The sequence below is a fragment of the Elaeis guineensis genome, chromosome 2 (genome assembly GCF_000442705.2).
Source record: "Elaeis guineensis isolate ETL-2024a chromosome 2, EG11, whole genome shotgun sequence".
In the NCBI taxonomy this organism is placed as follows: domain Eukaryota; kingdom Viridiplantae; phylum Streptophyta; class Magnoliopsida; order Arecales; family Arecaceae; genus Elaeis; species Elaeis guineensis.
This window is the reverse complement of record NC_025994.2, coordinates 104,995,196-105,062,242: the sequence shown is the minus strand read 5'-3', so window position 1 is coordinate 105,062,242 and position 67,047 is coordinate 104,995,196. Positions and strand designations below refer to the sequence as shown.

At 36.1% G+C, this 67,047-nt stretch overlaps 2 protein-coding genes, 1 long non-coding RNA gene and 2 pseudogenes across 3 annotated transcripts; 2 read left to right on the top strand and 3 right to left on the bottom strand.

Annotated features, from left to right (window-relative positions):
- Positions 1-3,329: 3,329 nt before the first annotated feature.
- Positions 3,330-5,702, bottom strand: LOC105045871 (membrane protein PM19L). Its single transcript, XM_010924301.4, has 4 exons — positions 4,861-5,702; positions 4,553-4,772; positions 4,403-4,448; positions 3,330-3,694 (listed from the first exon to the last, which is right to left on the bottom strand). The coding sequence occupies exons 1-4, from the start codon at positions 4,985-4,987 to the stop codon at positions 3,611-3,613; spliced, it is 477 nt and encodes a 158-aa protein (XP_010922603.1). The 5' UTR covers positions 4,988-5,702; the 3' UTR covers positions 3,330-3,610.
- Positions 5,703-25,327: 19,625 nt separating this feature from the next.
- On the bottom strand, positions 25,328-33,788 carry LOC140855354 (uncharacterized; annotated as a pseudogene).
- A 3,383-nt stretch (positions 33,789-37,171) lies between these two features.
- LOC109506237 (uncharacterized) lies at positions 37,172-42,736 on the top strand. Its single transcript, XR_002165448.3, has 2 exons — positions 37,172-37,676; positions 42,499-42,736. It is a non-coding gene; the product is annotated as an uncharacterized lncRNA (long non-coding RNA).
- Positions 42,737-46,389: 3,653 nt separating this feature from the next.
- Positions 46,390-48,590, top strand: LOC105045861 (uncharacterized; annotated as a pseudogene).
- Positions 48,591-58,370: 9,780 nt separating this feature from the next.
- On the bottom strand, positions 58,371-60,864 carry LOC105045845 (heavy metal-associated isoprenylated plant protein 37). The gene is made up of 3 exons (XM_010924271.4): positions 60,615-60,864; positions 60,404-60,479; positions 58,371-59,580 (listed from the first exon to the last, which is right to left on the bottom strand). Exons 1-3 carry the CDS (start codon positions 60,651-60,653, stop codon positions 58,517-58,519), a joined length of 1,179 nt encoding a protein of 392 aa, XP_010922573.1. The 5' UTR covers positions 60,654-60,864; the 3' UTR covers positions 58,371-58,516.
- Positions 60,865-67,047: the final 6,183 nt, after the last annotated feature.

Genomic DNA, 67,047 nt, shown 5'->3' with positions numbered 1-67,047 from the left:
TCAATATTAGGCCAATGATTTATACATATTACAATATGTAATACACAGTTACGTAGAGGTACAATAATCTAATGTAATTATATTTTAAATTACAATATTTAGCATTATCATATATATTGATGTTATATAATTATATTATATAATATCAATACATCAGTATTTTTTTAAGTTTGTTTTTATTAGAATAATTGATTCTACAAATAAAGTTTATTATAAAATTATTATCCACCCTTGAGATCCTTCTATGACCCATGGCTAGTCTCAGCCTAATTACATCAATGTTAATACAGGCCGTTATTAAAAAATAATTAGAGAAAGATGGTCAAAGACAAATGTAAATAAAATAAAAATAAAAAAAATAAAAAATAAAAAAAAATGAAAAGATAAAAAAAAAAATATAGGTACATGATGTCAAGCAATCAAATCAAGCATATACCCTCTCATCTCTTTGTAATTATTAGGATCTATTTTCATATTTACATATTCTATAATTATAAGATTTTCTTCTATTTACTAGATAATCTAGTCAAGGATGTGTACTCTCAACCCTCCATAATCATTAGGATCTATTTTTATATTTGCGCACTTTCGACCATAGATAATATTTAGATCTATTTTTTAATTATACTCTTTACAATTATGGGCAATCATTAGGATCTATTTCTATATTTATGCCCTATGCCATCATGAGATCCTTCATTCTTAGTTTCTATAATCATATATACCCTGTGGCCAAGATCGTAGGTTTGTATCTACAGCCTTCCCAAAAATTATGAGAGTTGTATTACATGGGATTATATATATTGAAGGAACACAATAAAAGGATCAAATCATTCATCGGAGCCGGATATCCAACAATCCACCTCATTTCCATTACAATCGATCTCATTCCTTCTTACATTCTATAATCATAAGCATGTTGAAAGAATTTGCCATTGACAGATTTGATGGCATCAACGATGGTGATACTTCAACTCTCCTTCGTAGTTATTTTGTGGGTGAGTCTCTACTCAAACTAACAACACCAAACCCTATGATTAAGGCATGGGAATATGTAACCATATGGTTTGATTATGGTTACTCGATGATCTCAGTAGAGATTTGTTTGACAATTTTGCTTATGATGATATTGCACAGAAGTTGTGGGCAGACTTAAAGATTGTTTTCCTCAAGGGAATGGTCATAGAACGTACCAATTGAAAAGGAAGCCGGCCCGTTGCCACAGCAGCGATAGTCTTCTATGGCTGCCTACTTATATGAAGAAACAGGGGGGGCAATATTTAACTGTTTAACTTACTTAACTTATGTCAACCTATTATGGATTGAACTAGATTACATGCTTAATGAAAGAAATAATCAGGTTCAGATCTATATATTTGATTCATTTAATAAATAGATTGAATTTAAATTGATGTACTTTTAATGTATCATGTATCTGACACGATTGGTATCATGTCCACCCCAACCTAATTACCACCCCCATAAAGAAATTTTTTAATGGCAAACAAAGCTTTTGGCCATCTTCACATTCAAATCTTAGTCATGAAGACTCTACCAAATATTATAGGATTTTTTTTCCATATTTTTATTAGACAATCTGGTTAGGCATATGCACTTGTATCTCTTAAAGATTATTGGGATCAATTTGCATAGATATATGTACTCTATAATTAAAGACAATCATTGGAATCTATTTCTATAACTATATTCTCCATAATCATGGCTAATGATTAGGATTCATTTCTTGTGTTCTACAATCATGAAATTTTTTATTGTTGACTTCTATTATTGTATGTCCCTTATTGCTGTTCCAAACATCATGAGATTTGTATTTCTAGCTGTTTGAGAAATTATGAAATTTAAATTATACAAGATTTATATATTGTCAAGGAATACAATAGAGAAGATCGAGTTATTATTTCCATGCAATTTCTTCGCTTACACATAAAACCCCCATTTGTTCCAAAAGAAAGGTACTTGATTTAAAAATTTGGATTTATCTAAGGTGCAGAAGATGATGGGATTTCTTCGCAATGATGGTTCCATCATTTCAAGTTTATATGTGATTAGAAGTGTTGTCACCACAAATCCCGGTACCTCTTAATCTAGACCTAGATCCATTAGATATTTAGGTCTAAATGTTGGCCGAAACCTACTATAGAGAATATGGACAGGTTTGATCCCAAGAAAATACAATTATATTGTGAGCTAGCTTATCTTGGTTGCCAAAAAAAAAAATCATTAATAGTTTTGTTTGAAAATGTTACTAAGAAATATATGATCTTAATAAAGTTATTCTTCCTATGGTTGCTCAAATCTGCTATATGCCATGAAAAAAGTGCATTGAAAAGTCAAAAGCGTGATTATCAAAAGTCCATGACCACCATTCTCTTTACACCGAAGGAAAGTTCGTTCACCAATTGGACGATCCGTACTTTGACGAAGGATTATCTATAACTTCCATCGTATGTGCAGGAATTAACTAAAAAAGTTGGTTACAAGAAATCAAGCTTATACATGCATACATTAAGGCTAATGGTATTGCAGATCATGGTGCCAATAATACAGGGATCGAGAAGAAGGTTAAAAGTAATCTAGTCAATTTATGCTAGATTATCCTGAGTTGTGGAGAGAAATGGGACTTTAGTCTCATATCAGTTGTTCAGTAAGACCATCTTATTTTATAAGGCTTCGAAACCTTCTAGTCTCTTGAGAAGCGCCTTTTGGCCCGTGTAATGCAGTCCCAAAGGACAAAACTGTGCGAGATTTACTCTTCAAAGTGGACAATATCTCCCATGCAGGTAAGGCCACCTTACACCCACGTGGCTATGGACACGTTCCAGGAGCCGATTCGACCTTATGAGCCTGACTGATCGAATCACAATACTAGTGGCTCTGAGCCTGATTGATTAGATCGTAAAACTGATGGTCCATGTAAATCTCCATTTTATAAGGCTTCGAAATCCTCCAACTCCTTGAAAGGCATCTTTTGGCCCGCGCAACGTGGTCGTGTAGGGTCTACTTCCCAAAGCAGACAATACCTTCCATGCGGGTGGGGCGCTTTTTGGCCTACGCAACACAGCTGTGCGGGGTCTACTTCTCAAAATGGACAATATCTTCCATATGGGTGAGGCCGTCTTACGCCCATGTGGCTATGGACGTGTCTCAAGAGCTGATCGACCTTATAAATCTGACTGACCGGATCGTAACATCCTGCAACCAATGTATGTGCTTTTGTAAAACTCTCCCAGTAGTGGCTTCATAACCAAGTGTGCTCGAGAACTTATCTTTTTTTGAGGAACCAAGCTGGAATTTTTCATCACATGAAAAATTAGTTCAATGCGTTCATCAAGTTTATGCTGGAACAGTGGAACATTAAAAATAAAGTTGCATATTACACACATTTACTAGGAACACCTGCACTAAAAACACTCCAAGCATGCCAATTGTCAAGCCCAAGCCTTGAATATTCGTGCTCAACCACACCACATAAATCAAACTTCATAAAACCCTTGATCTCATATGGAATACATTAATGAGGTGCTAGAGAAATCAATAAAAAAATAATAATTGAATGACACTTCATTCCAAACTCGAGCAGTTTCATCCTTCAAGGCCTCCGTGCTCCATGTATGACAAGAATGTATACGAGCTGTGTTGCTGAAAGAATGATCAAGAAAGCCTCCACTGTTCTCTGCAAACAAGAAAATAGACACCTTAGAGACATTTTTCATTCTCATTTTTCCTCTATAAATTAGATCACCCGTTACATTTTGATTGGGTGTTTGACGTTAGTAGTTATATATGAAAGATCGAGCCTCTTTCTGTGTGTTCATTTAGAATCCCATAATTATTATAGCATTTGCGTTTGCAATAGGAGTGCAAACCGGTAAGAGAAATCATAATCGTTCAGAATACATCTCATGTACGGAACTGTGCAATTTCAAAATTTTTTAAAGATTTACTTAATTTGGATACCATTATATGCGTTTTTTTTTTTTGGGAAATAGAATATTCATAAACAAACTGCAACTGCCGTAGTAAAAACCTGGAAAATAAAAGAAACGGCTAGAAGCATATGGTTGGATAAATAAATGAAGTAGGAAACCATGGATATCTATCTCAGCGACGAGTAGTTCCTTTTGGGTTTCTATCCAATTCTTGTTAGTTACTAACTTATACTCGGAGTTGTGATCTCCATTTTAGGTCGCTACCGCGACCTAGTTTACAAGATTGGATGCTTTATTTTCTAAGAAAGGCCTAAACTTTTTGAATCCAAGTATGTTTGGAATTTAAGACCGTAACACCTTGCACGGGCATCATTTTTCGATACATAAAACCAAGTCCATTTAAACATCTACAAGAGCCTATGGAGAATAGTGTAGCTGTTTCTGTGTCTTACCAGGCGCACATTTCTTCCCCCCAATACAATCTCTTTGCAGGCCAAACTGCAAGTTAAATCGAACGCTTTAATTCCCTTCACAATCAGAATTTCGCTATATTTTGTTATGTCAGAATTTTCACTGGAATATGTGATGAAAGTTTCCCTTACCCCATTGCAAGCAGAGTGAGAGCCCATGCTACAATACCAGAAGATGCTGCGGGTGCCAAGCTAAGATGGTCCCAGGCGCGGATGTGCTGAATTCCGGCAATGGCCGCAGCACTACCAACAACTCCAGCTATCAGTGCAAATATCACGAGAAAACCAGTGGCAGCGTTCCCGATCGGAAAGAATACTGGCGAGAAATGAGCCGGAAGTGCAAGTGATGGCCCTGCCAGTTCCAGAACCACCAAGCAATAAGAAATTTTTGGATGACAAAGAAGAAAAAGACCATCATAATATACGGTGGTGATCCTTACCGACAATGAACCCTCGATCGATGGCAACATTGAGGGCCCAACCTGAAATGGCCGCCACTATGGCATACATACAGAAGTTGAGGACGAGAAGAAGAGAAGCTATGGGCTTTACACCCTCACCGGCCATCGATTAAATGTTACAAAAAAGGACAAATCTGAGAGCTGATCCTCCTCCACTGAGATACGTGAACTTCGAAGGTGAGGATGAGGGATTGATGGCACGCCTGGTAATATATAATGGAAGTTGCCAGTTCGACTTTGTTCTTTTCTTGCCGGACCTTGGAGGCATTAGGGGGTTTGTGGGGCTCCAAAGGTGCAGGAGCCTTCATATTCAAGGCAGGGAGCGGGAACCTCGGTGCTTGGATAATATACTTTAGACGCTTGCTAGTATTTTATCGTTTTCTCACATCGGAGGGATTCTTTCCGGCTGCGACACTTCCACTCTTCTGTTGCCGAAGCTACCTTTTTTCGAACGGATGGCATCATTGTCCTCGGCGCTTTTCCTAGCTGTCATCAAATTGTAAAGTGGCATGCAATGCTGACTTGTAACTTCCGGTGGTATCCTTTTGAGGTACTTTGATTACTTTTCCGGCAAAAGCCAGATTCATGGCTAACCATCGGTAGTTTGGTTTTCTATACCCTGATCAAAATTCATATTGCTTAGCTTGAGCCTCAAACCTGCTAAGACATGACAGCTTTCTGTTATTTCGAGCAGAGACACTTCAGAAAAATCAAGGCGCCATGTTAACGTCGTTTCCCTTTTGATATGTGAGGTTTTCCTGCATTAATTCTACCACCCAGCTTCTATCTAATTTTTAAAAATCTTAAGATATTATTTGGTATATCACCAGTGATGTAATCACTAAAGTGATGTGATCATCAAGATGATATGAATACTGGAGTGATGTGCAAATATAGAGGTGATATGTAATCACCATATTTGATATATCACTGAAATATCACTGAAAATAAAATTTCACTGTGTTTGATATATCACTAAATAGTGATAATGATAATGTATAAAATATCATAAATAGTCTTATACATTAATACATAATAATTACTGTATAACTTGATTAAACATTCTTCATTTATAACTCCTCATAAAAACATGTAGCAGTAGTAATAATAATATTATTTATTTATTATTATAGATATTTATTTGAATAAATCTATTAAAATAATATTATGATAATATTATATATAATCAAGCTTGACTAGGTTCAGTAAATTTTGACCATCAATATTAAGGCTGTCCATTAAGAATGATTTAGCCCAGATAAATTGAGAAAAAAAGTATGAAATATTTAGCATGATCCATCTACGTCAGTTAACCATATCTAATTATAAAAATAAAATAGGTATTTAATAAATAAATAAAAAATATCCATATCATTTAACTAAATCTGTCGATAAAAATAAAAAATATATCTAGTAGATAAACATCCAAGGCCGGTCCTGAGGCAGGTCGAACTGGGCAACCATCCTAAACCCCAGGCCCTATATTGATGTTCCAATTGTTGGATGTATACCCTAGAAGCCAATCTTGACTGACGCATATCATATTACTAAGACATGATTTGTACTTAATAGATATTTATATTACCATTTATGTTTTATGTGCCCATGAATTATTCAAGGGATTAATAAGATGATAACATATATTCATAAAAAGTTGAAAATTTGAGACATATGTCATTGATGGTCAATTTCTAAATTGCTCCTGATCATCGAATCATCATGAAAATGATGATTGATCCAGATAGATCAATGTACAAATCGCTTCTTTCGGACAGATGAGTCTTGAGTCTGCGATGTAGTGATATTAGAGCGAGAGTGCAGGTGGTTGTTAGAGAACAACTAGCACTGAGCATGACCAACATGAGAAGTCATATGGATGTCTGCTTACTCGTTAGTAATTTTCTCGATGCTGCAGTAGTGTGACTGGTCCTTTGACTTGCGGCATTACAGTAGCTCGCAGTGAGGCTGTCGGAGTTTGACTACACAAACATTGATTCAATGAGTCCTTGTAGTGGATGTTGATGATAGTTGATCCACTGTAGAAGTAGGATGTGCACTTAGATGGGATCTATCGATCCTAACAGAAGGGAGTAGTCTTATGGGATTTAAGAAGCCGAGTCTTTAAGTTTATAACTATGGCAGTGTGATTAATGAAAAAATTTTTATGAGAATCACACATGGACTCGAGCTGATTGAATCTATCATATGATCAATGATGAGATTTGATAATTTATCCATGACCTGCCATCTAATCGGAACTCACGATATAGAGACTGTATCATATGTTAACTGCACCTAGAGATTTATCACATTTTATTTTGTTGGATTATCACTACATACTGCTAGGTGTCACTGATGAATTGTAAAATCCACGAACATCATCTAGATGATCGATGATCCTTGATGGACAGAGTTGGAATGATTCCAACCCATTGAAAGGAGTTTTGATGATATTGTGATAGGAATCACAATATATCTCACTACCAGATAAAATAGAACCTATGGGATCATACATAAAGAGATTTTTAACTGATCAGATGGTTGAATTATGATTATGAATCATGATAGAATTTGATTATCAATTTGATTGATGATTAATCCAATACAAAAGTTGTAATTAAGTAACTCGCTAAAGAGTTAGTTAGTTATAGGAGGATTAATTAGCAATTGGATTGTTAATTGGCTCAATTTGATTGAGCAATGAGACTTACATCAAGTCTAATTAAATTGAATTTAATTTGACTTGACATGGATTTGATTTGATCAAGCTTAATTGGGTTATGAGATAACCTAATTGCATGGGAGCATAATTCCTTATTTAATTAAGATTTGAGTTTGACTTAATTTCTAATTAGACTAGGATCTAAATAAGAGTGTTTAAGTTTCTATTTGGACTAGAAATTCTCTTCTTCATGGGTGCACTAAATTCTAATCAGATTAGGATTAAATTGAGTTTGACTCAAATACCAAGAGAGAGTCCAAAAGGACTAGGACTCCTCCTTTAATTAGATGACATCTAATCTAAATAGTTTTTGACTCATAATCAAATTTGAATTTCAATCTATTTGGATCTAATCAATTTCTAATATTGATTAGAATTGGTTAAAGTTTAAATTGGTTTAAATTAGCCACCTAAAAAAGAGTCCCATGTGGATTGAACTCTCCCCTCCATGCGTCATAAATCAGCCCCACGTCTACCAGATTTTTGGATGCCACATATATATCTCATGCCCCACTCCCAGTGCGTGTAAGAATCCATGTTAAAATCTTTTTTTCTGTGAGATAACTTGGGCGAAAAAGAATTGGATGTGGGTGGCATCATATGCAAGAGTCCTAGCATCATTGGACTCTTATCTCTTTATCCTCTCTTCCTATTCAAACCATGCATCTTTTGGGGCGTTAGATGACTGATATGATGATCAATTTTGAACGTCCAAAAGGAAAGGAGGCATGCGTGAGAATTTTGGAGAAAGAGAGGCACGGCATAATGAAGGGAGGCGTGAGGTTTGTTATGGCTTCAATCCTTTCTTTCTTACCAACAATCAAAAGTTGGTTGTTAGGCTCTTATCTCTCTCTTTTGTCCTAGTTTGGACATGAATTTTTCTCTCCTCTTTATCCAAGAGTTGGACAAAAATTCTTTCATCTCTAGTGTAGAGATTTGATGCATGAATTTTAAAAAAAAAAATTTTTTTCTCATGATCTCTGACATAGAGATCATCATCCTCCTATTTTCTTCTTCTTCTGTAAGATTATCTTGAGAGAAAAAAAAATTTAACCGTCAAGATGTGATCTCTGCAAAGGAGCTAGCATTCCGGTGAGATTAAAAAATTTTTGATCAGATCAAAATCTAGTATAGATATCCGTAGAGGTCAGATACTTGTGCGACTTCAAAGGACCTTCGGAAGATATCCACGATCATCAGTTCATGGTGTAAATCGACCCGCACTAAGATATGAAGTTTATTTATTTTTCTTTATTTGATTTCTATATCTGAATTCTATCTCACATATGTAGATCCTGTTTATGATTTTGAGATTTGATCTTGTGCATGCTTAGATTAAATTAGATTTAATCTAAAATTTTTAAATTTCGCTGTATACTCGTTTTGTTTCAAATTTTTGCATGCATGAAATCATGAAACTCCAATAGTGATATCAGAGCCATGTCATATGCATAAGATTAAGATTTAGATCTGGAATCTATAGAGAAAAATTTCAGATCTGAAAATTTTTAATATCATTCTGACATAAGATTGTCCTGACATAACTTGTTATGCTACATAGTTGTCCCAAAATGATATTAAATTTTTTTATTAAAATAAAATTTAAATATAATTTTTTTAATATATATGTGATATATATTTTTTTGTTTAGATCTAAAAAAAATTTTGAGATCTATTGTGATTCGCATATATGATATATGAAAGCATGTTTAGGACTGAAATTTATTTTTATGATCTAAATTTTATTCATGTATATGATATATATTTATATGTATGATTTGAAAATTATTTCGAGATCAAAATATATTTTTTATGTAAAAAATTTAGATCTAAAAATTTAGATTTAAGATCTGAAATTAGTATTTGTACATGAGGGATTGATCATGGGTAGATCAAATTAGGTCACATAATTAGTTTACATCTAAGGTTTCTGATTTAATCATATTGGGTCTAAATCGATTTAGTAGCTGATCAAATCGAATTAAGTATTGATTAGGGTGAGGTCAATAGAGCTTAAGATCATATAATTATTGTTGATCGAATCGATTAACACCTATACGTAGAATCACTTAACCTAAAGACCTAATTCGATTCTATGGCTCCAATCTGATTCACCTAAGCTAACCTATTCGGACCAATTAATCAATTGATGTCTAAGATAAGTAATTGAAAGATGATTATTTAATTAATTTCATTTGCTGATCTGGTCAATTTATTGATATCTAAGGAAGGCAACGGGGGATCCCCACCGATCTCTACTTATCTGATCGATTTGGAAGATTGAGTCTCAAATATGGTTGCTTGACGATTTAATTTAGCCCATGCTAATTAGATCAGTCATGTGATGATTGATTAGATAAAACTTAAATCCAAATCTTTCCATTAATATTAAGTCCAATGGTCTTCCACCGTTGTGGATGTGCGGACATGCTACCGACGTTGATTGTTCTCGACTGATTACAGTGGTTCAGTTGCATCGAAAATACGCAACCACTCTATTAGTCAAGAGTTGCTTCAGAGTAAAGATGTGGTTAGACCCAATAACTGTTAGGTGAGGAACCCAATGATGGCTTTACACTTGCTTGTGAACGGTGGGCCTGACTTAACTAAGGAGTATGAACAATAACTATTAGGTGAACCCACATAACTTAGAAACCAAGTAGCTGCAACATGTTTAGAGAAGTATTTGGACAAAGAGTTGTCCATACATCGATATTCGTGTTATCAATAACTGTTAGGTGAGGTGCATGACATCGATGAGACTGTAGCACCCACTAAAGATTCATTTGTCGCGTTAGGATTTTCGTTTCTCCATTCAAAGAGTGTGGGAGATCTGATAAATAGAGAGAATCTTTTTAAATCTAAAAGTCACTAGAGCAAATTATAAAATAAATACAAATATCTAATTAAAATATTTACTCTTTGATGTTTATTGTATCAGCTTCCAACCCTCTAGCTCAAATCTTAGATATCAACCGTTTAATCAAAACAAATTACATAGACTGGCTCACAAACCTAAGAATTGTTCTTAATTTTAAAAAATTAAGTAATGTTCGTAACCAAGTTATTCTAATATTAACAGCCTGTCCAACCCAAAGTCAATGAGTTATACTTGATGAGTGGATGGACAATGACAATAAAGATAGATACTATATGTTGAAGTCCATGTTAGATAAACTCCAACATGTGCATGAGCACATGTTTACTGCCAACAACATATTGATTCATATACAAGTATTGTAAGGTGATCAGAGTCGGATGCGTGATAAGCAGTGAGTCTATGATCATTATTTGATAATGATCAAGAATATTTAAGAGCTTAAAAGGTTTGACATGACCATGCATAAAGAATTGCTTGTAGATTTGATCCTGCGATCTCTTTTTAGTTTATATAGATAGTTTATAGTAAACTACCATATGAATGACATTATTGGCATCTTATTTGAATTGGTCAAAATATTGGCAATAAAAGAACCTTGAAAAGTTCAGAGGTACATATCTGGAGAGCCTAAAGAAACAAAGATACGCCTAAAGTAAGCGTGTTGAAATTGCTCAATACTATCCTAACAATTTTCTCTTCTCCTAGTTGAGTTTTAGACTCTAGTACTTTTTATATATTTTAGTATAGAATCTATGAGAAGATAGAGGGCAGAGGAAGTAACCCTTAAAATAGCAATAGAGCAAGAGTTGCTCTGTGGCCATGGGCATCTATCCTTTATGATTATCATTTGGATTTAGTTCTTAGAGACAGTCTCTATCATTTGTATGATGATGCATCTGTGAACTTAATTGAGCAAGCAGTGAATGTCATTAGATCTGAGAGATCCAAAGTTAAGATAAACTTTAAGTATATGTGGAACCTTAGGCTAAATTGTATAGAAGAAGAAATGATTAATAAACTGAAGAAATATGGACTTTTGGGCTCATTGACTATTGAGTCATATTTAGTTTGCGCATCATCTCTTTAAGAAAAAATGACCAAGCTACTCTTGTGGGACAAGAGAAAAAAGACTACTGAGATACTTATCCTAGTACACATTTAATGTGTGTAGCGTATTTAATGTGCTAACAAAGGGAGTTGTCTCTACTTTGTTACCTTTATCGATATGGGTAAGTATGTGAGATACAAATCTAAAATTTTTGAAAGGTTCAAAGAATTCAGATGTAAAGTAGAGAAGCAAATCAAAAAATTTCTAAAGCTACTTCGATCGGATCGAAGATGTAAGACTAAAGAAAATTTTTTTTTGATTATCTCATAAAATAGCATAGTTTCATATTGAACCCCTCTTAGTACATCTCAGCTCAACAAGATAATTAAGAAGAGTCATGGGACTGTATGAGATATGATCTGATCTATGATGGACTTCACTGATTTATTTTGTTTCTTCAGGGACATACTTTATTTCTATCGAATTGGATTCTCTCTAAATCAATTTCTACCACACCGTATGAGATATGGCACGGTGAGAACTGAATCTTGATTATTTCAAGATCCAAGTATGTCCAGCCTGTGTTAAGGATAGTAGGTAGATATATTAAAGGATAGGTCTATAAAGCTTATCCTGAAAGAGTTTGGGATACAACTTTTCTTATAAAAGGATTACAATATGATTGTGACCCGTCATGTTATCTTCTTGAAAAATTGTTTAACCAAGATGAAGCAGTGGAAGAAAAATCTAGTTTGAAGAGAGTGTCTCTAAAGAACAGCGAGCCATAGGACCTAAAGAATCTATTCATGATGAGCCAGTATACGTATGTTCCTCTTCCACCTCGTACATATAATAGGATCTCCCTTCCTTTCGAAAGATACTTAGGTATGCTTAACAGAGGATGTAGAGAAAAAATATTTCTGATGGAAGATTTAGAACATAGAGATGATCCTAAAATCTATAACGAGATGTGAAATAGCTTTCTTGACTAGATATCTTTCGAAGATTTCTATATGAAATAGTTTATGGATTTTACTTCTCGTATAGGAGATCACAAAATCTACAATAATTTTAGAGTTAGAATAATTCATCTTGATGATATGAACAAATTGTTTGATCAAAATGAGAAATTATGTATTTTCAAAAGGATCAGTGGGAGTGTCCAATACTGACATCGGTTAAAATATGGTTGTATATAGAATTCTTCATAAAAGATATAAAGCAAGCATCCTATATTATGAGAATATAAAGATCTGTAGAGATAGATGCAATTGGATGCTTGTGTTTTCACAGATAAAGTAAAGAAAATAGATATTGAAAAGATTCAGTATAGAAATCTCGGAGAGGGACCTGCTATCCTCTTGAACATAAATGTATGTCATGTAATGTACTTGAACTGATATAGTTAATACTGTGAATGTCACGAATAGATATCAGTTGTATCCAGACTGAAAGTGCTGGATTGCTGTGAAAATATTCTTAAGTACTTGAGAAAAACTAAGGATTTGTTCTTAATTTTGGAGAAAGATCAAAGCTAGAAGTGGGAGGATACATCAATTCAGATTTTATGTCTGTCGTTGATGATAGAATATCTACATCATAGGTGTAATCATGTCAATATCTTGAAAAGATTCCAAGCAATCGATCGATGGAGACTGAGTATATTGTAGATGTGTAGGATGCATTCTGGTACTAATGCTAGTTGCAGAACTGAATGTCATACCATCAGATGCCATGACACTATACTGTAAAGACAATAGCACCATAACCCTTACTAAGGAGCCCAAGTCTCACCAGATATCTAAGCACATAGAGCAACAAAACATGCGAGTACCTCAAGTAGAAATACATAGAGGTGCAAAGAGTAAACTTCACATATGATGTGGTTAATCCACTGGTAAGTCACTTAGCTAGCTAAAGACTAAAATCTATCTTGAGAACATGGGACTTGGTATATGACAGATTAGCTTTAGTGCACGTAAGAGATTGTTGGATGTATGCCCTAGAAGTCAATCTTGACTGACGCATATCATATTACTAGGACATGATTTTATACGTAATAGATATTTATATTACCATTCATGTTTTATGTATCCATGAATCATTCAAGGGATCAACAACATGATGGCATATATTCTCAAAAAATTAAAAATTTGAGACATGTGTCATTGATGGTTAATTCCTAAATTGCTCCTGATCATAGGATCATCATGGAGATGGTGATTGATCCAGATAGATCAGTGCACGATCGCTTCCTTCGGACAGATGAGTCTTGAGTCTGTGGTGTAGTGACATTAGAGCGAGAGTGCAGGTGATTATTAGAGAACAACTAGCACTGAGCATGACCAACACGAGAAGTCACATGAAAGTCTACTCGCTCGTTAGTAACTTTCTCGATGCTGCAGTAGTGTGACTGATTTTTGACTTGCGGTGTTACAGCTGCTCGCAGTGAGGTTGCTAGAGTTTGACTACACATAAACATTGATTCAATGAATCTTTGTAGTGGATGTTGGTGACAGTTGATCCACTATAGGAGTAGGATGTGTACTTAGATGGGATCTATCGATCCTAGCAGAAGGGAGTAGTCCGATGAGATTTAAGAAGTTGAGTCTTTAAGTCTATAACCATAGCAGTATGATTAATGAAAAAAAAATTTATGAGAATCACACATAGACTCGAGCTGATTGAATCTATCATATGATCGATGATAAGGTTTGACAATTTATTCATAACCTGTCATCTGATCGAAACTCACGATAGAGAGATTGTATCATACGTTAACTACACCTAAAAATTTATCACTTTTTATTCTGCTGGATTGCCACTACATACTGCTAGATGTCACTAGTGGATTGTGAGATCCACGAGCATCATCTCGATGATCGATAATTCTTGATGGACAGAGTTAGAATGGTTCCAATCTATTAAAAAGAATTTTAATGATATTATGATAGGGATCACAATATATCTCACTACCAGATAGAATAGAACCTATAGGATCATACACAGAGATTTTTGACAGATCAGATAGTTGAATTATGATTATGAATCATGATAGAAGTTGAATCTATCATATGATCGATGATGAGATTTGACGATTTATCCATGACCTGCCATCTAGTCAGAACTCACGATAGAGAGATTGTATCATACGTTAACTATACCTAGAGATTCATCACTTTTTATTCTGCTGGATTGTCACTACATACTGTTAGGTATCACTAGTGGATTGTGAGATCCACGAGCATCATCTCGATGATCGACGATTCTTGATGAGCAGAGTTGGAATGATTCCAACCCACGAGTATCATCTCAATGATTGACGATTCTTGATGAGCAAAATTGAAATGGTTCAAACCCACGACCATCATCTCGATGATCGACGATCCTTGATGAGCAGAGTTGGAATGATTCCAACCCATTGAAATGAGTTTTGATGATATTATGATAGAGATCACAACATATCTCACTACTAGATAGAATAGAACCTATGAGGTCACACACAAAGAGTCTTTTGACAGATCAGATGATTGAATTATGATTATGAATCATGATAGAATTTGAATCTATCATATGATCGATGATGAGATTTGACGATTTATCTATGACCTTCCATTTGATCGAAACTCACGATAGAGGGACTGTTTCATACGTTAATTGCACCTAGAGATTCATCACATTTTATTCTGCTAGATTGCCATTCCATACTATTAGGTGTCACTAGTGGATTGTGAGATCCTCGAGCATCATCTCGATGATCGACGATCCTTGATGAGCAAAGTTAGAATGGTTCCAACCCATTAAAAGACGTTTTGATGATATTATGATAGGGATCACAATATATCTCACTATCAGACAGAATAGAACATACGGGATCATATACAAAGAGATTTTTGACAGATCAGATGGTTAAATTATGATTATGAATCATGATAGAATTTGATTATTAATTTGATTGATGATTAATCCAATGCAAAAGTTACGATTAAGTAACTCGCTAAAGAATTAGTGAGTTATAGGAAGATTAATTAGCAATTGAATTATTAATTGGCACAATTTGATTGAGCAATGAGGCTTACATCAAATTTAATTAAATTGGATTTAATTTGACTTGACATTGGTTTGATTTGATCAAGTCTAATTAGGTTATGAGATAACCTAATTGCATCGGAAGATAATTTTTGGTTTAATTAAAATTTGGATTTGACTTAATTCCTAATTAGACTAGGATCTAAATAAGAATATTTAAGTTTCTATTTGAACTAGAAATTCTTCTCTTCATGAGTGCACTAAATCTTAATTAGATTAGGATTAAATTGAGTTTGACTCAAACACCAAGAGAGAGTCCAAAAGGACTAGAACTTCTCTTCTAATTAGGTGACATCTAATCTAAATAATTTGGACTCCTAATCAGATTTGGATTCCAATCTATTCGAGTCTAATCAATTCCTAATATAATTAGAATTGGTTAGAGTTTAAATTGGTTTAAATCAGCCACCTAAAGAGAAGTTCCATATGGATTGAACTCTCCCCTCCATGCGCCATAAATCAGTCCCATGTCTACTAGATTTTTGGATGCCATATATATATCTCACGCCCCACTCCTTGGGCGTGTAAGAATCCATGTTAAAATCTTTTTTTCGTGAGATAACTTGGGCAAAAAAGAATTGAACGTGGGCGGCATCATATGCAAGAGTACTAACATCATTGGACTCTTATCTCCTTATCCTCTCTTCCTATTTAAACCAAGCATCTTTTGGTGATCAGTTTTGAATGTCCAAGAGGGGAGAAGACGTGCGTGAGAATTTTGGAGAAAGAGAAGCACAGCATGATGAAAGGAGGCATGAGGTTTGTTATGGCTTCAATCCTTTCTTATCAATAACCAAAGGTTGGTTGTTAGGCTCTTATCTCTCTCTTTTATCCTAGTTTGGATATGAATTTTTCTCTCCTCTTTATCCAAGAGTTGGACAAAAATTCTTATATTTCTAGCATAAAAATTTGGTGCATAAATTTTAAGAAGAAAAGAGAAGGAAGGATTATTCTCATGATCTCTAGCGTAGAGATCATCATCCTCCTATTTTCTTCTTCTTCTCTAAGTTGTCTTGAGAGAAAAGAAGATTTTCAACCATCAAGATGCGATCTCTGCAAGGGAGCTAGCATCCCGATGAGATCAAAAAGCTTCTAATCAGATCAAAGTCTCATGTGGATATCCGTAGAGGTCGGATACTTATGTGATTTTTAAAAACCTTCGGAAGACATCCATGATCATCAATTCACGATGTAGATCGACCCGCGTCAAGGTATGAAGTTTATTTATTTTTCTCTATTTGATTTCTGTATCTGAATCCTATCTCACATATGTAGATTCTGTTTATGATTTTAAAATTTGATCTTATGCATGTTTAGATTAAATTAGATTTAATCTAAAAATTTTAAATTCCGCTGCATACTCGTTTTGTTTCAAATTTTTACATACATGAAACCATGAAACTCCAACAGTGATATCAGATCCACATCATATGCATGAGATTAGAATTTAAATCTGAAATCTGTAGAAAAAAATTTCAAATCTGAAAGTTTTTAATGTCGTTCTGACTTAAAGTTACCATGACATAACTTGTTATGCTGTATGATTGTCCTAGAATGATATTAAAATTTCTGATTAAAATATAATTTAAATCTGATTTTTCAGCATATATGTGATATATGTTTTATTGTTTAGATCTAAAAAAAATTTTGAGATCTATTTTGATTCGTATATATGAAATATGAAAGCATGTTTAAAGCTGAAATTTATTTCTATGATCTGAATTTTATTCATGTATATGATATATGTTTATATGTATGATTTAAAAATTATTTCGAGATCAAAACATACTTTTCATGCAAAAAATTTAAATCTGAAAATTTAAATTTAAGATATGAAATTAGTGTTTGTGCATGAAGGATTGATTATGGATAGATCAAATGAAGTCATATAATTGGATTACATCTAGAATTTTTGATTTGATCATATTGAATCTAAATCGATTTTGCAGTTGATCAAACTGAGTCAAATATTGATTAAGATGAGATCAATAGAGTTTAAGATCATATAATTATTATTGATCGAATCGATTAACACCCATATGTAAAATCAATTAACCTAAGAATCTAATTCGACTCTATAACTCGAATCTGATTCACTTAAACTAACCTATTCGAACCAATTAATCAATTGATATCTAAGGCAAGTAAATTAAAAAGTGATTATTTAATTGGTTCCATTTGCTAACCTGACCAATTTATTGATATCTAAAAAAAGCAATGGAGATCCCCCATCGATCTTCACGTACCTGATCGATTTGGAAGATTGAGTCTCAAATATGGTTACTTGACGATTTGATTTAGCTCATGCCAATTAGATCAGTCATATGATGATTGATTAAATGAGACCTAAATTCAAATCTCTCCATTAATATTAAGTCCAATGGTCTTCCACCGTTGTAAATGTACAGGCGTGCTACCGGCATTGATTGTTCTCGACTGATCATAGTGGTTCAATTGCATCAAGAACACGCAACTGCTCTATTTGTAAAGAGTTGCTCCAAAGTAAAAATGATATTGGGCTCAATAACTGTTAGGTGAGGGACCCAATGATGACTTTGCACCTATTTGTGAATGGTAGATCTGACTTAACTAAAGAGTGTGAGCAATAATTGTTAGGTGAGCCCACATAACTTAGAAACCAAGTAGCTGCAACATACTTAAAGAAGCATCTTGACAAAGAGTTGTCTTGTTCGTGTTACCAATAACTGTTAGATGAGGTGCATGACATCGATGAAACCACAGCACCAACTAAAGATCTATTTGTCGCATTAGAATTTTTATTTCTCCACCCAAAGAGTGTGGGAGATCTGATAAAATAGTGAAAATCTTTTTGCATTTAAAAGTTCCTAAAGCAAATTATAAAATAAATACAAATATCCAATTAGAATCTTTACTCTCTGATGTTTATTGTGTCAAATTCCGACTCTCTAGCTCAAATCCTAAATATCAACCGTTTAACCGAAACCAATTACATAGACTGACTCACAAACTTAAGAAAAAAATTAAGTAATATTCTCTATCAAATTATTCTAATGTTAACAACCTATCCAATCAAAAATCAATGAGCTATACTTAATGAGTGGATGGACAATGACAATAAAGATAGATATTATATGTTAAAGTCTATGTTAGATGAACTCCAATATATGTATGAGCATATGTTTACTACTAATGACATATTGATTCATCTACAAGCATTGTGTGGTAATCAAAGTCGCACAGCGTATAAGATGCATGATAGACAGTGAATTTATGATCGTTATTTGATAATGATCAAAGATATTTAGGAGCTTAAAAGGCTCGACATGACCACGCACAAAAAATTGCTTGAAGATTTGTTCCTACAATCCCTTTTTAGTTTATATAGATAGTTTATGATAAACTACTATATGAATGACATTATTGACATCTTATCTGAATTGGTCAAAATGTTAGCAACAAAGGAACTTTAAAAAATTCAGAAATACATCACTGAAAAGCCTACAGAAACAGACACACCTAGAGTAGGCTCATTGAAATTGCTCAATACTATCCTTACGATTTTCTCTTCTCCCAGTTGAATTTTAAACTCTAATACTTTTTATGTATTTTAATATAAAATCTATGAAAAGAAAATAATTTTACATCGCCTAAGAGCGTGCACTGGCTAGAACTAAAAATAAAATCTCACTTAAGCAATCTATCAAAATATGAAAAGAAATTCTTTATGCACCACGACTGATGCAGAACGTGCGCACCGCATGTGGTGATTTGCTCATGCACCGAACTAGGACACGATATGCGAGAAAAAAATTTTCATCCAACTTCACACGTGAGCCAATCACCACGGATGGTGCATGAGATTATGCACCACCCACGGTGCATAAAGAATTTCTCATATGAAAAAAAACTTCCAATTTTTTAACCAAATGTTAAAATGGGCTCGTCTCACTCTTTGCTTAATGACCCGTTATGAGTTCCATTTTTGGCTAGTGAAATCCTAAAAGAATGGATCTAGGCAATTATAAGCAGGCATCTCTCACCCCCTCTGAAAATTTAGCCTTCCATCTAAATCAAATAAACTCATAGAGCCATGCACACACATAAAAAGAGATTGTATTGAACTCATCAATCCAATAGCTATAAAAAAAAAAAAAAAAAATCTGGTTTGTTTTGTTATTTTTTTTCCCTTTCTTTTGATGCAATATCAAAACTAATACCATTTTGGCGAGTTTTTCTAATATAACGGCTCGTACTTAAATTGCAAGCTTCATTTGTTAGCCAGCGAGGCAAACACATGCTAAAAGTGTATTTGATTAGACAGCAAGTGAGAGACACCCAATGCAAAGACATCCTACCAAACACCAAAGACTTGTTTAGTTTACGAAAATAATTTTTCGTCTCAAAATCTAACTTCAAAAAAAAATATTTTTTTAAAAATTATTTTTTAAAAATAAAATTTCAATATATTTAATTAATCAAAAAAAATAATATATTATAAAATAATTTATATTTAGTTGAACACCTATTTTACTAAAAATATTATATAAAATATCTATTATACCCTTAAAAAATATAAGACTATTTTTTTACTCTTAAAATTTATATAAATATAAATACTATATTTATATTAATATAAATATAATATTAATATATTATAATATAATATTAAACCATATTAATATATTATGCTAGTATAATACTAATACATATTAATATTACATTAATATAATATTAATATTTAATATAATAAATTTATGAGTATAAATACAAATATAATATTAAATACAATATTATATTAAAATAAATATTAGTATATAAATAAAAATATTATATTAATATTAATAAAAATATTATATTAGTATAAATATTAAAATAATATTAAAATATAATGAATATTATAATATTAATATTATATTCATATAAATATTAAAATAAAATTAATATTATAATATATTAATATTCAATATTTCATCCTGACAGTCTATTGATATTTTATAAAATTTGAATCATGAATCTTAAAACGATATTTTGAAAAAAAAATATACCATCACTTCCCATCCTATCAAAATTGTTAAAATCTATCTTTTCTATAAATTTTCATTTCTCATGAAATATAAAAAATAATTTTTCATAAAAAAATTATTTTTTTATTTTTTCTTTTTAAAACTCAAACCAAATAAAAAATCCTCTCTCCAATTCCTTCACTTTCCGTCAACCAAACTGAGCCCCAACTGAGCCCCAAAAAAGTGAACAGACTTATAACGAGAAAGGAAGCAAGCAGGGGGGTATACCATAGACATGGAAAAGCGACGTTATTCCCTCCAATTACCTTTTGTCTCTAGCCAGACCAAAGTGCAATTTCGTAATTGTGATAAAATCCAAATCATTTCAAAATCCACCAACATACTAAATGCACTTTACCTCTTGCATTTATACCCAATATTTATATCCCCAACCAAATGCTAAAAGCTAATATAACTCGAATAATAAGTCCCATCCCTCCACTACTATCTAGATAAGTTTTTCTTATAACTTCATAAGCTTATTTCGCAATCAATTGTAGCCTTAAAAAATTCTTCACAAGATAGCATCATAATTTCAGAAGTAATTCTTTTTCACAAAGGAAGTTGCAATAGCTAGGCCGAAATGTTCCCAGTGAATTGCAACCATAACCATAGCAACATTCCTGATCAAGTTCCATCATCAACTAGAAAATCCATGAACAACAATTCCAGGAGACTGCAAAGCAAAAATCACAAATATAAACACACAACACAGTCATTTTTTTTATCAAAAAACAAAAATAATCCCCTACCAACAACATTAGCTGTAACACGGGCATGAACCAAATGATTGCAAAGTACAAGAATGAGATGTCATGAAGCAAACATGTTTAGCTACAAATCAACCCAACAAACATAACCAATGGAAAACATATTAATATTTTTCCAGCATTGTTCAAAAAAATTCCTTCATATTAAATCAGTAGAATGGAAAAGATGGACCAAAATCTGAAAGAGTGAAAGGATGGTCAAAAATCATCTCAGTTGCTTGAAGATTATCTGAAATACAAAAGATATATCCAACTGAAATTTCTGTAAAATAGTCCACTCACTCAAAAAAGATTCCAAGTTCCCTCTGCAAGAATTCAAACAGCAAGTATATTGCAGCAACTCAACCAACATAAGACAGAAAATCAGAAAATTAGTATAAAAAAAATCATCAGTGATTAACTTTATCATCTGTTGTACCCTCAAAAGAACAAGATCTAAAACCATGTCAGGCAATTTTGATGAAATATGTTACAGCGTTGGTTCTGATTATCCTTGTTAGAAATCCCTACATGAAAATTAAAATGCCATGAAACAACTGAAACAAAGAGAAACTCATAGACTCTTAAAGATAAGAGCATCAATTTTGTTTGTTTTTGGCAGGGTACATCTAAGAAAGTCCTGCAAGAAACGATGAAACATGACTTTTTAAAACAAAACAGAAACTACATCAACACTTCCAAGACCAGAACTTGCATTTTCACTTGTCATTTCAAAGTTCCCTTACAAGGAAAACATTAAGATCTCAAGATCTCGCTTCTATGGCAAAAAATTAAAAAGCAAATTCTTGCCAGATCAATAGGTTCAGCTATCTTTGTACATCTAGCAAGAAACATGTTAAATGCATTGAATCTATTGAAATTTAGATGAATCAAATTAACAATGTTATAGAAAGAATCCTTAACCACAAAAAATATCAAAAAGAACTCCCATCACTAACATACATTCTAATGACAGTAACCTCCTAAGGCTTTTTGCCCACTGCCCTTCTACATTAGGCAAAGAAGCATACATAATCATCATCATTTGGAAGCACAAACACCTTGGAGAACCTGAAACGCTATCACAGGAGTCAAATTGACAAGATCATTCTGCAAACCCATTTAACAAGGATAGGTCTTCAGTAACCATAAAATTCCAAGAACCATAAATTTCAAAGATAAACTATCAAAGAGTAGTAGGAAAGCAAAAAACAACACCAAGCACTCCTTGTCCAGATATCAGGAAAGCCCATGCCACAAATTACAGTCACATATAGGGTTTAAAGGGAAGAGCAGCAGGATATTCTTGCTCTTTTATATTTTTATCCAAAGATATTTGCTTGATTCCTTAACTTGACACATAAACAAGAGGTACTTGGAGAGAACAAGAAGATTTAAGAAAGGAAAACAATTTGTGTTTGAAAAAGCACCCCCATGCAAGAGAACAAATTCAATAACTCAACAACAATAACCAAGTCAAATATCCGCACAGACATGTACTCCACTGACAAATTCAAGAACTTACGGATCATGCAACTTCACTATCTGAAGGAACAAAAGTTCACATCAGCGTGTGTGCACCTTTTTGCATATGTCCATGCATGTCTGAATATAAATAAATAATTAGAGAAAGGAGGGGGGTGGGGGGGGAGAGAGAGAGATACTAGCCATAGAGGCAGCAGACAACTATAAATCAACTACTGGACATTAACAATTAAAAGGAAAATCCTCTCAACAACATCAAATGCCTCTCATGGCATAACAGGTTGCCTATTGAAAAATTAGAACCAAAGAAAAATAGTTATTTTATCGATTACCTCTTTCAAGGCAATATCAGAAAAATATGACACATCACTGAACATACCACAGAATAGTGTACAACCAGGGAAGCAAAAGAGATAGCATCATCTACCATAATCTCCGCATGGATGTCAACTAGAGCATGTAATCTTGTAAATTACCACTAATCATGCCATATGACAAGAAAAAACACACTGCAACTTCCATAGTTCTAAACTATAGGAAGAATAAAGACCATCATCCACCATAACCTTCTAGCAAACATGTGGACATTCCGGATGCATCTCAGACTAAAGTCATAGGAAGAGGCCCTGCTAAAAGATTGCTCCAGAAGATCAGTCATTATAGAAGAGAAGAAATGACAATTCAATTATTGCAGAAACTCAGATTGGAAACTGCTTCTCAAGAACACTGGTTTCAACCACACAGAGGGGAAGAAACATTTTTATATTGCTGAGCAACATGAATGATTCAAAAGAACATCTGCAATGGATTACCTTAAAAATGAAAAATCAAACATCATTTGAGATGACTATAGTGAAATTAGTTTATAGCTTATGCACTTTAGAAATGCCTACAAGAGAACTGAAATGGACGTAAGTTGTTACGATCAACAGACTCCAGTCATCTTAGAGACCCCTATAAGAAATTAAAATGTCATGTAACAACAAATTGAACAAGTGCCAAAAATCAACTGTTTCAGTCTCAGGTACATCTCAGAAAACCTGATACTGTTCCAAACAAAAGTGACCATACATATTCTTACAACCTACAGCATGCCACTTTGGTCATCCAGCCAACTTTAAGTTACCAGCAAAAAAATACTGAACGCCATTTGTTTTCAAGTGAGATGAACCATTGTTTTTATATGGTCAATAACTATAGTATGCATATTCATGTTCACCATATGGCAACACCATAGCTGCATTAAACCTATAAGACTAAGAGTTAAAATGAATCATGACCATAAAAAAAACAAATTAAAGGTAAATAAAACCATCAAGAAACAAAATGACATGGAACAATAAGAACTCCAAGAACCAATCAACATCCAAAAAAAACATCCACTTCGGAGGCTGATTTCTGCTGCCTTTTCAAATTAGGCAGAGAAGCAAACATCACCAATATGTGGAAACACAAAGGAGGCAAAATAACTAAGGCTTCACCCTTAAGAGATCCGCAAAATCTAGAACAAATCCTGGATAAGGAAAACATATGATTAGTATCAAAGAAGTCAGATCATGATCCTTATCTACTAGGAAACTGCATACTCATTTATCAAATATAGGCCTGCAGAAACCATAAGGTGCCAACAATCACTAGTTCTAAAGACTGAATCATCAAAATAAGGAAAATAAAGAACCCTTCCCATTCAAGTCCCATCTCCATATATCACCAAAACTATACCACGAATGATTGCCATGTAATTAAATCAGGAGCAATTCAATGAGATTCTTGCATTATTGTATCTTAAAAACTCATCAGAAATATTACCTTACCATATATGTTAACATACATGCACAACGACCAAAAAAAAAAAAAAATTCTGATGACGCTCATAGAGAAGCTACTTGAAGTAAAATTTGCAGATTTTGGACAAACACATTAGACCAGCAAGAGAACACCCATGATGCACAAACTTAATAATTAGGTGACAAGAAAAAAAACAAATAGATAACTGCATACACACGTACTAAACTCAAAGCAAGAAGAAACTTACAGATTGTACAACTTCATTTCCATCAACAACCAAAGTTGCATCACCAGAGAGAGAGAGAGAGATCTGCAAGCTGAAAAGCTTGCCCATTGACAAAGCTTAGCAGATGATTACAACCCACATACTTTGCTCTGAAGAAATTTTCCTCGAAAGAAAAAAAAAATCTACGACCATTGCATCTCACCGAAAAAATAGATCAAAGACAGAGGAAGCCAGCTGAAAATATAAAGCCACAGGAGAATTGATATTCTTCAAAGATACCATTATTGAATAAATATAATTAATGAATATATATATATATATATATATATATATACACACACCTAATTCTAGCGCCCCACAAAATAACGGACTGCTAGGGAAGAGAGAAATAACATCATACCGCATAAAGGATATATTCAAAACTACCACTTCCCATTCAAAGAACCGATGATACCATGCATAAATATACTGCAATGCTCAAAATGACTACATAGCAAAACACAGACCATCCTCCAAACTGCAAGAGACCATAAAGATACATGCAGAAGCATCTTAAACCGAAGTAGGCAAAAGAAGCCCTGCTAATAGACTGCTCCAGTAGATCAGCCACTGGAGAAGAGCAGATAATCAAAATTCTAGCATTGGTAAAGCATGAGATACAAAACCCTCTCTCCACAACATCAGTAAATCCAATCTCATATAGCACATGTTTTCAATAGCAAAAATTCCTGCAAAACATGATAAGAAAGAAGATAATATCAGCCTAAGACAATATGGACAAATACTAGCTAACTCTCCTAACCAAAAAAAAAAAAAAATCCAATATCCCATAGCACATTTTTCAAATATTAAAAATTCCTACATTTAAATCATAATGCTATGTAGAGAGAGTGAGAAAGTTAGAGATGAGATGATCAACTGGAGCCAGCTAGATGAAATCAAGTTTAATGCACCGATTAAACAAAATAAGCAGACATTTCTGACAATATTGATTGGCAGTTTTTCTTGTGAGTTAACCATCTCAAAGAATCCCCACAAGGAAGTTTAGACAACCAAGCGACACAATACACCCAATTGAACAAAAAGAATCAAATGACTTGTACAAAATGAGATGATTTTTACGAGATCATAGCATCAGTTCTCTTCATCCATAGTCATGGGCACTGAGCCGTGCCTGGCATGACCTGGCCCAAGCCCACTGAGCTAGGGTCCCAACAGGCCATGCCAGGCACGACCCATTTGGTAAACGGACCGTACTTGTACAACCCATCTGATAAACGGGCCGTGCCTGGCACGGCCCGTTTAGTCTGAACCCTGGCCTGGCACGCACATGGTCCATTAGGCTCGTGGGCTTGATGGGCGGCCCTTTTTTTTCTTTTTCCTTTTTTTTAAAAAAAAGTAGCCCAAACAGGTTGTCTAAATATTTTTTTCAATCATTGAACACAGCATGATAGTAAACTATATTGACTTTGATCATTGACTAAATATTTGCGAGAGAACAGATCGACCAATACTAGAAAGCCCACTAACAGTCAGATTAAGTGAAATTGCAAAAATTTTCAATTTCAAACATACTTACAATGCCCTAACACCAAGAAATGCAAAACAATCCAATCAAGAACAAGATGGTCAGTGCTTCTATCCATTTTGGGAGCACTTACAAAGAAGATTGAACATGTAACCAGTTCAAAGCAAAGACAAAGATGTTTTTAACAATATAAGGTAATAGTTTTTTGTCCCTCTGACCACTTTAAAAACCTCAACAATGATTCTCGTAATATCTTAAAATCAATTCTTAGGTGATTCATGCAAGGATATGGCTATAGCTATTTCTTATTTATCACTAATCCTTACAAGAAAGCAACAATTGTTATGCCGCCACTAAAACCTTCTTAAGCAAAAATGAACCAATTAACTCTTTTTTTCTTCTTGTGGGATTCGGGCCAGCCCACTCTAAAACTAATCCTGGATAGTTATAGATATAGACTTCATCCAGCTCATAAACCTATTATCTAACTGATTTTACTGGCACAATCTATGAATCCAATGGGATTTTCAGCCCATTCATCCAAACAGAACTTAGGTAGTGTTTCATGACCAAAATGGGATCACCATGGTAATATGAGATCATCATTAATTCAAATCCTAGGATGATCTAATCCACAATGATCTAATATCACTGTGTTTGGCAGGTCATGATCCTATGATTAAAGCTCTTTAGATATCCATGAGTAACTTGTTTGGTATTCCATGGGAATCCAAAATCAATGATCATATAATATCAAAACTACCCCTGATATATTCCATAAAAATATATTTATAGTCTTATAAATTATTTATCCTATAAAGATATATTAATTGCTATTATAGAATTAATATTTTATTTATGTTTATAATATATTATTTTTAATATTATATTTATTTTGGTTAGGAAAATAAGGCAAATAGAAGTGATATATTAAATAATTTCACTACATAAATATAAAGTACAATAATATATTTCTATCATAATTTAAAATTATCATTGAATTATAATATGATAATAATATGAGTAATAATGATGCATATCATAAATACACTATATAATATCAATATAATACAATATCATATATATATAATGTTGATATATATTAACCGTATATCGATATACAATTTTTATTTTATTGGACTAAGGGTATTTTCATCCTCAAATTTTAGTCCAAGATCACCGTACTGAGGTAATCTTAGATTTTCGACATCAAAGATAGGTATCCTATCACTGGATTGGACGGTGATTTGACAAGTATGGATGATTTGGAATCACTACCATATAGGATCACCGTGGTGCAACAAAATGCGGTGATCTTATCATGTCTATCCACATCATTCTTGATGATTTTGGGATGATCACAAACGCCCCCTTAAAGTAGGATTTTTTAAAATATTATTTTTTAATAATTATTTTCTCAAATACCACTAAACCAAACTTATTTGTGGATTTATGGTAGTCGAGGTGCCAAGTGTGATATCGTGGGTTGGACCCACCATTTCATCACCAACTCAGATGAAATCATGGGTTCAATCCACGATTTCAAGGCCCATTCGGACAAAATCATGGGTTGAATCCATATTTTTAATTTGGTGACTTGGCAGTCAAAATCATGGGTGCGATTTCACTTTGAAATCATGATTGGAAGAGCAGGAAGGAGATTTTGCGGGTGGATGTCACGAGGTACACATTGCTCGTGCGGAGGCAATGCTATAATCGAAGTTACCACAGGTAGAGCAAGGAACATATGGAGAAAGCTATGTCTCTTTTTGACAGGATATATTTGCCGATATTTCAAACTTTTGGAACATAGATAAGGGGAGAAGACGTGTAAACTAGTTGTGTGTTAATAAGCAGGAGCCAAACATGGAGAAATTCCTCTCTGCTAGATTAAATTATAAGTTTTAAAGTCACCACAGCAGTTCAAATATTTATAATCTTTAAACAAATGTTGAAAGTAATATCTAACTCCCTAAATGAGATGGTCACCGACTGCTTGTTGGAGCAGTTATTAGTGAGAAATCTAACAGGGATATCACATGACAGCTATGCAACTTTTCTATATAATTTTTTTTGGTTATCACCTACACCATCAATATTTATTGTATAGATAATGATTTAAGCAAATAATATCATTATTTATAACATAATATATTAACCATGATATAGTTGCTAATGATCATTACAGCGACTATTTTGTTTGGCTCCCTCAAATCTAGTCAATTGATGGCTGCTCATGTAAATTTTCTTTTTCTTTAAACTAGCAGGTTTTAATCCTCACCTTCTAACTATACTTATATTACCAATAGGATTGAAGCGAGCGACAACATGACTTAGAATCGCATGTTGCCACTTGCCAATCGCATCTTTGGACAAACCATATTCTAAGTCATGTTGCCACTCGCTTCAATCTTGTTGGTAATATTAGTTAGAAGGTGAGGATTAAAACCTGTCAGTTTAAAGAAAAAGAAAATTTACATGAGCAGCCATCAATTGACTAGATTTAAGGTAGCCAAACAAAATAACTGTTGTAGGTGACCATTAGTCACTATATGATGGTTAATATATTATGATACAAATAATGATATTATTTGCTTAAATCATTATCTATACAATAAATATTGATAGTACGGTGATAACCAAAAAAATCATATAGAAAAGTTGCATCGCTATCATGTGATCTCTCTGTTAGATTTCTCACTAATAACGCTCCAACAAGCAGTCGATGACAGTCTCATTTAGGGAGTTGGATATTACTTTCAGCATTTGTTTAATGACTATAGATTTTGAACTACTGTGGTGACTTTAGAACTTATAATTTAATCTAACAAAGAATTTCTCTATTTTTGGCTCCAGCTTATTAACACAACTAGTTTACACGTGTTCTCCCCTTATCTATGTTCAAAAAGTTTTAAACACCGGTTAAAATATCCGGTTAAAGAGAGACGTAACTTTCTCCATGGGTTCCTCACTCTACCTGCGGTAACTTCGATTATAACATTACCTCCATGTGAGCAACATGTTCCTCAGGACACCCATCAGCAAAATCCCCTCCCTGCGCTTTCAATCACGGTTTCAAAGTGAAATCGCAGGTTCAACACACGATTTCACTGAAATCGTGGGTTGAACCAACAACTTTGACTACCTAACTCACCAAATTAAAAATGCATGTTCAACCCACGATTTTGTTGGAGTTGGCCTTCAAATTGTAAATTCAACCCATGATTTCTATCGAGCCGGCAGCGAAATCGTGGATTGAACCCACAATGTTACACATGGCACCCCGACTACCGTAAGTTTACAAATATGTTTGGTTTAGGGGTATTCTGAAAAATAATTATTAAAAAAATGATATTTTAAAAAATTCCTTAAAGTAGACATTTTGACTTCCTATTGTTCGTTTTGAAGAGAAAATCTAGCATTAAGCACACATAATCCATAAAACTAACCAGCCAAGTGATTATTCTTTAAAAAATGTTTATTTTTACAAGGTAACAACTCCATTTCCTCTACCCATCTCAAAAGTATCTATTATTCTCCAACAACAAAAGCAGAAGTCTCCATGAAATGCAAAAAAGAGTAGAAAACTTTAAAAAAAGAACTAAAACAAAAACACAAATATGAAATAGGATATGGGAGAAAATGTTAAAAAAGAGAAGAGAATATAAACCAAGATCCCAAACTAAAAGACTGAATATACATAAAAACAAATAATAAAAATACTATAACAAAATAAACTAAAAAAGGAAACAAAGTGAATGCAAAGACAGCAAATAAGCAAAAAGCAAATAAAATAGAATAAAAAGAAAAATAAAAGAAGTACCCAAAACAAATAGAAATCCCAAAAAAAGATTAAAAGTTAAAAGGGTAATACAAACTTAATTAGTGAAAGTGAATATAACAAATTAAACTAAATAGAAAATAAAATAAAATATAAAACTAAATTTAGAATAATTAAAAGAAAACAAAATTCAAAAAATATGCAAAAATAAATAGAAAGAAACAAATAGTGGATAAAAATAAAAACCGGAAACAGAAAATAAAAAAGAAAGCTTGAGAAAATTAACATGAAAATGGAAAATAAACAGAAAATAACTTAAAATATAACAAAAATAAACGACAAAATTGAATTTGAAAAGAATATATAAAATAAAATGTCAAACAAGTATGAAAAAGGAATATTTATAAAAAACAATAGGTACTATAAACTGAGAAACTGAATTTTAAATCTACAAATTCTTAGAGGCCCCAAATCTGGCACCACAAAAAGATCCAAGGCCACAAGTCATATGAGGATTGGCACCTACACCACAACCCCCTCCTGAATTGCACCAAGCTGTCAAACACACCAACCCCTCTTGTCAAATGGCACGACAGCTGTAAAGAACTTATTAAAACAAGACAGCCAAACAGATTAAAAGAAAAAAAAAAAAGAAACTGTAAAATACAAAATCTAAAACTGAATCTCTGAAAGTTAAATTAAAGATGAACAAGTCAATAGGAAAGAAATGCTTCCTCTCCCCTCAACACCTCCATGAAACAACTGTAAGACATGATTTCATGAACCATTTAGGGCAAAATTGGCATTTTTGGCCCCAGATTAAAACTGAACCCCGAATTAGAAGGAATATACAAACAGAATGTGTGTGTGTGTGTGTGTGTGTGACAGAGACAGATCTTGTGATTGATTGGCCAGGGTGGCAGTAGAGGAGAGTAATAGATAGACTATAATTAGCACTGTTCTCAGAGTGACTGAAAAGGAAAAATGTGGAAGTAAAATTAGATGAAATCAATGATCCATTAAATTACTCCTTATATAAAGTTATATGCATTGCACTAGCTGAGGAACATGTCATTAGATTATAAGATTGCAAGCTCAACCAAATCATTTATTCTTAACCCGTCACGTGCATTGCATGTGCTGAGTTCAAGTTCACAAAGATTAACCATTCTGAATTATTTTTCTATAAAGCTTCCTCACTAGAAGCTAATGGAATTTTTGGTCGCATATTTGACAGGTGGAATCTTAAAGCCTCTATTTTGTAAAATAATATCAGTTGTGATTTATAATGATAGCCATTAAGACATATCCCTGCTATTTGGATCAGGCAATAAGTTATAATTTATATTTGAACATATTCAAACATACATCCCATGCATTTACAGTTTTTCCAATAATTTTTCATATCTTTGTTCTTTTCTATATTACAAATTCAGTGCATTCAACTTGCCTAAAAAGTACCAGATAATGGATAGCACTTATCATAATCTAAAGCAGAAAGATACCATTGGTACCAAAAAACACAACACAATTCCATCACCAGTTTAAGTATACTAAAAAAAAAACACAAATCAATTAACATAAATTAACTTATTAAAGCAGATTATAAGATTTTGGAAGCAAAATAATATCACATGACATCCTCTCATCTAAAGTTAAATTATCCTTGAAAGAAACTGCAGGTCGTATCAGCTACTTGGAGGACATAATCAAGAAATAGCAGAACATTGAGCCTAATAAGAGATTACCACTCATCCACAACTCTTGTGACTCTGCAACATAAAAACAGATCCAGAATCTGCAGTAAACAGAGTTAACCACAAGGGTAGACCCCACTAATTGGGGATAACAAAAGCTTGTTTAACACCAATGTATCGACCAAAATTGAATTATCCTAAAAGACCGCACAGATATATCATCCCAAGGAAAAAGAAAAAGCAGACGACAGAAGTTGTATTAGATAGATGCATTCACATTAAAGGAGGTTCATTATTCAGCAGGCTTACACAAAGATAAACATAAATCTTGACTATAATAACTGACCGGAATATCATCTTGAACTCTCGATCGCAAAGAACATCCAGAAAAAAGCAGGGCAAACGATACCCAATAAAAAAAAAAAAAAAGGATTTGACTAGAAATCGATAGCCGTATATTTAAATTCCAAATCCAACTCCCAACTCAAAAAGCCAATTGGATTCATATTATATTATTTTTTTTTAAAAAAAAATCCCTTATTAATCAACAGGGCAGAAAAGATGATTGGCATCTAAAATTGGAGGGGAAAAAAAAAATCACGTCGAACAAAACTAAAATACAAAAGATCACAGTTAGGGCACAGATCAACATAATATCAAAACTCTAGAAATCAATAATTCCAAAAAGAACCATATAAAACCAAAATCCGGACTAGAAATCAAGAACCACGAATTCAAGAAATAACCACGAAGAATAGGAATTAAAGAAAAATACGATATAAAGCTGAAATCAAGAACCATATCGATATTTCAAAGAAAACCAAGAAAAAGATAAAGGCCGAGATGGATTGCTCCTCTTGCCTCGTAGGAGGACCACGTCTTCATCTCCTCCTCGTCGTTCTCGTCCTCAGTGGTGTCGACATGGACGCAGTAGCACCGATCCAGGGACGCGAGAAGAAAGCCGACGCCATGATCGTCGCTGCGATGATCGCCGGATTCCGAACGGTCTGAGGATATTGCAAAGTGGGAAAGAGAGGGGGAGTAGGAAGTATCGGCAAGAAAGAAGGCGAGATTGGAGACCTAGAGCGCGAAGAAAGAAACCTGGAGCCAGATTGGAGAAACGGAGAAACAAATCGAGCAGGGGAGCGGCACGAAGTGGGTCTATTTATAGACGGTTTAAGTCGGCGACACATACGCACCAAGGAACGGGTATTAGCACGTGCGAGTGAGTGCGAAGTGTGGACGGCCATGATTCATCCACCTCTGTTTTCTCCTCCGGGGTGCAAAAGTAGTGGATACATTTAAAAAATAAATAAATAAATATAAATACACGCACGCACGCGCGCAAGCACAGAGAATTTGAAACACTCGATATTTATTTATTTTAATTATTTTGGACTCTCTGAACTTTTCTTTTGTATTAAGTTTTGTCTGTCCATGTTTGTCAAAAGCATGCGTTCCAAAAATTAAAATTACAAAATAATAAATATGGAGATTTCATTTCTGAAGTACGGCACGATGCACCTGGCATCCAGCTGAGAGTATTCGGCAGCAGATGTGAACATGCAACACAAGTGTGCCGAACTTGATTTGATATTTTTTAATAATTCTAATAATTCTTAAATTTTGAATGACTCTACTGATCTTGGTAGGTACAAATTCATCGTGTTTTCTGTACAAATAAACATAACAGGTCAGAAGATAATTAACATGATCATATATTTTTATAAAAATAGGAACAGTGAGAGATGGGAGGGTGCTTAGTTGTTTTTATCCCTCAAGTAAGATGTTGCACTACCCAGGTGGATCTCCTGTGCATCTCCATTTCCTAGTTCCCAGGAAGCGGAGCCCAAGTTGGTGGGTGGCATTAAATCTCAAAAGTTCCCGGTATGATAATAAGATAAAATATAAAAGTAATATTATGATAATGGGGGAATAATCTTTCGGTCTATAGTGTTGTGGATGAATTGGAAATCTTCAAAATTACTAGCTTTCTTTGAAGCAAGATTCTATCAAATTCACTTTATAATGTAAAATATATCGTGGGGAACAAAAAAAATTCCTAAACCCTGGTTGATAACTTAGTTATTTATAAGGTTTTAGGATTTAGGGCGAAAGCACCATTTAAAGTTGATAAATATGGAACTTGGAGTTTTACTAATGAAATCAGCTAGTTATACGATCTTCATTTTGTATGCATGTGAGGTTCTTCTAGATCGGTATCCATATTCAGCGCTCGGTTGGCCCCAGGTGGAACAAAATGGACTTCCTGCAATAGAGTCTTACTTAGAGACATGGTCTAAAATGGCTTTGATCTAGAGCAGCTTAAGCCACCCCAGTAAAATGAGCTCCTGCTCAACCCACAAACACTAAACCAATCAAGCCTTGTGTAAGTTATGCTCAGAAATATTTATATACGTTGAGTTGAAAGGCACTTTAAACATGAATGTGAAAAGTTATTTTCAGATCCCTGGTTAACTTCAATCACTTATAAGCTCGAGTAAAAATACCATGAAGTCAACAACATTTGCCAACTTCATTTCACGCTTGAGTGTGGCATGTGCCCATGGAAACACCTTGCCTAGAGTTGCATGAAGGCATTTCGAGGAGTATTTTCCAGGTCTTTTATTTTTTTTTTGGTAAAATTTCAAGTCTTTTATTTTTTCAGGTCTTTTATTTGATAAATAAATAAAAGCAATTTAGAATATTTATTGAACAAAACAAAGCCATGGCTGTAGAGATAATTGAGATCTTAAAGTAGTTCATTATGGAATATGCATTTGGACCATCGCTTGATGAAATTATCGGTATGTACTGCATGCTCAAAGCTGTATTAGAGTACAATTATACACATGGTTGTCAATTTCAGCAAGTCATATATGCCAAGGTCTTAAAAATATTTTGTTAAGAGTCTGAAAAATAGTGCAAATTTAGTTGACAAATTAAAATTAGACGAGCATTCGATTTTGAATCTACAAAAGTTGGAGGATGCAAAAACTTTCCTTTTCTTTACATGGATTTAAGGGATTACTTACATGCCAATTGGTAAAAGGAAATGGAAAGAGCACTGCAATGACAACCTTGGACTATTTTTAAACCAAATAATCAAAGAACCCTTTCTATGCAATACATAATTGACGAAGCTACAAAAATCACAAACATATTCTGGTGGACTGTAGGCCTATCCGAGATCATAATTCATCTAAGTGATGCTGCAAGCTTTAATGTATAAAAGGATCCATCGCGCAAAAAATATTGAACCATTTGGAGGTACTTAATTTTTTCTTGAACTTTGATTGAGTGTAATTAGATTATCAAATTTTTTAATTTTTTTAATTCAGATTATGAACATGGATTCTGTTTGGTTGCCATAATGGAGTGGTCACGAAATATCAAATGACTTGTTGCATAAGAGGGTGATGTGGATAAGTTTTTGTCTCTCGTTTTCATCTCTTCAATTAAGGTTTCAACTTTCATTTTCATCCAAATCCCAACTCTCCGTGGTGGTGCGGTCCTTAGACGACAAGCGACAATCAATTGACAATGGTAGGAAGAGAAAGAAAAGAGGAGATGGATTACGTAAGAAAAGATGGCTCAAGAAATTGGACCTAAGCAATTTTATATTTTTTTTTCATATTTGTTTTTTTGTTTCTTAGTTTTTTGAAGCCATAATTTTTGATTTAAGAAAGAAATATCGAATGATTTTAATTTGGAGGAATGATATGTATTTATTATTAGTTATTTTCTTTTACTTTCTCCCACAAGATATTTAAGAAGTTGGATCGGTACAAACTAAGGTATGAGATTTTCATGGATTTACTTTTCAGAATTCTTCATTCCTTATCTTAGGTTTCTTGGGTTCCTTAATCTTAAAAAAAAAAAAAAAAAAGAAGAAGAAGAAGAGAAGAGAGAAGTGTCTATAATAAGTTACCATATCATGTGCTTTGAATATTATTGTATAGATAATCAAGTTTTTTTTTAAAAAAAAAAAACCTTTCAAGAGCTCCTAGGTAACAGGTTGGAACTCATTATCATATTTCTCTACCTTTATTTTTTTTTTGTTCTTAATTTTTTGATTCCATTATTTATGTTTGGGATAAGAAGAAAAAAAAATTTTAGTTTGTAAGAATTAAAAATACTATAATAATTAATCTTTTGCTTCTTTATTTGCTTTTTTTTTTTCTTCCTTTTGCTGCTCATCTCATGGCCATCACTTGTCTCTAGTTGCTGGATGAAAAGAAGGGATGGAATTACAAAACTAAAGCCTTAGCAAAAAAAAAAAATTTCAAAATTTTTTTTTAATATCAGTTAAGAGAATGATAAATTATCAATTTTTAATATGCCACGGCACGTGATCACATCATTATGATATCCAAACAAAATTCATAATCAAAATATGACTTAAAAATTTTTGAAAGTTTGATAATCTGATTATGCTGAATTAAAGTTAAAAAAAAATAAAAATCTTTAAATAATTTAACATTTTTTGTGTGATTAATTTCACATAAAATAAGTCATTACCTTTTTTTGCCAGGTTTAAAAACCTCAAATAAATAGTTGTTCTTTTCAAGGAGCACTTTTACATTATGCTTCTTGAATGCAATCCCTCAAGTGCAACCAATAACTATCCTAATCAATCAACATAGTACAGTGCCCAGACGATGCAGATGACATATTCTGATGGTGGCATGTTGATCAGAATGCTGCCTAAAACTCAAAAATGTATTAGCCAATTCAACTATATTCGTTTTAGTTTCAGTTTACACACACCCATGGTTATAAAAGGAAATAGCATTTTCTAATTGTGTGGATGATTTTAAAAGTATGATTTCACGAGAAATATTTGCCTGCATAATTTATTGCCCGATAACGGAAAAAATGGGGTTTTTTTAGCCGGCTTATATGGCCATCATGCTTTCATATAAAAAATAAAATAAAATAAAAATTACAGTAAACGGACTGATCTAACATTAATGGACTACCCAACTTGGCCTAGTTTGTGCCATTCCATGAGGTTGTAATCGCCACCGACAAAGTGGCAGTCCAGACCGAGAAACGGAGACGTACAAACCGCGCCGCAGCCACGCAAATCCTTCTCGACGGAAGTCCGCGGAGGCCTCCGCGTCGTCGGTACGCGCAAGGCGCGGCTGTAGCAGCCAATCCAAGAAGACGAATGAATTGCTAGTAATGTGCCATTGGCGGGTTGCTTTTTTAAAAAAAAGGGAAAATCAGAAATAACTCTCTATTTCTTACTCCCTCGTATATACTTAGATGCGGGAAAATCCCGTTCAGGTCTTGGCATTCGTGTCCTCTTCTCACTTTCTTGAAAGCACACAAATAATAATAAAAAAATAGACGGGAGGAAAGAAACAAGAAAAAGGAATGGAGCAGACAGCCTCAGCGGGGCCAAACAGCTGACAGCGACACTGTCTCTCTTTGTCCTCCGTCTTTCTCTCTCTTGCTCTCGGCTCTCCGCCTAAAAAGCAAGCAAGCAAGCCAGCCAGCCAGCCAAAGAAGAGAGGGAGGGGCTATAATTGTGTGTGTGTGTTTTTTTTTTTTTTTCAGTTAGGGTTTCTGAATGAGGGAAGGGGTCTCTTTTTTTTATCTCTGCTTCCCATCCCCCACCAGCCCAAACGTTGTCGGTGATTCGGACCCATGGAGGTGTTCCGGGCCCCCATGGCCATGGGCCCCTTCTCCTCCTCCTCCTTATCCACCTCTCCTTCCATTGGAAGACGTCGTGCGCGGAGAAGAAGAAGGTCCGTATGACAACTTCTCTTTTCCCTACCATCTTCGTTTCTCTTTGCTTGCACTTTCATAGATGGTTGGTTGCATTTTCGATTTATTACTTCTTCATGGGCGCAGAGAATGGTTGGTAATGGGTTTGATTTCTTACGAATTACTAGGATTTATCGTTGGATTGGAGCATATGGAAGATAGGATGGTGTTGGGTTTGGTAGTTCTTAAAATAAAGAACATTTTTGTTAGTTTGTTGGATGGCATTAGTGCCGGCATTGGCAGAGACAATAGTATACTAATAAACAGAGAAAAAACTTGCCGAATGGTACACACGACGCTAAGGTATTTTTTTTTAATAAAACAGAGAAAAGAAAAAGTGTTAGAAGGAAAAGTAAGTACGCCAAGGTCAGACACTAGAAGTAAGGAGGGGGGAAATGGGATTTTGGGAAGTGGAGTTTCACTGTATGCCACTAGGAAACTCCATTTTTAGTGGAACAAACGCATCATCTTATTTATTATCACCACCTCACAAGGTTTTTTTTTTTTTAAAATTATATATATATATTTTTTAAGAAAAAAATATTTATTGATTCCATTTACGCCTTTTTATCCCTCTGTCTCTGGTTTGAACTTCTATAAATCATGTCCTTTGACTATGTGATGTTTACTTTTAGGTATTTATCCTTTTACCTTTATCTCTCCACCTTCCTTTAGATTTGATGGTGACCACGAGCTCCTTGCAGCCAATCTTCTGCCCTTAAGTACCATAGCAGACGCCCTGCAGCCACCTCCTCCATATTTGTTAAACATGATAAAAAACATACATGCACAGAAAAGTAACTACTTTTGCAAACTAATAAACATCGATCACTATAAACTTAAGCTGTAGAGACATTTACTTTTGGAAATAAATAGAAGCTTGGCACAAGAAAATAAATAAAAGTATAAACTTATGTAGTATGTGTAATAGTAGCTCATAAATGTATGTAGAAATACCGTGAATCATAAATGTATATGCACTGTAGCGGAACTTTTCTTTCAAAAGTAAATGAAAAGTTCAAGAAGACAGATCTAACTTGAATTATAATTTCTAATATCATATATTAAAGGTATTAAAATGAGCAGAAGAGTAAAATTTTATTTATCTCATAGTGCTTACTTTGAGCATTACTGAAGGCACTTGAGAAATGCAATAGCTGAGGTGTGATCACCTAGGGATGATTTATGGGGGAACTGAGGAAAGGGGGTTAAATTTTTACCAGCGCCTTTAGGATTGTTTGTTGTCTTGAACCTTATGGGATAGAAATGATCAATTAAGATTAGGGAGAAACAGAGGACCCATCAACTTTCCATTTTTTTTTTTGGATGGCAAAAGATAGGAGGGACTAGATTCTAAGGGATATTATGCTAAAAAGTTGCTTTCTAGACTTGCAAATAAAAATCAACAAGCAGTGAGTGCAGAAATCTGCATTGCATTCTACTAGAAAAAAGATCAAATGGTAAATAATTGAATATAAAGACATGAAGAAAATACAAGAAAGCATTAGAGATCAATGAGATATGAGCACTTTTCTGAATTCCATTTAGCCCAAGCAAGTTAACCTGTTCGACGCATCATCATGGGTGATCCAGTTTTGGGGGCTGGATTTGCCTAAAAATTTTTCAACATGTTCACTTGGAGCAGTTTGACAATTTGAACTCCTTGGTGTCAACCTGTGATTGAATGCTATAAAAGATAAGGAAAATGGAAATTCCATCTCAATAGTTGAAATTCCCTCTTGTCGGGTCCCTTTATCTAGTCCAATCACCGTCAAGTTTTTTGCTGATGGTGTCCAGACCATTTGGTGCTCAAATTTTGTAAATAGCCATTTTTGTCACCCTCTCTCTCATTGTTGATGATGGGCCAAGAGGATGAGAGAGTGGGTTGATGGGGTAAATACATGTGAGAAATAGTGAATCTGGCAGGTCATCGAGAAATGGTGGATCTTGTAGCCCGATGAAGCAAGCTAGTATGCCCTCATGGTTGTTGCCTTCTAGCATTTGGACAATGATACCACTAGCAGGCCCCATGATAATTTAAGGGTGAAGGGGGGTCAAACTGCTACTAGCAGTGTTGCCTAGGGCAGTAGAGCTAGGAAGGAGAGATCTCAAATGGTGGATGGGAGGATCAAAGCAGATCTGGGTAAAGCTAATAGTGAGGGCTTTTGGAGAAGGAAAGGACCCCTTGAGCCTGTTGATGCATGGCTTATGATCTAGCCACCATAAGTGCCATGGTGGAGGTCAAGATTGAGGGATGGACGATGCAAACTACTCAAGACTGAAGTGGACAAAAAGGCTTCAATTATAAAAGAAAAGTTAAAAAGGTAAGCCTTCCATTTGTCAAGGGGACCAAGAATATTTTAAAAAATCTGTCAAGGATAAAGAATTAAATTCTAGTAAATATAAGAATTGTGTATGTTTTGCCGTATGTCATGTACTTTTTCTTAACCCTTTCAAAGTTTCTAGACAAAAGATATATCTTGTACTTTAGCTTCAGCTACTACACTTTTCTAGCCTTATAACTCAACTTTTAGCTCAAGTTTTTCCTTTTTTAATTAATTTATTTTTTGTACTCACTACAACATTTGGATATATGCATTATGCAATGAAGCTTAATATTTCCTGTACTTCTAAGTTTCTTCACTTTGTTTACGTTGTTTATTACAAATTAATGCAACATATTATTTGCTTAGTTAATAGCTTGTTTCATACAGTTCTTAAATATCAAGTTGCCTTTTTTTTTTAAAAGCAAACTAAAAAAAAAGGATGTGAACCTTTGGTTATTGTTGAATCTTGTGAGCATATGGTGGCGGTTGCTTAATAAGTCAAAGCCTCCTACAAGCCTTGTGAAATCCATAATATATGCTCAAGTTTGCAATGGGTCAGAGTAAATTCCTCCTGTGAGCGTAAAGCTTTTTCATGCTTGCAAGCAGTTGTCCCTTTGCTAAGAAAAGCAACAAGTGCCAACATTCCTTTTACATATTAGATTCTTGGATATGCACATCCATCTTGGAAAATTTGTGTTGACACATATTTGCATGTGGGAAATGTCTCAAACACTTTACATATTAGATTCTTGGATCATGGATTCTTAAGACTGTTGGAGACTTGGGTTCTTCAGAAATAGAATCTAACATGTTCCTCACATAAATCTCATGATAATTAAAATGGGGTTTAATTGTGCTTTAGAGTTTGTTCAATAAGTGAAGGCATCAAAAACTTGGTGAAAAGTAGTATGATTTTATGCTTGAACAAGGTTTGAAGTTCTGATCAGGAATATACATTTAGACAATCAATCTTGTATTTTGCGATTCATGCTGGTGACTACCATTTAATTTCCATCAGTCATTTCACCAGCATTGTACTTTTTAGGCATGCTTGTGAGTTGTGACCTTCTTTAGTATGAACCAAGAGTGATATTCTTGTGGTTCTATGAATTAATCAATTTCTAATAATTTAGGGAGCTAGGTGTTGAACTGGTCATCCCTGGAATGGTGTTGAAACATAATTGATATGTTGTAAATATTCAATTTAGGGATGTCTTGTATCCAGATTGAGAGATGTTAATCCTTTTTCCTCTCGTCTTGCTTACGGAGGGAAATGAGAAAACAATGAGTCCCCACATTCATGTAGCATTTGATTATGCCTTATTGTCAGAACTGGTAGGTGAGTATTTGCTAATAGTGTAAATTTGCTGGACTCGAAGTGCATCCTAATATTTGAATAAATAGAGGGTTTTGGAGGGAGTGGGGGGGTGGGCTGGGGTAGGAAAACAAAAACCCATTTGAGCCCACCGATGGAGGCTGGGCATTAGATTGCCAATGAGATTCCAAATTGGTTCTTTATTTCCTCAAAGTCACCATAGGAAGTATATGTGGCAACAAATGCAGCATACAACAAAGATAAGCACTACCAGTCGACCGAGAGATGTGAGCCAGAAGAAGGAGAGTGGAAAATGGGGAAATAATGAAACTTGAACAAATCTCCAAGTCTTTTGGTTCTTTTTGGGAAATATGGTGTTTATTCACGACAACACAGGTGTGCATCTGAGACCTCTCCTATAGAGAGATGAGTTAGCTGTTACATAATGTTTCAGTTTCGTATGTGGTTTGCTAGATATTTTGGATCTATTGGGTTTTCACATAAACAATCATAAATATGTTATGGGGGGCCTAAAAGTTTGAAAACACGAATAAGTTCAGTTCAGAATTTTATTTGTTTACATACAACTCATGAAAAATTTCACTAAATAGTAACTCTATTCTTTTAAGATTGCATACTTAGAAAATAATTAGAAAAAAAGGTTGCCAGATATGTGATAAAGCTACTAGAATTGTAATTAATCTCCTCTAACTTGTTTCAGTGCCCATGTAACTTGTTTTGGTAGCTTGATGGATTTGACATGATTTCTCATTACATTGTTTTCCAAGTTTTAGTTTTAGTCAGTTACTATAAATGGTAGCTCCTATTGTTTTCCTTCTTCCTTTCTTAGTCCTGTTATTAATGTTGAATGAAAATGGAACTTGGATACTTCGTTTTCTAGAAGTTGCATTGAGTCATAGCAAAGAGTTAACTTGTCAGAGATTTGGGAGTCTTGATGCAACTCTTTGACAATATTTCTATGGGCTCCGGCTCGATGACTTAGTGATCTTGCAAAATTTTTTATGGCCTGTGGAATACAGTACATGTATCTATGAAAAAACATGGCCAACATTTTTTATTTCTGCTAGCTTTCCGAATCATGTAAATTGTACCCTTTTTTATATTGGTTTTTCCTCCTAACGGAATTTTCCTCACTTTTAGGTATGAAGGTGATTTGAGCTGCAACAATCATGCATTCTTGCGTTGATCGCTAGATTCTCTTGTCCTTGATACTGAAAGTGGATATATGGCATTCGGCAAGGACATGTTTAATTTGGAGAATTAGGGAATGAAGCCATTGGTCCGGGAGCATATGCATATATTTTTGTATAATAATATTGACATATCCAGTGAATGATTGAGGCAATTTTATATATATTTAATTTCAATTTCAGTTAAATGACTAATTCGGTGCAGCCTAATTCTGTTTTTTTACTTATGTTTATGTGCACTACACAGCTACAAGTTCTTCTAGTATTTCACCTGCCACCCCATGCATCAAACTAGTATTTTCCTATTTTCTTAGCTCGGTATTCAAAGCCATAAAGCCCCATAATTTTTGTGCGGTGCTTTGCGCATAAATTGGAAGTAGAATAATTTACGGTGATGGCTATTTGCATGTCGGCCAGGTGGTGGGTGGTATTTCTAGAATGGATCAATAAGCTGGCAGTTTGTATCGATGCAGAAACAAGTTGGTACTTCAGAAGCAAGCTTCAGGAGAAAAGAGGTAATTAATTTTTCTCTAGGGATGTACACTTGGCCAAATGGGTGGGGAAAATTTTCAACTTTATGTGCTGTTTTTACCGTCATTATTACAGGGATCACATTGGTTCAAAGGTAACTGGTACCCGTGTTTTTTGCTGTTCCTTTTCCCAGTTTGATTGCCAGCTTGCTTGGTAAAGTTCAATGTGATGAAGAGATCAGTTTTCTAGCCTTTTTTTATTTTTGTCACCTTCATCGTCTAGCTTATGAGATTTTTATCACCGATCAACACCAAGTAGAACGAGCTGCTGCGTAATTCGAGATATGATCCCATATAAAATCGTGAGCGAGGATGGTTTTGGCTGACATGTACGTTGGTCAAGTCAACTTGGTTTCCTGCGCACCATGTCGTTTCTCTTTAGATCCACGCCAGTCGCAACACAGTCTGCTGTACCATTATGCATTATTGGACCCCTCGCATCATGATCGAGAAATTGGGAATCCGCTGAGGGCATCGTGAGGATATAACAGGACAAACACGAACGAGACGAGGTGATGGTAGGTTGGTGGGTGGAACAGTAAAGAGGACAAAAGGGGAGAAGGGTGGCAGTGTTTAGCGTGATAAGCTATATAGATTTTTACCCTCGCTCTTTGCCAGCACTCTTTGTATATGTCTTGGATGCTAGGGTGGAGCAAGACGGTAGGAGTCTTGCAACTTGTATTGCTTGGCTGATATGATCTGCACACATTGAGCGCTTATTTCAAAAGGATCATAAGTCCCTTTGGCAACTTACATGCACAGTACTTTAATTTGTTGTGGACGCAACATTCAATCATCAGCAAAATTGCTTTGATACTTCGTTCTGGTACTGGGATACTATTTGTCAGTGGATGCTGACTTCTAAAATTCCTAAAAGTGTGCAGTGGCGACCTCCTCCTACTAGAGTATTAAAATTACATTTTGATGCTTTGGTTGTATCTAGCGCCAAACTGCAGCAGGTTATGTAATTTGAAATGAAGTGAATCAACTGATCCGAGCTGGTGGTAAATTGTTACTACCCTCCTTGGTGCCTAATGTTGAACTTACTGTAGCTTGGTTGAGCTTACGAATTGCAAAACATGAGTTGGATGCACAAAAAATTTAGTTGGAGGGTGATTCTAAAACTGTTGTTTCTTGGTTATCCTCTACATCATCACATAAAATGCAGCATAATCCAATGTTAAGGGATCTGACGCTATGGAAAAAATGAAACTGAGGTTTGTCATATCTCACGTGCTTTTGTGAAGCGAACGGGGCAGCTGATTATGTAACCAGACAGGCATTGTGTGGGGACTCTATGTGGCAGCTTGGGGACGTCATTGATATGGATTTTGGTGCTATTCTTAGAGCAAATGGGTATTCTATTGCTTTTTTTAGATATGTTGTGGCATGATGAAGATATAACCATGTATGCATGCCTTCTTTGGCTGTGCGTGTTTGTTTGTTGCACTGTGATTCCCTTGGGTAGTTCTTTGATCCTTCACGGCCAACATCAGCAGTGTCAGATAGCTTATTGCTCTGACAGTTCTAGAACTATTTGTTGCATGTTTCTAGTCCAGATTCTTATTTATAGTTCTATCTTGCTGCTGTTATATGGTACTCTCTAAACATCTGATGTCTATTGGAAGAATCATCCAATTTTTACTTGTGTATGGGTAGGGTTTATGGTTTATTATGATCACAGCTATTCTTTCAGTAATCCTTTGCTCATATAGTATTCACTTCTATGTTAATAGTTGTACATCAAAGCATTGTAGCACTGCTTTCCGGATGACACTTCGGGATTATATGGACTTTGCTGGTTAAGTTTTATGTTGTTGGGCATTTCTTTCTAACTGGACTCAGGTGCTGACACAAAAAAGAATTAATCATCATCCCTTATTAAATTATTAATTGCACCTCATGGGGGTTGGACATGGCTCAAGATTAATTTTTCTACTTGGGTAGATGGTGCTGGTATTTGCTATGTTGCATATATTAACTGGACTATGAGTGCCCTTGTTTTATTGATTGCTGTAGGATTATTAACTGTATGGGACTCAGCTAGTCTAATTACTCTACGTTGTGCGAGAATATTTGCAACTGTTATTATGGTTTTTTCTCCTGTGATCTACTGGTTCAGAATGTGGGTTACTATGAAACCTGCTAATATTTTCGTCAGCCATTTTACTTCTTTCATGATCTATATATTTTGGCTGTTGTCTATTTGGCAGGTCGGTTCTCTCAATCAATAATGCGTTGGTTCAACCACTTATGTTACCATCCTTTGCCTACTATGATCTGGAGCCTATCAGTGGTCCTCTTATCCTCTCTATTGTGCTTTGAAGATGCTTCACAGCTCAATGTCATACCATCATATATATCAGGCTCGAAGGGGAAGTAGGCATTCATCAGTACAGGTGCCAGTGGATTTTCTATAATCTTAAGATCTGCTTGCTGGTGTCCGGCATTTCTACAAAGAGAGGAGCTTTTCATGAACTGTTCAAAACCCAGTTGTGTTCTTCGTCAGATGTCTCACGGTTTCCATCCTCTGGAGCTTTCAAATGGGCTATTGCTGTCGAAGGGGAGATGTTGGGTTGGAGACACTGGCACAGGGAAGAAAGGTATCAGTAGTTGCCTGTTTCTTTGTTGATGCTCAATTGGAAGAACTGTCTATATTTCTACAACTGTGGTCATGGGACTTATTGGAAGAACTGTCTATATTTCTACAACTGTGGTCATGGGACTTTATATGGAGCTGCTTCAGAATCAGTAGGTTGGACGGGGTGGTGGACTTCACCTGCTGGTTTTTAGACTCTTTTCTTTGTTTACGGGCAATGTGCTGTTATATCAAACAAATTTCTAGATACCTCATTGCTTTAGGTTGCTATTGGTATCGATTAACTCCACAGGTCACTATATGCTTCCATCCCACTGTCTTGCATTTCATCTGCGTGTATACTCAGACAAATGTCAGTGGAACCACTTATTATCTCACTCTATATATTCTTTGGGTTCTGTTTTGTATAGAAGATGATCTTATTATCTATATCCTAATGATGCACTGTTTTGCTTCACTTTTTGAGACTCGGTTGCTGCTTATCATGTTGTTCAGCAGCACTGGTATAAAGCTTGTCAGATGAATTATGTATTAATGAAACCTTCGGACCATGTTCTACGAGAAAATTATTAAAAAAAAAAAAAACCTTCTCATGAGTGCGCATGCAGCATGACCGGACCGGACCGGACCCAAACCTCTCTGGTGCATGCGATTTTGGGCTCGTTGTTGGGTTTTGACCGTCTGAAGTCAAGCCAGCTTTCGTTCAACCCTCGGGACGAGCCTGGGCTGCCTGGACCGAGATTTCTTCGTCCCTCCCAAGTTCAGGGTTTTTGGAGCAGCAGCAGACAGAGGCGAGCAAGGCGGCGGCAGAAGGCCACTTTCCTCCTCCTTCCCCTCTCCTCTTGTCATAACTCTCCTCCTCCTCCACCTCTCATTAACCAATCAATGGCTGGCTCTACAGCGACCGAATTATCTTTGTCTTCCCGGATGATCGGCCGGGAGACTGTGGGGAAGGCGGTGGACGCCCTCCTCAAGTGGATGCGGGCGCAGGCGAGGGCGGGTGGAAGCCCTCCTTGACCCAGACGACGACCTCCTCTACATCGTGCTCACCCTCAAGCGCATCCCTCCCAAGTCCCGCATCAAACCCTACCGCATCCCCCTCCCCTACCCCCTCCACGAGCTCGCCTCCACCTCCGCCTGCCTCTTCCTTGACAACCGCGATCGCTGCGGCCGCCGTCGTTCCTCCGCTTCGCTCATCACGGCCGCCGCCGCCCTCGACCGCGCCCGCTCCCTCTCCCTCCCCCTCGCCGACGCCATCCCCCTTTCCGCCCTCGCCACCGACTACCGCCCTTTCGAGGCCCGCCGCCGCCTCTTGGACTCCCACGACCTCTTCTTCGCCGACCGCGCCCTCCTCCCCCGCCTCCTCGGCGAGCACTTCTTCAAGAAGAAGAAGTTCCCCCTCCCCCTTGAACTCTCCCGCTCCGGCTGGTCCGAGCAGCTCCGTGCCTGCCTCCGCTCCACCCTCCTCCACCTCCGCGCCGGCTCCTGCAGCGTCCTCAAGGTCGGCCGCCTCTCCATGTCCTGCGATCAGATCGTCGACAACGTCATGGCCGCCATTGAGGGGGCCATGGCGCATGTGCCCAAGAAGTGGGCCAACGTGCGCTCGCTTCATGTCAGGGCGGTCAACTCCGTCGCCCTCCCCATCTACCAGGCGGTACCCGAGCTGGGCCTGAAGATCGAGGTGCCTGCGCGCATGCATCAGAAGAAGGATGAGATGGAGGAAGATGCTGAAGAGTCCATCGGAGAAGGAGAGGTTGTTCAGGAAGAAGAGAAGCCAAACTTGAAGGAGAAGATGCGAAGGAAGGGAAGGAGGATCCACGAACTGCCATACACGGATGCAGACAATGATCTTGACCTTGGGTATGAAGAATTTTTAAATGGCGAGAGCGAGGACGAGGGCATCCTGGAAGAAGAGAGAGGGGAGGCAAGGATGGAGGAGACGATGAATAAGGGGAAGACACAGAAGAATAAGACAAAGGAGGGTGTGGAGGTCAGAGATGGAATTCAGAAGAAGAAGGGGAAGAGAGAAGATAATAATAAGAATGACAAGGAGGAAGAGGACAATGGAAATGGAAATGGTGAGTCAATGGTGGCTGTGGCAAAGAAGGAGCTAAAGAAGGATGGAAAGGTGAAGAAGGAAAAGCATATGGAAGGCAGGAATGTTAGTAGTGCTGTTGATTCAGTTCTAGATAGAAATTGTAATGCTGGTAAAGATGGTGATGTTGATATTCTTTCTGGAGAAGATGAAGAGGAGAAAGGGGGTGCAGGAAAGAAGATGAAGAAGTCAAAGAAAGATGATAAGATGAAAAAAGGAGAAGGGTAAGAGAAGCAAGAATGATGGTTGTGAAGATGATCGTGGGCACAAGGATGGTGGTGCAGAAGAAAGTTATAGTGGAAAGACTATAGAGAAGAAGGTGATGAGGGTGATCAAGGAGAATGCAAAGGTGAAAAAGGGAAAGGATGGAATGACAGACAAGAAAAAAGCATGACAAACAGACTGGAAGACAAGGAGGTGAAGAAGATCAAGAGGAGTAAGTTGAGACATGAAACTGATTGATGGATTTTTGAAGGAGCTAGATATCTATTTTCTTTTGATCTCAACTGGCGATCTTAGACTTGTTACTAATCAAGATTGGCTGTGTATTCATAGCCTATTCCTCAGGTTTTGGTATATCCTATCCAATTTAGATATTAAATTTCAGTTGCGGAATTTTTTTCCCCACTGAAGAAAGAAGCCATCTATTACATTTTTTCAATCATTTATCTTATATAGTTAGTTGAGATAAATTATGAAAACAGTTGGCAGCTACTGGTGCTTATTTGATGATGGTTAGTGGGCACTAATTATGTATGTCTTCAACTACTTTTGTAATGTTATTTGAGAGTGGGTTCTCATGTTTGTTGACTTGTTCATTTTTGATATATTTTTTTTCAATGCCATTGCATCCAAGGAGATTTCTAACTACGTGTATAATTTGAAAAAGTAAACCAACAATTAGCTGATAAATATGATTCCTTCATGTGACTCTACCAGTCCCTTCCTGCAACAAGCTTGTCAAGTTATCAGTGAACAAATTCACAACAATACTTCTTCAATCTATCCTAATTTAAAAAGGAGAAAAAAAAAAAGATGATTAAAAATTTATAAAAGTTCATAAAAGATTTATCTTGTTATTTAATCTTTTTCTATCCCTAAAATGAAAAGATAAAGTTGGGTTGTTTGAGGTTGGTCTAGCAACATCTAAAATGTGGTATTTAGTTGAAATTGTACTTTATAATGCAGTATGTTCGTTTAGAAGTCAAAAGGTTACTTCTTGTTAACCTTTATAAATGTGACCTAGATAAATTTAGCAAGTCTTAATGTACATTTTCTATCAAAGAAAAAATAGATACAAGAAGCCAAATAAATGAAGGAGAAGATAAAAGAGTTGCTTATTTCTTAGTTGTTATCTCACAATCTTTTTTCCTTAGATGAAAGGATTATGTAAGATTTACAAGATCTTAAAATTAAAAACTAGGAAATTAAAGAATTTGAAAGAAAGGAGAAATTAAATATTTAATGGATCTTCTAGGCTAGCATCAATGTATCTGCTTTAAATTTATCCTAGAACCAAAGAAAGGAGGAAGAAGCATTCAAATTTTGGCAGATTGTGGAACAAAAGGAAGGGAACAACTTATGGTGATGCTTGGTGGATCATATAATAATTAAAATTGCTTTGTATAAAAAATGATTTCTTTTTTTTTTTTATAGGTTTCTATTTCAGCCTGCTAGGAACTGATTAGTTGGGCAATCTACTCACCTATCTACCCAAGTTTGTCTCACTTGGAATCTTGAACCTTTACAACCATTCATTGCATATTTAGCATAAAAGAGTAGAAAAAATGGATATGTATAGGAATTCCCTTACCCTTGTTGGAGGAAAATATGAAAAAAATAGAAATGTACAATGTCCTTTGCCATTTGTCTTGGTAGTTTAGCCTGTAGGCTAGTGCAGACAACACAGGCATGGGTAGCCACTCTTGTAGGCCACATGGTCGCTAGCCTGCCTTCTGCAAACAACATAATGCAATGCCCATTCAGTTGGGTACTCGAACCACATCTACCCCAAATTCAGTGGGATTTTCAAAATATCAAGTGTATATACTGATGTTTCTGCCATTTTCTTAGTGCTCTGTGTTTCTGAGGGTTTGTGATGCCTTTGCCATTCTTCTTGGTACTACAGATTGCTTATCCATGTGGACATGCCAAACCAAACCTCAATTACCAGACATTTTCCATTGGAATAAGTACCTACATCCATCGCCCTTCTCCCTTGAGGCCATATCGACATGCAAACTCATACCTCCCACCATGCATCCCCTTTTCATCTTGTTCCCTAATTGAATAAGTAATGATATTAGAAATCCCAAATTACAATGTCTCCGCTTAGCTCATTATGATCTTAGTATCTACTCCCTGTGTTTGTTGTTTCCTAGTTGTCTCATTTGGTGTCTTATTTCCAGTTCCCCCTTTTAATCATGATGGTCAAAATTTCATGCCTATGCTTCCTTCCACAAGGTCATTTAGACATGTATCTTGTATGAACCCATTTGTGTGAGACACATGATTGGATATATTTGTGTATATTGTATTGTATCACTGGACCATGAAAATATTCACTATCACAAAAAAGCCTTTTTAACCAGAGGGATTATGTACTTAGTACAATCTGTGTCTGATGTTGCACTAGGTTACTCTTGATGCTCAGGTTCAAGTAACCTATGTGTGCCAGGGATATTACAACCAAACTTACGTTGCATATGTATTTTGCAGAACTGTCTTTTTATACTAATGTTGCTTTGACATTACAATGAAGGTTGGTTTTGTTGATATGATTTATATTTTTTATGTGGTACTTACTGGAAAGAGTCAAAAGGCAATGGACATCCTGATTTGTAGCATATAATGTGCTAAAAATTATCAAGCATGTATTTCCTAGGTCCAAAACAAGTGTGCTCATCTTTGTAGTTTGTCAATCTGTCTTCTAATGCGTATTGTATTATGTCATGCATCTTTTGATGCTAGCACCTGCTGATTTTGACATGATATACTGAAACATGCATTCCATGCTGAGCACTAAGATATATATATATATATAGACAATTCTTCAGAAGGTGGTGAGTCATATGCTTCTCAGCAATCACTTTCAGCATTATTATGTTACTGGAGTAGATTTGCTGATTATTGGCTTAGTTCAGACACAATATACCCTTCATAAAAGGAAACAAAAAAAATTGATTGACATACATACTTATCAATGGTTGTTTTTAAAGTTTGTGTGCTTTGGAAGGAAAGTGGCTTATTGCTCAGGACAAAAGTCATCAAATTGAGGGCAAGTTTGAAATGTGCAAATTTCTGTGTATATTTATCTTGTTTGATTGCTAATGATGTTCTGTTCATTGTTCATACTTTGGCATAAGTAGCAGATTATGCCTTGATAAAGTTGTGGTTTATATTGCTATGATTGTTTCCATCATATGTAGCTTCAAAAAGTATTCTGTGTTCATGTATATTGCAAATTGGTGCTCTAGATATCCATTCAGCTGGACTTGCAATGTTGAAGGACATGATGTTCTTCTTATGCATGTGACTTGATGGTGGCTTTTTTTTCTGAGGAAAGATGATGGCATGTAGTAGTTGTTCAATCATGTATAATATTAGGTGATGGAAATGCTTAGTGGCAAGGGTTATCTTTGTATGTTGTGCGCCTTTTTCCTTGCTGCATCATCTGGTTCTTTGTAAGTAAGAGTCAACCTTCAGTTGTCCTGTTAGAGAGGAAACAAGCCTCCCAATTGATTACTGTTTTTCAGACTATTTGAAGACTTGCTGCATGAGTGCTCTTTCTTTTTTCGATATGGTAGTTTCCACATATTCCCTTTTCCATTTTATGGACTCTTCTACCTATTACTTTTCTCCAGCAATGGCGTCGTTTTTCTGAGAAGGTTGTATTAGATTGGACCTAAATTTGATTGAAACCAGCTAAGCTTTAAACCCTTCATTTCATCCATAATTTGAAACTAAATACTAACCCTAGAAACCAAAACCTTGGATTTTTTTTTTGTTGGGTAAAACGGGAAATTTACACGGCCTTAGTATGGATAAAACCCTTCGCATTTGAGAGGGCACAGATGAGTAAGCTTTGCGCAACACAGCCTGTGTGATTGGCAGCATATGAAGCCACCTAATCTGCAGCACTATAACCTCTCTATACACATGCGCAGCTCGAAATAACTAATAAACCCAGATAGTTTAGATGGCTTAGATTTGCACAAAATCATTTCATCTTCTTCCTGCAATGGCTTAGAATGGTTCTTTAATATGATTTTGTGATGTTTCAGGTGGATTGTGGATTGTTCCAAATGGTTTCTAGAATGCTCTTATATGTGGTTAACTGGTGTTGTGCATGTGGATTTCTCGGTTTATGTGGGAGTATTATGATTATCATTTGATATTTTCTTTTTCTGAATTTGACGAAGTATTGCTTTAATATTCATTGATTTTTTTTTTCTCGAATTTGTTAAAGCTGTTCTTTATTGCTTTAATATTCATTGACTGCAATTTTTGAAAAGTAGGGTAAACCATAGATAACTATGACTAACTACAGGAGTGTAGATAGGCATATGTAGTTGTCCTTGTTGATGGTAGTCTTAAATTTTATGTATATTTGACCATAGTGAAATTACAAAAATGAAAACAGGTCTGGACACAGACAGTTCTGTTGATATTCATTGAGTTTGGTTGCACTATATATTCTGTTATTTTTGTACTTGGTATTGCCGTAAGGATCAGTCCTTAAACAGTGCGTGTTTTGAAACATAGCTCTGCCTGTTTTCATTTAGGTAATCCCGGCTTTACATACACTCGTGCACGGTCTTGGTATTGAAAAATAGACGCCCATGAAAACCAAGAGCCAGGGTTCGAAAGCCTGGTCAAGATCGCACTATTGTTTGATGGCAATTAATCCAAGGACTGGACCTCAGTTTCCCAAAAGAAAAGAAAGAAAATAGGTGAAATAAACTCCTCTTTATTGGCATCAAGATTTTAGATAAGTTTGTTATGCACCTTCGCAAGGGAAAACCAGAATAGGTGTTTCTCGGACTGCCTTGTGCTTGAACACTGGTTGAACGCAAATCCTTGTTGGATTAACCTCCCCATGGCTTTATGTTAATGTGCTTCTAGTGATCCTGCTATAATCTTTCAAATTGACCCTCTTGCACCCGTCTGTACTTTTTGTACTGGAGGAGTTAAGTTCCGTGGTGAGTTCCCAGCAAGCTTTAGCTCAATCCTAAACGCTGAAATCCATTTATATTGGTTGTAGTCCTCGAGAGAAACATAGTTGTATTGATATTTGAAGAATACCGATTAGATTTCTCTTAGAAGTAATTCCTGACGGTTAATTAGTACACTGAAGTTCTAGTATTCCATGATTTTGAAGATTTTCCTTTCCTGAAAATTTGCTGATGCTTAACAAGCCTGTATAAGTTAAGCATCTGGATCTCCCCTGTTTCCGAATGCAAGTGATAATGAAATGGCTGCTTAATATTATTTATGATGTTCCAAGTGGACCATGGTCTGATCAAAATGGTCCTAGCACCTTTTAGGCATTTTAGGAAATCATGATTGTTGTGCATGTAATGAAGCTTGGAACAGCAATTATTGGTTGGTAAGCTGTCGCACCAAGGGATACTTTGTTTATATTTTAACTGACTACAGGATTGCAGAAACTGCAGAAAATGGTCTTTTGCGAATCTTCAGCTAGATCTGTTAGACCCTATAGTTTGGTTGGGGCTGGTGATTTCTTGTTAGTTTATAGCAGTTGTCACAAATGCTCTGTTTTCTGAAAACGTTGGTCGAATGCTTCATATTTTCAAACTGGTCATGGTTGGACGGAATGAGGTGCCACGAAGAAAATGGTGAGCTGGTTGGATGTGGAAGCGAATGAAGGTTCCAAAATACGGACGTCGTTAGCAGTGTCGTCGCCTCCCATGAGATGGATGCATTTAGTCAAAAAAGAGTATATATTATTTACCAAAAAAAAGAGTATATATTGAAATACTTGGACCGTGTATCTTATCTGTGTATTAATCGAGATTCCTGAGTTTCTCGGTCATATCAGATTATCTTGCACCCTCTACGTCGGCTAGGGATGAAGTGATATCTCAGCTGATCTTCATACTTACCAGCTGCGACAACTGAGGTGACACAGCGGACTTTTGGAATACTCGACCATTAAGGCTGCACGATATTATGCTTAAGGCTGCACAGACTAGAGGGCTCGTGAGTCAGGTTGGTTCAGCCGGAGAGCCAATTTGGGCTTAGGATTGGCAACTTTTGCTGGGGATGAGAGCCCTACATGAACATGAGGTAAGCATACTAGCCTGTATGATACTTGCTAGCCCACACATGGTTTAGATATAGGGCGGCTTTGCGCCTTTAGGCTTTAGTGCGTGACATTCATATATATATATATATATATATATGGGCCCAAAATGGTGTGGCCAACTAATAACCCTACTATTAAATCGTTACATGTTCGCAATTGTGTATGGTTTATGTCAGAGTACCGGCTTAACTTCTAGCAAAGCATCTGCCCGAAGGCCCAGAACCAAGCAAGGAATATCAAATGGGAAGCCACCTGCGCCTAAAGTCGACCAAGTAAAGGATGTAGACGGCCGCTGCTCCCTGAGATCTACCGAACTACCGTGCACGAGTCGCCCCTCCATTCGCATGCGCACACCAGGCCTGTTTTGTGGAAGGAAATGAACACTTGCCCAGGTGACCGCGACTCAGCTGAGGGAAGCCCAGAAACTTTTAGACATCCTAAGATTTATTCTAAGAACGCATATACTGTTTCTAAATTTATACTTGAATTAAAAAAAAAAAAAAAAAACTTCAGCTGGATCATTGAAAATCGTACAAAAGTATGTATTCTGAAAAGCCAGAATTAGATTAGTTTATCTAGTAAGCGTAATTCGCGTCAATTTGAAAATGTTGGAATTCTTTTTTCCTAGTTCAAATTTTTGAAAGCATAGAGTGGATGTGCAGTGTGGGTTGGCAAATTTTGGTCCTGGTTTGAGTTTATTTACCTAGAAATCAAAGTTGACCGAACTGGACCATAATGAGGCTTTTAGACTGGATTTAGTCAGTTTAATATGAAATTAGGAGGATATAAGTAGAGATACATGCACCTAGATCCTAATAGGTCGGTTGGTTAGGTTAAGAATGGAGAGGTGGCGGAATAGAATTACCGGGATTAGGATTTGACCTAGTTTAAGGTTTGTAGGTCCGAGGTTTCATTTCATGAGATGATAGCTGAGCAAGGGAGTTTATTTACGGCAAGTCCGGAAGTCTACGTAGAAAAGATGCATGCCACCGTATAAATCGTAGAAGCTGTAACACGCCTTCGTAATAATGGAACCGGGGAAGGAAATTTATTACAGATGCGACATGAGAGATCTCAATTGTGTCTCTGGTCGGTTACATCTCTCAATCTATTATTCAGTACCATTATGAAATAGGAATGTTGAGCTTTGGATTAGTACCGAGCGTGACATGACATTGACAGCCTGTAGCTAACTACCATACCCCAGGTCTTCATGCTTTATATTGATGCGTACACACTGTTTTAGATGCTGTCTTTTTTTTTTTTTTTGGGTAAGGTTGTACTCCTGTCTTGAATTGTATGATTTACCCACAGATAAAAATCCCACATCAGGTTTTGGTCCTGGCAGTATCTACAGGCAAAACTGCGAGGATCATGGAGCATGTAGATTGAGAATCAAAGAGCGATCATTAATCTGTCCCGGTTCCGTCGGTTGATAAATATAATTTCTTTAAATAATCTAGTAGAAGCACCAATATCGTTAACTGGTCTACTGTTTGACCATCACGCTTTCCACCACAAGGAGTGTTTAGAGTCGAAGTTGCACTGCAATTTTAGTCGTATTGCAATTTAAATTATGCTAATTGATTTACAAGGAAGAGAGTATCCATTGGAAGAGAGCAGGCTGCACTAGTGCAGATCTTGAAAAGGATAGAAAAAAATGAAGGAGAGGTGGATGGGACGGGGAGCTAGAGACGGCACATAGCAGCATAAAGGCATAGGGGATGGGAGCTGCGGTAGAGAAGGTGGAGCGGACAAGAGCGAAGGGGAAGAGAGATTTTTTTTGATTATCTACTTGAGTGGGTCGCAATACATTTCATAGTCACTTTGACCATAACTCTGATCTATCATAAGGTAATATTAACTTGCAGCCTAACATATAATTCAACTTACCAGAAAATTTAAGTTGCGGGTACTTCAAATAGGCTGCAAGCACCCCCCGTTAATAGACTCCAAGCAACCCGTGACATGAATGAATACAAGACATTAGATGTGGTTGTGGAGTTGGCCGTTGTGAATGGAATATAGAGCGTGGGACCTGAAACCAGGCCCGCGTGCTCCAGCTACCACGCTCCGTGCGCGCAAGTCAAAAGGCGATGGCTCTTCTAACCAAGCAACTCTGATTCATCTATAAACAATGTCCCCACCTAAATTCTCACGCTCTCTGTCCTCGTATCATTTCACTTGTACCGAAAGCAAGAGGCTGGCAAAGAGGTTTTGTAGTTGGTAGCGCTTTGGATGCGCACCTTTATCAGTTAATCCAGCTTTTCGGTAGTCTACCACTCTTTTGGTTCGGACTTCATGTCCCTATCTCTCCTTTACATTTATGAAATCTCTTTACCACCCAAAAGTGGGAGGACCAGTGCGTATGTCACATGGTCATGGGTTTTTTTTGTTTTGGTACAATCATGGTCATGGGTTTCAGTCCTTGTATTCCCTCCTTTGCTGCCTTTTTTAAAAGCAGGTTGATGCCGTCTAGCTTTCAGACTGTGAATTTAAGTTGACTGAGGAAAGAAGTGGCATTAATTACTTTAATGCAAAGTCACTTTCAATGTGGTTGTTTCGTCGACATGTTCCTGTCATCCCTTTAATCATCCACCGAAGATATGATCTCTAGGCATATTTCTGCAAATTGGCTTATGAGAAATCGAAGCAACTTAAGTTATTGTTCACTTGTGTATATTTTCATTTTTTAAGAAGAATTATGAATGTTCCATTATGACAGAAAACATTACATCTTGTGATGGTGAGTGGATAAATTTTGGTAGATATATCAACCAACAGCTTTCCTGCTAGAGCTCAAGCCACCGCTTTGCCATTACTCGAAACATGCGAGGAAAGGGAGTCCAAAGAGAGAACAAGCTTTATATGTGATGGTGAACTCCTTACCCATTAACCCTAGGTCCCAAAGAAAAGAAAGCAGATTGACATGTTCGGGCTTTACAGTTATCTCAAAGGTGTCACAGGATGGCTAGCTACTCGATCACTCCAAATGGTGTTAACTCCGGGCATCCGCACTTGCATTCTTTGATTTGAGCAATACTTACCTACCTAACAAGCGGGAAGGACTTCAGAATTAATGAAGCTAAACTAGTTATTACGACTTGATCTCTCTCCGTGGACGTGTCTCAAGGCTACCAAAGATCTATCCTTAGGTGACATAGGATCCCTCACAACACCTATTAACTGTCCTTGGAACCATCAACTCCTAGGCTGAAAGCTTGTCAGGACGCTGGTTTAGCAACGGTGAGGTCATCATGAGTTGTCGGTGTCTTGGAAATATGAGCAGTCGTTGGCATAGTGAAAACTGCAGGACAAGCAGCCTACCAACCCTATGAATCCATTAGCTTGCTCTCATCTAGTTCTTCACCATAAAGTAGCGAGCCCAAAGTTACAACAAAAGTGAAAAGTCCAAGCTGTGGGCTTTTTAGGAAGTCTAAAATCCAAATCGGAGAGTTTAGGGTGGGTTGAATTTAGCTTCATATGAAGGAATGCTGATCTGAAGACCACATACGCATATTTTACTCTATAAAAGAAAAATACAGTTCTCTCAAACCGGGTATCATGTGCTTCAAACTAAAAGCATGTCTGAAAAAAATATCGACTCATTGAAGTAAACAGAACCTATCCTGTCTCAGATAGGATAAAGGAATATGAATTTGCTCACAAATTATCATCTCTAGTTAAGACATGACAGGCTCATCACCTAAAACACTCTCTTACCCAAATTGCATTAGTAAAAATCAGATGACAGACTTCTACGCTGGGGAGAATCAAAAACTCTGATACGACGCAGATACGCATATTTTAGTGCTTTTTTATTAACTTATCCTGTATGGTACTTAATATTTTTTGATGAAACCTGTAGATACTTATCGCATACCACCTTATCCACCATGAATATAATATTTTATATCAATTCTTCGAGGTTGCTAAAATATTGCGTCACATGGGATGCTGCAGGCTACTCCGCGGTCATGATATATATCTCTTGTGTACAAAGGCAAGAGACAAAATCTGCAGTAAACCCTAGTCGACCAGCTCTCTCATCAACAATCGATTCAATACGCTATTTATCAATTTACACACCAGTATCACATGGGCATGATCATAAGTTCTTCGAACGCCACAAGCACAGACTCCAAAACCCAAAAAAGAGAACGAGTTAGACGATATGAAAGATAGTATTATAAACTTTTAATACCTGCATCAAATAAATAATATCCCAGGTTGCCGTCGGTGTCAAATGGCGCCATATGAACCTTTTATAGCAAGCCTTTTTTTTTTTTTTTTATCAACTTTTATAGCAAGCCTTAACCACAGGAAAAAGAAAAAGAAAAACCAACCAAAAGCACCTAGTACCTTTTTATCACATACCTCACACCCTCCAGATCCTAGCGCACAACCTGTAAGCTTTTACATCACAGCACAACTACTGGTGTTCTCGTCACTGAAAAGATGGGCACCATAATCACCGGTCTCTGGTTGGTGGTGGACCTGGTGGTAGAGGTAAGGACTTGGATAGTAGGGATAGTAATAGCCAGTGTAGGGTGGGATTTGAGGAGCCCTATTGTACATCATCTGGGGTTGCATGTACCTGCTTTCATTCACCAGCGTGTTGTTGTCGAGTCCCCTGGAGTTCATCATCATGGCTGATGGATGGTTCTGATAGGCTTGCAGGCTCCCCATCATGGGTGCCTGATGGGCCCCACTAAGCCCGCCACCACCATTTGCTGGGAAGCCTGTGGGGAGGGTGTTGCCAAGATGCTGCTGCTGCTGCCGCTGCTGCTGCTGGGCTTGGTGGAACCCGAACACATTGTTCCCACCAAGCCCTTGGAGGCCTCCCATGCCCATCAAGCCATTGACATCACCCACCCTCCTGCCTTCCCCTGCATTAAGACTGCCACCACCCAAGTGGGCAACATTACCCATCTTGTAGTTGGGGAATGCAGCGTTTAAGCCCTTCTGGTCTGGCCCATTCGGGCCCTTTAGCCCCATATTCTGGTTCGCGTGCCCACCCCCTTTCTTTCCGGCTACATTGTTGTCATTCCCACCAGCATTGCCATTTTTCTTGGCATTAGCTGCCGCTGCTGCTGCATTGTTTGCCTGCCTCAGTAGATTGAGTTGATTCATCTTATCGCCAAGGAGCCGAAGCTCATCAACGTCAATCTCATCGTCGTCGTCGTAGTCCTCGTCGTCGGAGCTCAAGGAATCAAACTTGTGTTGCTGGTTCTTGAAGGCTTTGAGTCCTTGAATGAGGGCCTGGTTGGGCTGGCCTTTGCTGTTCTTGGTGCCATCTTTAAGGGAACGGGCAGCTTGGTGCTGCTGGTTGAGCTTATAGCTCTGGTTGTTGGGCTTCTGAGTCCAGAGCTCTGCATACTTGCCCGACCTGGCCAGCTTCTTGATCAGGGTCTTGGAGTCCACATTTCCTGAGACCGTGACCTTCTGTTGCTCTGCATCTATGCTGACTGTATAGACTCCTGAATGAGATGGAAAAAGGGTCAGATATGTGTGCACAAGCTAAACAAGATGGTCATTTAGAACCAGGAGGATGGTATCCAGAGTTTACCCGGCTGCATGTCACCAGCATCAATTAGGAAAATGGTAAACAAAAGCAATATATATATATATATATATATATATATATATATATATATATATATATATATATATATTTGTTTTGTCTGATTAAGAAGTTTTAAGCTGGGGTAATGATCAAACAGCGACAAGAAACTAAGGCCCTGAACCACAAGAAGCAGAAAAGGAGGACAACCTCCGGACGTGTGTAGAAATCCATGATTTGTTTATTGTAGAGGTGGAAGGATATTTCCATCCATCCTAACCACTTTCCTAGTAGAAGAAATTTTATACAAGAAAACTGTTTAAAATGAGAGGCAACTTTTATAAACTGGCCAAATTTTCCCTTATTGCCCTTTTCTAGGAAGATCGAGGCACTATGAGACGTATAACTGTATCAAATTGCTCTGAAACTGTCTAGGTCCTCCTACTTCATTTTATAGATTTGTATTCTTCCACCACTTGCATCAAAAGAAAAAAAAAATTTAAAGGTTGGAGGCAATAAAAGAAATAGAATAAAATGGATGCCCACAGCTCTTGAAATTTTCAACTATTTATGTCCATCTCGAGATATTTCAGACCTTGATTTATTATCAAATTTAAGAAGAAATAGGAAAATATTTTTTTTGAAAAAAAAATCCATCTAGTATTATCTCACCTTAAGTTTTGGAAATTTTCTCTCATTTTCCTTTCTTGAATTGACAGCTATATGGATAAGAAATGTACCTTCAATCCTTTGAAGAAGCTTCTTCACCTCCTGCTTACACCCATCACAGTGTATGTGCACTTTGAGAATGAACGTCTGCAAGCAACAACATACAAATAAACAAATCAAAATAGCTCCCTTCACATCCTTCCCCCTTCTCAAGACACATCAAGGATTTTTAAGAGAGAGAGAGAGAGAGGGAGCGAGGGACAGGAGGCAAGGATGTGGTACCTGGATCTTGAGGAGCTTAAAGTCATCAGCTTTAGTCATTTCTACTGCTGTTGATGTGGCTGCTGAGGAAACTAGAAACTATAACTCTGGTCACACACACACACACACGCAGAGAGAGAGAGAGAGAGAGATGGAGATGGACTAAGCCACCGCTACTACTTGCAAGAAAGGGTTGTGGTGGTGGCGGTGCAAAGAGGACTTCTCGTTCATGAATGGATTCTACCCTCCCCACCTTCCTCTTCCACTACATGCTCTCATTAAACCCCCACATGGATGCTCCACTCAATATATATGGGAGTGCCTGCCTGCCTCTGGCCCCGGAAAAGCCATCCAACGGCCAAAACGAAGGAGCAGATGATCGAAGAGAGAAAGAGATATGATGTGATTTGACGTTTAAATCCAAGGAAAAAAAGTCAGTAAAGGAGCACCGGCGACATGACGAGGGCCCACTCCTTCCCCCTACTTCTACGCATAGCCTCTGTCCTTTTCTCACCGTGGTTGTCCCCTGTTTTACCGCGAGATGATAACACTGCTACAGGAGAAGAAGGCACGTATACTTGGTTTCTCTTTCTATCTGGTTAGTAAACACCATCCACCTTTACTTTTTTTCCGAACCACGCTACGTACTTTGTTAAGAATGAGATGAGGTTAGTTTTATCGTGCTGAGGAGAATGTCCCCATGGAGATTAATTGAAGTGGGCCAGACAGCATGTTCATGGAGGCAGACTCAACCCAAAAGTCGCAGTCTCTTGCTTTATGTTGCTTGAACTCTGGTGGATGTGGCTTTAGATGCTTGCATGGTAGCATACATTCTACTGAGTGGCTTTTTGTTTAAAAAAAATATGTGTTTATTTTGTTTCTGCTTGCACATAGAAAAGAAAAGAAGCCAGCTGATTTGTTGATGCGGTTTGGAAAATGGAGGGGAATGTTGCACCTGATCTCATATATCCCTCCATTCTAAGAACTTAAATTTAGCTATAAGGTTTTCTGTATAATTTTTTAATGGAAAAGGAAGAAAGGCAAGATTCACCGCCTGATGTATGGGACATTCTGGTTGACGTTTCATGCGCCATGATAAGACCTCATCTGGTGTATCATCATATTCCGAGCATTAGGAATGGATTTGAAAAGAAAAGAGTTGCAAGGAAATCAACTTTTTTGTTTATAAATGCATGTGTTCCCATTATTTCCCCCTGTAGCTTGTAGGTTCAACTTTATCTTCATGGACTGGTTTGGTCACAAAAACAAACAATTAAATAGAAACAAAACATTGCATCGACAGAGAATCCAAGAAAAAGGAATTGACAGTGTAGGACTTGTCAGAGGAAAGGTAGGGAAAATCCACTTGGTGGAATTATGCAAGTCTAAATATTGTGAAAAATACCTTCCAAATTTTTAAGCCCGAAATCTCCTATGCTAATCCGGAACGATCCAAGACATAAAGTACACACAAAAGCAGAGATGGTGGAAAAATTACAGATAATTTATTACCCAAAATATCCTCGTATAGTTTGTGGGTTGTCGAAGAGCATCGCACCAAATGCAGAATAAAAACAATAGAAAGGTGATACAGACTACATGAGCATCGCAATGATGAAATAAAGACAAATAGATGAGGGTGTGCTACAGTTTGAAAACCTTGATGTCTTCCTATGACTTTTGTGTTATTCTACTAATTAAGAATCAATATCCAGAAAAAGGAAATAAAAAAAATGAACAAATCCACTTACGGAAATTGAATAAGATACAAATAGAAGGAGATAAGTTTCTCAGTTTCTTTTGATAAGCGCTTTGTCAGAGCTTTGCTACCGAAGGAGGCCCTCCTCATTTTGTTACTGCAATTGATCCATGATGACCTACACTACTGTTGATCATGGAGAGCTTGGAATTGCATTAAAGGTTTTTATGATGTGACACATGACATTGATTTGGCTTTCCCTTCGTATGGTTCCGTTTTCTTTGAGCCATGTAAAGGACATTAGCGAAAGATAAAATGATTAATGCAGCTAGGATTGTTGTATTAGCATGTTTGGTTATTAACTGGGTTTAATTATTTCTGTTGCTATTAGTTTTTGAGTACAATTAACAGCAAGAGATATTCATGCCTTCATATTCCCCATATTAATTATAGGTTTTCCTTCTAATTTACACGCTAGATGAACACCAACGCTGGTCCTTCTACTCACCTCGGTCCAATTAGTTGATGGCATGTGTTAGCTTGGGTGGTCCAGCTAGAGATTTCGGGTAAATTGATGATTAGTATAGTTGTGAACGGCAGTTGTTTAATCACGTAAGAGGAGGGATTTGGGAGGTATTTAAGGTCATTTATATTCTATATTACTTTTGGCGGTGAAACTTTAGGTAGTTATGTTTTTCTTTTACAGTTTTACAAATAGTGGGGCTCCGTGGATACAGAAGTCATGCACCTTGAAAAAGATGGCAGAGATTTGGATTATTATGTTAAGACGTTGCATGTTGACTGTACTGGCCATTAATTCATTACGGATAAAAAAAAGTCTGATCCAATGCACGACGATCTTATTGCTGCAAAGTCTGAGAAGATCAAATATATGCAAAGTTTATCCTCACAAGGGAGATTATTTTTATATTTTAAATTTATAAAATCCAAATCATATCAAGGTAACTCTATCATTGCTTCAAGACTGGCTCTTACTTTAATCCACTATTAATATAGTAAAATTTAATAAATTAATCTTGATTCGGCATGATCTAAGAGAAATTATAAAAATCTATTTTAAATTTAATTTAAGCCGATCATTATGAAATAAATAAGATTGGATTCTAAATTTTGATCCTACTTAAATTTGGATGGAATTTGGGCATATCCACAAGCCTCGGTGCATTTTTCAAATTTGTATGCACAAGCATATATTTGTATTTTTCTTTTCTTCGTCTTTATTTTTATCTTTCCTCCCTAAATGAAGAGGGGTTTGCGTGTGGGCAGGAGGTTGCTAGAAATTTAAGGAGTAGGTACTAAAATTTAAGGGGTTTAACCAATAGTACATCATCCGCAAAAAAAGGTCTAGTGTCAAAACTGGGGTACAAAGTTTTATGATAAGAGCGTAGAGGCATTTAATAGGTTGGTGAACAAGACCACTTTCTTACAAAAAAAAAAAAAAAAAAAGGACAAGACCACTTTCTCTCAGTTAATTGTTTAGTGTTACAAAAAAAAAAAAAAAAAAGAACACTTATTGACTTTGGCGCATTTGAACAGCTAAGCATACATTTTGCTCGGGGAGATTACGTATGTTTGGAGAAAGTATGTTTGTGGTCATATACAAGTACAAGTGGTTTTAATCTTTTTATCCAAGCAATCACGGTTCTTTTTTATTTTTATTTTTTATATTAAAGTGAAAAAGAGTTTCCGTCTTTGATTATATGTGATCAATATCAATTTATTGAATTACTGATCTAACTTGTTAGTGAAATCTTTTGTGGACTGTATTACTTATTTATTTTTAAATTTTATTTATATCAAAGTTGCAAGGTTTACTACCAAGAGAGGGCAACACTCGCTGTGGGTTGCTAACAGATCTTTATTAATTATTATTATTTTTAATTATTGACATTCAATCTTAATTTAATATTTTTATTAAAATAACATTAACTATTCTTATGGAGGTTTTTTGAGATGAAAATCTACATATGGGACATAACCTTTTAAGGGATAATCAATTTGGCAGATGAAGACTGCTCAATCCAAAAAAAAAAAAAAAAAAGCTTCTACTCATAGTCTAAACAATCACTTCTACTCATAGTCCAAGGGATGCAAATGAATTCACCTTTGTATTTTCTTTTAAAAGTAAATGATGCTGCATGCAGAGATTCAATATGCACCTTATGCAACATCTAACTTGATGGATTTAGACCATTTCTTAATGACCAAACAAGCAATAGTATGATAAATAATGTAAATATTATAACAAATAATCCTCATGACTCTTCAATCCGGACATATTAAAATAGTTGAGCGAGTTTACGAAATGCAAGTATGGGATGCTTTCTATTTTTTCAAAGTGGGATGAAAGAAATAATATTAAGCTAGCTAAGAAATAAATAAATTAAAAACCCAGAAAATCATTTATCCATTGTATCTTAATTTCCAAAATCTATACTTATCTTATTTTTTTGGGCATCACGTCAGCCAAACCTAACCTGACCCAGTCCCGAACCAACCCACTCGACACGAGAAGATAAGATAACGACAGGCTATCTCTTCACTTTGGTACGAGAAAACGGCGTCCCATTGACCCCGAGAGCAATCCCCCACGGAGTACGAGGCCGGGCGGAATTCCGAGGAAATTATTATTTTTTTACTTTAAATTTTACCCGGCCATGGCTTTGCCCTTTTTAATCCCATCACTCCTGTCCCCTTTTGGTGCGGGTTTGACGAGTGGCGAAGTCCCAGGACGGTTAATTCCACTGAAGTGAGGGGGTTATCTGATAAATACCTTTTCCTTTTCCTTTTTTTTTTTTTCCTCTCCAGTCCTTGGGGAGTTTAATATTTGAATTTATATTTTTTTTGGTTACGTGTGTGGCTTGCTGGGAGCACGCAAAAACAAGCGCTGGTTTTGCAAACCCCTGCCATCATTACTTGCCAGCTGCTCGGCACGCGGAACGCTACATAACATTAAACACTCTGTACTTCATGACTTCATCACAATTCCTTCTCCTTATCTTCTATTTACCTCAACGCCACTCACTCCCGTTTGCTTCCACCATGACTTTGGACTCTCCCTGCGTGCATCTGCCTGATGCCGCACGAACCCCAAAGCAACACTTGGTTGGATTCCACCCGTTTCTTTTCATAAACTTCAAATGCACTGGGGTGGAATGTTGGGAATGTGGGACGCACGTATCATCTGTATAACTATATTGAACACACTGCGTTGATACTCGATCTACCTTTCACATGGCATTCATGGTGCATCTCCTTGCACCCATATATGGTGATCGTTTGTTTACCATCCTATTTTGGCTATTCTGCCCTAGGAAAACGAATTATGGACTCAAAAGTGTGAATGGAATTGTGTAAGCTTCTATGTGCATGCATAGAAGTTTCAATAATTAAGCTCATGTTGATGGGTAAATCAAATATCCATAACAAAGTCATTAGCTGACATGGTTCATAATTTTATACTCTTGTATCACATGAAATTTCATATTTATTTTGTTTTTCAAGAATTGGCATTTTAATGGTAAATTCTAATTAATTGTGTCTTCCAAAAATGGTGGTCCATGTGATGACAAGGAATCATATTCTTTAATACTATTGCATATTAATAAGTCCATTAAGTCATGTTGCTATTTTTATCTTTAATATGTACAACTACAGAGTCAATAGCATCTCCTACTTTCAATTGTTCTACATCTTAAAAAGTGATCGTAAGGTATGGTTGAAAAAACGTTCTTATATTAACAATTGAGCACTTGGGCAGATGGTATCATCCCTCGCTGCATTGGTAGAGAGTGAGGTTTTATTTCTGATCGAGAGCCAACCTTTGAAAGATGGGCATATACATGATAGATAGGCAAGAATTATTTATAAATGTCAAAAAAATAATGTTGCCATGCTCATCATTTATTTTAGTGCTCGCCACGAATATTGCCATTTTAGGAATGAAAACCAGGGGAAAACCATAAACCGGTGGTAAATACTGCTTTTCTTTATTACATTGTCATCTTTATGAGATGCAAAGAAAGTGGTCCACAAACATGGCATTTGCTTGCAAGATGGGGATATGGTAATATTATTGACTGTTATGAGATTTTTTTTTGGAAAGAAATTGTGTTAATATTATTAATATATATTATAATGCGTTTTCGGACATCTTTTGCTCAATTAGATTTAATTTCAAGTTCTTTTTCCATTTTTTTTTTTGTAAATTTCTATATTATTTTAATTTTTTTTTTCTTTGCATAAGAACAGCTAATAGAAAAGTACCTCATAAGCACAAAAGCTTCTTACTTGATTGGAGATGAAAATCACAAACATGAGCTCAGCGATCGGTAAGATTCTCGTACATATGTTTTAAATCATGGTGTGGAAAAGACTTTGTTCTGTTGGTTCCTTAAGCTCAAATACAACTAATTTATCGTCTCTAAGACTTAAAAGGCTGGATTATGAACCTCTTAATATACCAGGGGAAAGGGCCAGGCAACAACGTAATATAAAGTTTGAATCATCTATGGCCGTAGCTATGTATATGTCTCTTCCTTTTGAAATTTTAAATTTAGATATATTTCATAAGATAGATTATGTCCTTCGTAGTGTGAATAATTATGTCCTTTTTCTCTTTGTTCTCTACTTTTCTTCTTTTATGATCTTAAATGGTTAAATTGAAGGGGCCTTTCGCTTATCCCTGCAATAAGGTCCCACGAGGCCTGTACACTGCACACTGTATCGATTACA

Excerpts from the sequence above, each read along its gene's own strand:
- LOC105045871 (XM_010924301.4), bottom strand. The coding sequence starts at position 4,987 with ATGGCCGGTGAGGGTGTAAAGCCCATAGCTTCTCTTCTTCTCGTCCTC. Across the intron at positions 4,773-4,860 it reads CGATCGAGGGTTCATTGTCG|GGCCATCACTTGCACTTCCG; the intron begins GTAAGGATCACC and ends TGGAACTGGCAG. Across the intron at positions 4,449-4,552 it reads CTCACTCTGCTTGCAATGGG|TTTGGCCTGCAAAGAGATTG; the intron begins GTAAGGGAAACT and ends TTTAACTTGCAG.
- LOC105045845 (XM_010924271.4), bottom strand. The coding sequence starts at position 60,653 with ATGACTAAAGCTGATGACTTTAAGCTCCTCAAGATCCAG. Across the intron at positions 60,480-60,614 it reads TTAAGCTCCTCAAGATCCAG|ACGTTCATTCTCAAAGTGCA; the intron begins GTACCACATCCT and ends TGTTGCTTGCAG. Across the intron at positions 59,581-60,403 it reads GCTTCTTCAAAGGATTGAAG|GAGTCTATACAGTCAGCATA; the intron begins GTACATTTCTTA and ends CATCTCATTCAG.